The sequence below is a fragment of the Cornus florida genome, unplaced genomic scaffold (assembly GCF_030987335.1).
Source record: "Cornus florida cultivar Cherokee Brave unplaced genomic scaffold, ASM3098733v1 CherokeeBrave_3.0.0_Hap2_Chr06, whole genome shotgun sequence".
Classification (NCBI taxonomy): domain Eukaryota; kingdom Viridiplantae; phylum Streptophyta; class Magnoliopsida; order Cornales; family Cornaceae; genus Cornus; species Cornus florida.
The window spans coordinates 55,209,022-55,281,110 of record NW_026775576.1 but is presented as its reverse complement, the minus strand read 5'-3'; the positions used below and the strand labels follow the sequence as shown (position 1 = coordinate 55,281,110).

The window sequence follows — 72,089 nt, the reverse complement described above, 5'->3', positions numbered from 1 at the left end:
ATAATAGATGAGAAAACATCCATCACAATCACAAAAAGGAAGGGAGATAGAGGATCTCCTTGTCTAAGGCCCTTTGATCCTTTGAAGAAACCCTCAAGTTCTCCATTGATGGATACTGAAAAAGCAGTGGAAGTGATACAGGCATACACCCACTAAATGAAGTGATCCCGGCATTTGTATATGTTAGATATATGTCTCTCACCATTTTTTCTACCACAATAAAGAAACTTCTCCTGTCTTGAGATTGTAAACAAAATAAGTTTTAAATGTCTTGAGATTGTAAACAAGGTAAGTTTTAAATGGATCTATACCACGGAAGATTACCAACTCTCTATTTTTCAATGAGACAATAGAAAACCAAATAATGATCCCGAGACCAATTTCTTTCTTTTTTTGATAAGTAACTATTCAGAGACAATTCATCATTTGGGACATTTGTGTATGGATATATTTATCTATAGGGAAAAAAAAAAAAAAAAAATGGTTCAAGACTTTACAAAGTTGTGGATTTTAGTAGCACCAAATTTTACGTATTTGATGTGGTGATGAATTTATCTAATAGAGTACGTATTTAAATTGGCACAATTTTCACCAATAAACCAAATTGTAGGTTTAAACATTACCAAATAATTTGTCTTATATATTGGAGTATGCATATCAGCATCATATTGCAAGCTCACATTTTTCCTTTTCTTAATCCAACAAAATAACTTTTCTTACTATTTAAAGTTTCTTAACCTAACATCACCAATATCTTCTATAATAAAAAAGTTATTTGCCCAAAAAAAATAATAGTAGTAATTACCAAAAAAACAGAAGATGTTCATAGGGTATTGACTCTAGCAAATTCAATTCAGTTTGTATCTGTTACAGATAACTGGATCTAACATAATAGCTCAACAAACCTAAATTGATACTAACACTTTTATATCCTGAGCTTTGTTTGATGGGGCAAAAAAAAAAAAAAAAAAAAAAAAAAAAATTTGAATTATATACATGTACCCAATGCACAAAAATATTATCATGTAGGATTCATATTAAATCATATTATTTATTTTTACTTCTTTCTTATTTTCTTCCTATGATTAAAAATTTTGGACTTCGAAAGTCACTTAAAATATCATTTTCCTTTCCCAAATAATCCCACAATTCTTATGATGAAACATCCTCGAACATTACTTAGATTTAATAAAATAAGAGAATCATGAATCAAAAGTTATTATCAGCTGATTTGATGGATTTTGTTGATTGTATGGGCCTGGTGGGCCTAGTTGAGTTTCTATTGGATCACGTATGTTGTTTCTTTGGGCCTTCCCTAGTGTACGACTTTAGCCTGTTTGGCTAGGAATAGCCCATATATATATATATATATTGCTTTAATTTTTGGGGAAAAAGAAAAATTCATAGTTAATCAGAACTTGCACATAGGGCTCCATTACCATACAGGCTAAAGTTTCTTTACTCTCTTCTCTCTCAATGGGATCTATTTTTATTGATGGTTTATGTTCTGGTATATTTCGTTATCATATATTATTGGCCTATTATATTATTCTAATACTATATATATATATAATTTATAGGATAAAATGTCAAAAAAAAAAAAAAAAAAAAAAACCCTAAACTATTGGGAGACATATAACTAACTCCTTGAACTATCAAAATTATAAAAAACTCTTTAAACTATAAAAATTTGTTGTAGATGACCCCATCTGACGACATGTCGGTTGATTCTCGCCGTTAAAATGATCAAGTGCGGGCACACGACACGCATTACATATTTAATGACCATAATGCCCTTATGAGTATTAAATGACTCTATTACCCCTTATTATGACCATTATACCGAAACAACTCTTTAACTTACTGGTACACCCAAACATGACCTTATGTTACTGTTATACCCAAACACACCCTTTTGTCTATAACCTTTCTATCTATATATTCACATATATGTATATATAGTTACAAACACTATTCATCTTATTTTTTTGTGTCTTTCTGGTTAATAAATAAAAAAAAAAAAGTCTTGCCGCCCTCCCTTTCTGTAATACTCCTAATTTTTAAAGGATTTATTTTATTTAAATTACTTGCTTTACTTGAATTATTTGGCTAATTGTTTATTAAATTATTTATTGTGTAATTATTGAATTATTATTTTAATGTAATTGGTTATTTGATTTCTTGTTTTGTTATTTGTTTTTAATTGTTAAATTACTTGTGATGTGTTAATTGCCATTATTTTGTCAAATTGTTTATTTAATTAATTGTTTAATTTCTTGTTTAATTATTTTATTAAATGTTTTAATTAGTAAAGGATTTGGGTTGAATGGTTTTGGGCCAAAGTATTTGGGCTTTGGGGTATTGGAGATGGCTTTGATGGACTATTTGGGCTTAAAGCCCATGGTTATTTATATACGTGGATATATACATAGATCATTAGAATTTATATTACATGTTTATATTATTTTGTGCATCGTAGTTATATATACACGTATATTTATTTGGATGTCTGACTACTAGGAGGATTAGGGTTATTTTATATTAGCTTGTGGGTACGTAATAGCATGTATATATGATATAGTTATAGAAGAAAGGGTTTTATGTGAGGAAAAGAGAGGGGTGGCAGAGAGATAGAGCAGAGACGACTAGAGAGAGAGAGAGAGAGAGAAAGGGAAGCCAAGCCAGGGAGAAGGAAGGAGTAAGCCGGCCCAGGAAGAAGTGTGGGGTCGGAGAAGAAGGTAGGAGAGTTGGTGTTTGATTTTCGATCCGAAAATCATAAGGCGAGTTCTTTTCTACTCTTCTCCTTAGCACCTATAAATTCTACATTTTTTGCTTAGCTTTAGGGAATCTAAACTAAGAATTTAAACCTGTTTATATGCTGTAATTCGATTTAAAATTGATCTGTATATGTGTGTATATAGGTATATACAATGTTAAATATTACAAATTAATGGGTTAAATATTTGTTTTAATTGTTATAAATATGTATTCTTGTTAAACATTAATTATGGGGATTGTAGGGAACTTAAATGCATGATTTAGGATCTTGATTTAGGATCTTGAAAACCTACTACCGCGAACCAGTGCATGAGCACTGTGATTTGTGCTCCAACCCTAGGCAGCACTCGAGGTAGTGCTCGAACACTGAGGATTTGTGCTCGAGCACTGGGTAGAGCTCGAGCACTAGAAGGCTACACTCGAGCCCTAGGACTAAAATTTCACTAAAACTTCCCTTAATGACTCCAAACTGATTTGGGAGGTCCCAAGCTTGTACTTAAGCTTCGGGAACATTGCTATAAGCCTTAAATACATGAAATTGGATTATATTGTCATGATGGAAAAAATTAAATCAACTAATAAGATGTAAATGAATTTATTATGATATTTCGAATGGGTAATTAAATGCATTGACCTGAATTATGATTATAACTATGTATGCTAGTGTACTTATGATCTACAAACATGATCTATGACCCTATTTATATGATTTACCATTGTCAGATATGGTTAAGCTGAGAATTAATGTATGTATGTGATGGAATTTTTGAGATGACTACTAAGCTTAGTTCTACGTGATATATTGCCATTATTTGGTATGACTATGATTTAATATGTATGTGATGGAATGTGTGTTCTGGCTAATAAGTTTAGTCTCACATAGATTGTGCTATTATTAGATATGGTTTTAATGATTTGATGAGTAGATGGGCTGGTTAATAAGTCTAGACACGCTACACTGTACGATTGTTGGATATGGCTTTGTGGATGATATTATATTATATATGTATGGCCTGATATGAGTTTGTAGTCTCGGGATCAGTGGTTAAGACTGAGGCATATATTGCCGGAGACGAGTATCGTGTATAGTGATTTGCTTGCCATGGTAGCATAGGGGACTCTTGGCCACCTTGTACGCGATATTTCAGGTGATACCCTCTATTTGGTTGAGGCTACCCTATACATAGTTGGAAGTCTATTAGTGTGTATAAATATGTATGAGTCTTGGTTAGGGATGTATTGTTTATCGGTTCTCTGAATTAGATTGTAGTAGAGATGACTTGCTTGTGGGTTTGACCTATCATTGTTATATTTTTCAAGTCCACGTCACTAGCTTCCAGACTTAGATATTGTTCATACAGATCAGAGACCATTCATCTTCACTCTTTTGGAGTTATTGACGTAGGATACTATCTTCATTTAGTGTATTCAGTAGACTTAGACATTATTATTATTTTCAGTTATGGGATTTTAGGGGTCCGGCCTTGATTTACAGATTTCTGAGTTATATTTTGGAGGTTATTATTGTGATGGACATTATTGGAGGATTTTTATTAGATGGTTTATTTATTTATCATTTTGTTTTCCTTCAGCGTTATTATTTATTTTTATTTTTTCTCTTATATTATGTGTTTGATTATTATTAATTGTTTTATATCCTCCGATTTTTGGGCGATGACTTGATCAACCCACTCTCGGAGATTGAGGGGTATCACTGTTGGTATCAGAGCACTTTAGGTTCAAATGTCTTCAGGGATTCTTTCGATTAGTTGACTTCCGCGTTGCGTGTTTTGTTTAGAGCCTAAGTATTATGGTTCATTGTATTCTACTTTTGGTTTGTTACTTGGTACTAATGTCAATCTTATTCTATGCTAACAAAATGGTTAGCGCTAGAAAGATGGTGAGGTCAGGAGCGAAAGCAAATGAGGACCTTAAGAAGCGACTGGATACTGTATCGGTTTCTATGCCAGGGAGAAACCAAAAATATATATGGATTGAAGGTCAAAAGTTCTTTTTCATTAGGTGATATTCCAAAGTAAGCCAAAGAAAGTTTCTGGTGTGCTAGATTGGGCACCCTATAGCTGACCCAATGCAGCTCCAGTTGTTCTTAAAGAGGTGAAGAGTGAAGAAGATGATCCCCAAGAGGATCTTGAGGAGGAAACTCAGGAATATGCATGAGTGAAGGCACGTGAAGCTCAAGGATGATTTTTATGTTAAAGCGATGTTTAGTATTAGTAGTGTTGGGAATGACATTGGAAGGATTGTTATCATTTAATATATGCACAATTAATTTTACATTGGCTATAAACGAGATGAATGATGTTAATATATATTTAGAATATCCATTTAGAGGAGATTATTATTAACTAAACTATATATTTGGGGTTCTATTTATCGATCTATAGTATTCTACGAGAATCATATGAGTAATTTGTAATATTATTAATTCTAAATTGCTTGGTGGACTTTACACTATTGTTGCAAAGAGGCTTTTTGTTTAAGTGATTAGTATTTTTTGCAGGTAAGCTAATTCTTAACTTTAGCTATGTATATGTTTGTGTCTTAGAAGTTAGATAATTATCTATGTTATAAGTACAACATTCACGATATTCCATTATTTGATGGAATTATGGAAATCAAGTATAGACGTTTTATTTCAGAGGTGACATTTGTTAAAGTGCAAGCTACCATACATATTACTAGACTTGGTTGTGTTTTGTTTGATGCGGGTGCTATACATTCATTCGTATCTAGATCATTTGTTACTTCATTTGGGATGGTTACACAACTATGTGATCAACCTCTTAGTATTTCTATACCACTGGGTGTTGGTTGTTTTTTGCGAAGGAGTTGTGGGCATGTGACCATAGATATTGGTAGGCTCAGATTTCTAGCCAATCTATTAGTTTTGGACATGAATTCTTATGATGTGATACTTGGGATGGATTGGTTATCTTACTACTGCACCCAAGTTAACTGTCACGACAAGTCTGTTGTTTTCGCTATACCCGGCCACAATATGTACCTTATTTCCATGCCATGACCTAATGGTGGTTCTAGCACTCACTTGTTTTACATAGAAGAGGGGTCTAAGGAGGAAACCACTATATCACTTGCTAGCATTCTAGTTGTAGAGGAATTTCTGGATGTTTTCCAAGAAATTCCAAGGTTGCCACCGAGTCGAGAGATGGACTTTCTGATTGACTTAGATCCAAGAACTGCACCTATTGATAAGGCACCATATAGGATGGCACCAATGGAGATGCGAGAGCTGAAAGATCAGATTCTGCAGCTTCTGAGTCAGGGGTTTATTCACAGGAGTACTTCACCGTGGGGAGCACCGGTATTGTTTGTTAAAAAGAAGGACGAGTCTCTTTGCCTGTATATAGATTTCATGGAATTGAACAAGGTCACTATTTGTAACAAATATCCTTTGCTCGGGATCGATGACCTATTTGATCAGTTGAAAAGAGCTAGCTACCTACTTTTCGAAGATTGATTTGTGTTCTAGTTATCGTCAACTTTAAGTCAAATAGCAAGATGTTCCTAAGATAGCATTCGTCACTAGATATGTATCTTACGAGTTCCGTATCATGCCATTTGGGTTGACTAATACCCAACTGTCTTTGTTAGGCATGATATATGAACAGGTAGGATTTTGCATTAACAATTGTGTGTATGTTTTTTTCTTCACTCCTTATATATATTTTTCTCAGTAAGTTAGTTTAATTTTGTGTTATCAAAATTAGTTCAATTTCATCAAGCTCTCTTAAGGGCATTTTAGTGCAAGCTTGACCAGACAATATAGATGTAAGTAGGGTGAGAAACGGCTGAAGTGTATAGGGAGTGGATATATAGCCACATCAGCGGTCCCACATCTCATTATCTACCACAAACTCCACATCTGGATAATTAATTAAGTAAAGAAATGTGTGCAATAGGCTTCCATTTCCTTCCATTTTTGGTAAATGCTGATGATCGATGTCTGCAATACGCTTGTTAAAATCTTATTCCTCTTTCAATAACGATTTTAGACAGGTTAGGATTTAAAATTACAATTTTACCATTTATTTAAACAAAAATTACAAAAAATAATCGAACAAATTAAAAGGGAGGAACAAAATGAAATGTCTACAAAAGTGTTATGTCCTAGAGAGGAGGGTTTGGGTTATATATATTTATTATATACATAACAAAAAAATGAGCCTACCTTTTGTTTTAGAAAAATTATAATGAGGTCCGCCACATAATTATGACAAGTTATTTAAAGCAAAATAAATAAATAACATACAAGTGATATCAATATTTATCAAACTATTAGAGTACTCATGCACAATGTAATGATTCCCTTCCCTGTGTGGATGCTTCGTCTTCCTTTTCTATATAATTAATTTATCAGAGAGAGAATTTAACCTAAGATAACTTGGGTTAAAGTAAAAAATAAAAACCTAAGATAAATTGGAGTATGAAAGAAAATAAAAGAAAAATGAAATTAATTTCCAAATTGTAAACCAAGTGTAACAAATCATATATATCTTTAACACCGCGTAATTGGATAAGTATTATCAGATAATCATTCAAATATATATATATATATATATATAAATATAAATATATCTCATGCAACAAAGTTATAAACTAATATCACTACTACTTTTGACCTGAAGAATTTTTACAGTATTAATTTTTTCTCTCTTTCTCTCGGCCCTCTCCGTGTTTGTGGGAATCATCATCTCTTTCTCCGAGTCCTACGTCAATGGAGAACCAACTGATGAGACAAAGTCACAGTCCAATAAGTCAACTGCAACAACCTCTTACATCTCTGACACCATTTAACGGTCCAAAAAGTCAACAACAACAACATCTGCAGCATGTTGATTTAGATTCTTTTCCACCTGGTTATCGATTTAAGCCCAACGACCAAGAACTCATCGAATGTTACTTGAAAAGAAAAGTGAAGAATCTAATCTTGCCAAAAAACAGGATCCACGAAGTTAATATATATAAATATAATCCCGATCAACTTACAGGTTTATATATCTATTACTTGTTTCAATTACTCTACATATATTTAGCCAGTTATGATCCATTATATGTTTAGCTTTTTTTTTTTGCTTTTGATAAATCTAGAAACATGTATCTATGTTTGCTCATATATATTTTCATTATGATAATAACTTTTGATGGCGGTATGCAATATTTTTCTTTTTAATTTTATTATTTGTTCGCTAGGGTTTTTAACCCTATTTTTTTTTTTTTTTCCTTCAGAAATTTAAGCAATTGTGCGTGTTAACACACGGTAAAAAAGAAAATTATCATTTAATTTGTTTTTTGGTTGTAGAGTTCTAGGGTTTGTAGGGTTTTATAATGGTTTGAGAGTTTTTAAGATTTATTTTTAGAGTTTTATGGTTTTATAGTGGTTTTAGGGATTCTAGGGTCTTATAGTGGTTTTGGGGGTTTACAGTGGTTTTAGGAATTCCCTAAAAAAACCCTAAAACCACTATAAAACCCTAAAACCATTATGACTGCTATAAGCGTCTCCTTCAACTTCTTCCCGAGTGATCCGGTGATATGGGCTTTAATTTGTTATCTTATTTTTCAAATGAATTCTGTTCTCATATATACATAAGAGTTTAACATGCATATATGTATGCATCTTAAAATTAATACTTCAACAATATTGAAAATTAAATTTTTTTTTTTTTTTGGGGGATTAACAGTGAAATACCAAGCTCAAGGAGAAAAAGAATGGTACTTTTTCACACTAAGAGAAAGAAAGTATGCAAATGGAACAAGACCAAATAGGACTGCAGGGAATGGATTTTGGAAGGCCACAGCTGCTGATAAGGGTGTCAAGTTTAATGGCCGCAAAATTGGATGTAAAAGGCCATTGGTATTCTACGAAGGGAAACCTCAAAACCAAAACAAAACATCCTGGCTTATGCAAGAATTTACAGTGGAAAGTCCTTCCAATAGTCAAAGGAATCAAAATGAAGCGAGGGTACATATACATAACTATATATCTCAATATATATTAAGCTTCATATATATTGATTACTTACTAATTAAACATATATATTGCTACTGACACTTACATTTCTTAATTTCTTGCAGCTTGGTGATTATGTTTTATGCAAGATATATAAGAGAGAGAACAAAAATCGACAGCTAGTGATCATTGATGATAATGAAGGAGCTTCCATGCACACAGTCGCTGAGACCGAGCCCATTGGAATGGACAGTCCTGGTGGTTATGATCAGCCTCCCCATACCACAGAAGTTCCTCAATATTCTCTTTGCTTTGATGGAGTAAATGGCAACAATAATATTGAAGAATTTTCGACATCTGAAGGAACTTTCATGTACAATCTCTCCGAGACTCAGCTCATTGGAATGAACACTAGTGGTTATGATCAACCTCCCCAAACCACCAAAGTTCCTCAATATTCTCTTAGTTTTGATGGAGTCAATGACAACAATAATTTTGAACAAGTAATGAGATATGACGGAACTTCCATGCACAATTTCTCCGAGACTGAGCTCACTGGAATGACCACTGGTGGTTATGATCAGCCTCCCCAAATCATAGAAGTTCCTCAATATTCTCTTAGATTTGATGGAGTAAATGACCAATTTTTGACATCTGAAGGAACTTCCATGCACAATCTCTCTGAGACTGAGCCCCCTAGAATGGACAATGGTGATTATGATCAGCCTCCCCAAACCAGTACGGAAGTTCCTCACTATCTTGGCTTTGAAGAGTTGAGACATCACCAAAGTTATCAGCAGGATATGGATAGCACATTCTTCGGCAACACATATCGCGTCAACCCTAATGCCTCTTGGTCAATTGATTATCACCAGCTCTTGCAAGATGCGTTCACATGAGTTCTTCATAATGAGCTCGACAATACAGATGCCGTCAACTTATTGATGCAACCACTAATAACAACAGAGCCTCCATGATTCGAGCCATCTCTTTTTGATGTATTTCCTAAGTGAGTCTGCCAAAGAAATTAGTACTTACATTAATTATCTAACGGCATTCAAGTAGCTAGGGTAATATATATGTTGCTGTCACAATTAGGCTTACTCTCTATGTTTCAAGTTCAATTGCAATTTTTAAAAAATGTAATATTGGCTTTTTACATCAAATATATGCAATTTTTGTTACTATCTTGTATCTTTTATTTTATTTTTTATTTTTTATTTTTTCGTTAAAGGTAAGCTTGTATAAAAAGCTGAAAAAATTTACAGTGAGACCCCAGATGGGAAGATACAACAAAGACCAACAACAAAGAGGAAACAACCAATACAAATTCTGATCTGCTACAAGCAAAATATTCAAAAGCTATACTAGCCAATTAAACTACAACCTTTTCAGCAGCAATAACAGCAGCAACTAATGAATACCATGTCCTCAATTGCAGCAATTAAACTACTACCTTGTATCTTTGTTTCCCAGTTTTAGCAGCGTTATTTTACTTCAATTGCATCTTGTGTCAATTACGAATCTCTTGAAATGCATTTCAAAATGTTTAGGCATTCAAATAGCCCAAGGACTCTCATATATGGTCATCAATTTGAGGAAAAACAGAAGTAAAAAAGTTTGGCATACATTTTGAAACCGAACCATGCAATATATATGCACTGATGAATAAAACCAAAACAACACAGTCTTGCCTTGAAATTCAGAATATATTGTAGCTCTTCTAGCCTTGCTATATCTAGTTTAACCCCCCTATAGTATATTCCAAAAAGGATGTCAAACATATTTATGAAGCTGCTTTCTCTCTCTCTCTCTCTCTCTCTCTCTCTCTCTCTCTCGCTATATATATATATACATATATATTGCTGAATTTGCTCATTTTGAGCTTCAATCTCCCTCTTGGACTTTCTATCCTATCTGATTTATTGCTGAAGTCTCCACCTACATATTAGTTCTGGCATGTCTTCATCAATGCAATGATAGTTCATTCCAGCTCTGGTTAATATGGATTTGCTTAATAGCCTTGTTGGGAAGGGGCTGTGAAGCCTCTCAATTAATTACTTTTTAGTCACATTAATCCAACATATCTATTTTTCAATTCACATATTAGGTGTACGTACTCATCAAAGATTTTTTGTAATGTGTATTGTTGGAGAATTACGTGATTTATGTAATTGTTAGATAAATTTGGAAAGTATTAACTGTCTGATTTTGTACTAATTACAGGCTAATATAGCTGGTGTATTAAAGTTTAGGTTGACTTATTTTATTTTCTGATCTTAGGGATTTGATTGTATATTCCTTAATTTACTGGATTCTGATCTGATTGTATTCAGCCTATAAAGGTTAGGCTACTTTGTATTAGAAAGTTATGAAATATACTCCAGTTTTTCCCAATTTATGTGTTATGGTATCAGAGCACTAGGTACTCTTTCTGGGATAAAATATTTCATCATTTACAGATTTCATAGCAGCTTGGAGTTCAGTTTTTTACAGAAGAAAAAAGAGATGTCAGAGGTTACACAAACCAGCTCTCAATCGGAGGAACCTGCAATCCAACAACAGGTTCCTGGAGATCTACAGAACATTCAAGCTGCGTATAGGTTGAATGGAACAAACTATTTAAAGTGGTCTCAACTTGTTCAAACCTTTCTGAAAGGGAAGGGCAAGCTCAACCATCTTCTTGGAAAAGGGCCTAAGAAAGAAGATCCAAAGTTTGCTGCTTGGGACGAAGAAGACTCAATGGTCATGTCATGGCTATGGAATGCTATGGTACCTGAGATAAGTGATACTGTCATGTTTTTGACAACCGCTCAAGAGATATGGGAGGCGATCAGACAAACTTATTCGAAGAAAAATGATGCAGCCCAGGTGTACGAGATCAAGGTAAAGCTAGCTGCCACAAAACAAGGGAACAAGACTGTAACAGAGTATGCCAACACTCTGAAAAATTTATGGTACGAGTTGGACTATTACCAGGTTCTCGAGATGAAGAACAGTGAGGATGCTGCGTTGTTGAAGGCTTTCATAGAAAAAGACCAAATCTATGATTTCTTAGTAGGCCTTAATCCGGAATTCGATACTGTAAGAGTTCAGACTTTGGGGAAAGGATTATCCTCCCTAAATGAAGCAATTGCAACTATTCGTGCTGAAGAGAGCAGGAGAGGAGTTATGTTGGATTCGCAGCCATTGGAAGGATCGGCACTCCTTACAACCGCTGCTAGTGAGAGAACTTTGGAGAAGAAGTCTTCAGCTATTACTGATTATAAGAAATCTGACCCGAAGAGGACATTCAAAGAGAATCTGGTATGTAAGTATTGCAAGAAAACTGGTCATACGAAGGACACCTGCTATAAGCTACATGGAAGGCCACAAAACATGAATCAATCAAACTGGAATTCCGGAGGAAGAAGCTGGCAGCAAAAGGGAAAAGTCCACGTTGCACAAAATAGCACTAATAATACCAGTGATCAACCGAATTCCAGCAGCAGAGAATTCTGTAAGGAAGACATTGATCGCCTTCGATCCCTTCTTAATTCACTCGAAGAACCTACAGGTGCCTGTTCATTAGCACTTTCTGGTATGTACTCTGGTTCTCATGCTCTTAGTGTCTCAGATAATGTTTTAATCCACCCACACTCTTGGATTGTCGACTCAGGCGCAACCGACCATATGACCAACTCATCCCAATCTTTTTCTTCTTATAAACCATGCCCAAGTAATAAAAAGATCACCATAGCTGATGGGAATTTAGTCACTGTTGCAAGACAGGGGGACATATCCTTAGGACCTTCCTTGTGTCTTAAAAATGTTTTACATGTGCCCAAATTGACAACCAATCTTTTATCTGTCAAACAAATCACCAAGGATATGAACTGTAATCTTATTTTCTCAAAAAATTCATGTGTGTTTCAGGACCGAGCTTCGGGGAAGACGATTGGGCATGCTAAAGAAAAGGATGGTCTCTACTGTCTTGAGCCCATGAGTGGAAAAGTGAGTACTGGAATTGGTTGTTCATCTGTGCTTCTGTCTGATTCCTCCACAAATAAAGACAAAATTCTCCTTCATCATTTTCAGCTTGGTCATCCTTCCTTTAGAACTCTTAGTCTTATGTTTCCTTCTTTGTTTAAAAATGTTGATTTGAAACAATTTCATTGTGATATTTGTGAAATTGCCAAACACAAACGTATTTCCTTTCCTTTGAACAATAATAAATCATCAGTTTCTTTTTATTTGATGCACAGTGATGTTTGGGGTCCTTCACGGGTTGCTAATTATTCTGGGGCACGTTGGTTTGTCATTTTTATAGATGATTGTACGCGGGTAACTTAGACTTTTCTCATGAAGCAAAAATTTGATGTAGCCAATATCTTTCTAATATTTCATAACATGATAAAAACACAGTTTGGGGTGAAAATCAAAAGGGTGAGGACAGACAACGGGAGAGAATATTTTAACCAAATTCTTTCACCATATTTGAATCAAGAGGGAATAGTTCATGAGTCCTCATGCATTAACACACCCCAACAAAATGGGGTGGCCGAAAGAAAGAATGGACATCTTCTTGAAACTACCCGTGCTCTTCTTTTTCAAAGACAAGTTCCAAAATATTTTTGGGGGGAAGCCGTTCTTACAGCCACTCATCTCATCAACCAATTACCTACCAAAGTCTTAGATTTTAGAAGTCCTTGGGAAACACTTTCACATCATTTTCCAGACTTCCTTACTCCAAACAGGTTGTCTCCTCGGGTATTTGGTTGTGTTATCTTTACTCATGTTCATGCTCACAATCGAAGCAAACTTGATCCCCGAGCACTTAAATGTATTTTTATAAGTTACTCTTCAACTCAAAAAGGTTACAAATGTTACCATCCGCCTACTCAGAAAACCGACATTTCAATTGATGTCACATTTGTTGAACATGAGAGTTTCTTTCATCATCCTTCTCCACAGGGGGAGGTAACAAGTGATGAAAAGGATGATGATGCCGATGTCCTCGATTTCGATCTTATGCCCAAATTGTCACCACCATCTTTGAGTCCAAGTTCTGCAACCACTCCTGCCTCGGTTTCCTTTGGTTCCCCTCTTACCGCGGCTTCTCCAAGTCCGGATCACATTCATTCCCAGGTTTCACTACTTACTTCCGATCCCAGTTTTGATATTCCTCCGCTTCAAAATCCAAGTGTGACATCTCTTGAATCTTAACCACAATCTCCTCCTAAAAATCCAACTCCATCAATCAATCCAGTAGTCACTAAACCACTTCAAGTTTTTTCGAGAAGGAAGGGAGGCAAGACTAATCCGAAGCAAGCCCAAAAGTCAGAACCTATGCTTGGGAAAGAAACCACTCAGGAGAAAAACACTACTCAGGTAAACAATTCCACTCTTGTGTTTGATGAGATTGATTTAGAACTACCCATTGCAGTTCGAAAAGGTACCTGAAGGTGTACACAACATCCACTCTCTCATTTTGTTTCCTTTGAAAAATTATCTCCCTCACATAGAGCCTTCCTTACTCAGCTAAACTCAATAGCCGTTCCTAAAACATTGTCTGAGGCATTAAACAGCAGGGAATGGAAGCAGGCCATGAAAGTTGAGATGGACGCACTGGAAAAGAACAAGACTTGGGAGACGGTCGAATTACCGAAGGGAAAAAAAACTGTGGGATGCAAATGGGTGTTTTCAGTAAAATTCAATGCAGATGGATCTCTTGAAAGGTACAAGGCAAGGCTAGTAGCAAAAGGATATACCCAGACCTTTGGTGTTGATTATCAAGAAACTTTTGCCCCAGTGGCAAAAATGAACACAATAAGAATTTTATTGTCTTTGGCTACTAACTTTGATTGGACTTTGCAGTAGTTTGATGTAAAAAATGCATTTCTGCATGGAGATCTTGAAGAAGAAATATATATGGACGCTCCTCCAGGGTTTAGTTTTCCGAAGAAGAATAGGGTATGCAGACTAAGGAAGGCACTGTACGGACTGAAGCAATCCCCCAGGGCTTGGTTTGGCAGGTTTGTAAGAGCAATGTTAGCAATGGGTTACAAACAAAGTCAAGGTGATCATACTTTGTTCATTAAACACTCTTCTTCAGGGGAAGTTACAGTCCTCATTGTATACGTAGATGATATTATTGTCACTGGCAATGATCAAGCTGAAAGGGAAACTCTTAAAGCTAAACTGGCCACGGAATTTGAAATAAAAGGCCTAAGCAAGCTGAAATACTTCCTGAGAATTGAAGTTGCTTGCTCCAAAGAAGGAATTTTCGTCTCACAACAAAAGTATGTTATTGATTTACTGAAAGAAACAAGAAAGATAGGCTGTAAGCCTGTGAAGACTCCCATTGAACCGAATCATAAGCTTGGAGAAGCTGTTGATGATGAGCCAGTTGACAAAGGAATGTATCAAAGACTTGTTGGAAGATTAATCTACTTGTCTCACACCAGGCCTGACATCGCCTATGCAGTTAGTGTAGTGAGCCAATTTATGCACAACCCAAAGGAAGTACATCTCCAAGCAGTATACAGAATCCTGTAATATCTAAAAATCTAGTCCAGGTCGAGGCATATTGTTCAAGAGAAGATTGTGCTTGAACTTAGAAGTTTACATAAACTCAGACTATGCAAGTTCAGTGTCAGATAGAAGATCAACCTCGGGTTATTGTGCCTTCCTAGGTGGGAATCTTGTTACATGGAGGAGCAAAAAGCAGCCAGTAGTTGCAAGGTCAAGTGTAGAAGCTGAATTTCGTGCCATGGCTTTAGGAATATGTGAATTATTATGGTTGAAAATAGTCCTGAAGGATCTTGGAGTTTCAGTTAAGAGGCCGATGAAGTTATATTGTGATAACAAGTCAGCCATCAATATTGCACATAATCCAGTGCAACATGACCGCACCAAGCATGTGGAAGTTGATCGCCACTTCATAAAGGAAAAGCTCGATAATGGACTGATTTGCACTCCGTATGTCTCAACAAGAGGACAACTACCTGATGTACTAACCAAAGGGTTAGCCAGTCCTGCGTTTCAAAGAATTGTCTGCAAGCTGGGGATGGAAGATATTTATTCCCCAGCTTGAGGGGGAGTGTTGGAGAATTACGTGATTTATGTAATTGTTAGATAAATTTGGAAAGTATTAACTGTCTGATTTTGTACTAATTACAGGCTAATATAGCTGGTGTATTAAAGTTTAGGTTGACTTATTTTATTTTCTGATCTTAGGGATTTGATTGTATATTCCTTAATTTACTGGATTCTAATCTGATTGTATTCAGCCTATAAAGGTCAGGCTGCTTTGTATTAGAAAGTTATGAAATATACTCCAGTTTTTCCCAATTTCTGTGTTATGTATATTAAAATTTGATGAAACTAATAATGTATAACGATTGGCATGGCTATATATATATATATAAAGCTGGAATGTATAATACTTAGTTTTCAAATTGCTGACAATAATTATAAGTAATTTTAAAATTCTTGCTGAAAGGACTCACTCAAATAAAGAACATATAGAATTTTGAGTTGTCAATCAAATCATTTGTTATGTAATATAGTCAATTTTGTGTGCTTGTGAATTCATAAATAAGCAATTGTATATTGTCAAGAAATTTTTTCCATGTAATTCATATTTTTTATTTTTTTTATTTTTTATTTTTTAACTCTAATATTTTTATCTATATTTGTTTTATAATTCAAGTTTCATTGAGAGTTTTTTTTTTTTTTTTTTTTTAGCAATTTGTACTTATTTCTAGTTGGTCGCTTCTTTTTGACGGTGGTGTTATTGAAATCGTTATTGTTGTATTTTGTTTATTTTGGACTTTGGGAAGGTGTCTCTCTATTTGTGCTTTTTTCAATTTTTTTTATTTTTTATTTTTTACATTCTTCTCATCAACCTGATTCTCTTGGTTAAAAAAAAAAAAAAAAAAAAGGTTCAAGTTCCTCTATCCGTTGAATATATATATATATATATATATATATATACTCCCAACTATAAAAGGCCAACAAGTACTCTAATCTTTTTTTCATTTTTGGTGTTGGTACTATTGTCTTACTTTTGCTAATGTTGTTTAATGACTCCATTGTGGCAAAGAGAGATTTGAAAAGGATAATCTAAACTCTAAAAAAATTAAAGAATGGCAATTGTGGTATTAAAAATTATGGGAATCAAAGTGGAACCCTTTTGTAATTTCATTTGGAGTGAGAAAGGGAATGAAGCACCTAAAGATAATTGTGGAGCACCAATATCAGCTCTCTTAATTTTTACTTGTTTTGCACAACAATGAGTAATATTTTTACTTGTTTAAAATGCACATAAAACAAATAATCAATTTACCAATTAAAATGCACATAAAAACAAATAGTTAAATTTCAATCTTATCTTTTTGAAAACTAGGGATATTACATAATAAGAAAGTTCATGTATTTTTATTAAATATGAGAAGGCATTAGTGTTACTTTTCTTCTCTCTTGAATTCATATAATGGGTATTACACTTGCGAATATGTAAATGTGAGTAAAACAATGATATATTGAAGTAAAAAATACCAAAAATGAACTTCTATTTTTATTTGTTAAGATTTAGACTTTCAAAAGTAGGTTAAAAATGTCCAAATTAAAATTTATAATGAGTTTTGAGATGATACAAGTTATATTTATTTCTAAATTCATAATTATTACGGAATAAAATAAGTGTTTTAAAAATTTTTGCAGGGACCAATTAAAAATTTTTTTTAATGAATTTTGGGGGCCACAAGTAGAGGTATTTGTATAAAATAATAATTAATAGGGAATAAGAAAAATTTTGGTGGGGCCATGTCTTGTGTCCCGCCTAGGAATGGCAATGGGGCGGGGATCTCATTCCCCATCCCCACGCTCGGTGAATTTTTTCATCTTAATACGTGTTTAAAATTTCACCCCCATCCCCCTACCCGCCCCACCCTGCTCCCATAATCGATTAACACACTAAATTTTTTAGCACATAATTTTTCTTTTTCTTAAATTCCAAGACTCAGCACAACCAAGTTATAATTTTTCTCAAGTGTGTTTATCTATACTTAATCTAATTTAGTAACATATCATAATAGCTAATGAATAAATGTATATGTACCGTAAACGGGACGGGTTTACCCAATCCCCTGCTCCTGCCCCTGTCGGGTTTTAAAAACTACCCCCATCACCATTCACACAAAAGGGTCCCCAAACCCGCCCTAAACTGGGCGAGGCGGGGATCCGGCGGGTTTGGAAATTTTGCCATCCTTAGTCCCACCCCTAGCTCCAAGAGCCTTTGTGAAATTTTAAGAGTTTAATTGAGGCATTTCTATAATTATCAAAAAATTTGTATTTTTGTCAATTTTAAATCTTAAAATTAATCATACAACTAATACTTGGTAATTAAATCCTTATCTCCTATCCCACAATTAAGGATACAAATACATTGAGATATCTCATGCAACAAACTTAATTCCCTACTTTTTGACTTGCAGTACTAGTCTCCGTCCGTCCCTCCACATTCAAGCTTATATATGAAGCTAGCGTCCTAGGGTTTATGATCAAACAACTTCGAATATTATCCTATAATTAGCTTATATATGAAGCTAGCGTGTGTGTGTGTGTGTGTGTGTGTGTGTGTGTGTGTGTGTATATATATATATACACATGATCATATTCACGGCTTACTTGTCTTTGGACGTCTCATCATCTATCTCAGAGTTCTCTTTTCAAGATTCTAGCTACGTGGGATCGATGGAGAATGATTCTGGTTATGGTTTCTTTACTTTTTTCTTGTAGTAGTGTTTGATGATCATTGAATTTTAATCTTCAAACACTACTTCAAGAAAAACGTAAAGAACCTATCCTTGCAGCCAAACAGGATCTATATATGCAATCAGGTTGAGGAAGCCTACAGGTTTTTATATGTTCTATAATTAACTTATTTCAGTTATATATTTAGTCAGTTATATGATCTGTTATATATGTATCTGTGTATATATATTTTTTTCTTAGCTTTCTTATAATAAATGAAGAAATCTTGAAACAAGTATATATGGTTAATTTGGTTCCTGATTTCTATAGAGTATCTAATTTTGGTGTTTTATGCAGCACCAGTACTCTTAAGTTTTCGTTTGATACGAAGGGTGGTATCATTCCTTTTATATATTTATGAAATTAATTGGATTTTTGAAGTAAAATCCAAATCAAAGCATAAGGTTTGAATTGATTCGGATCGAATTGCAAGGATTGTTTGAAACCCTAAATTTTATATATGTTTTATTTAGATCCTATAAATTTTATTAGGAAAATGATATTTAAACGCATTGATTTGGCCGATTATTTAGGTAGAATCCTAGGTGGCAGTCCAGTTGGCAAAAAAATTTGCTTACGATCAATTCATCTCCCCGTCTCTCCACTCTCTATCTAACAGGCCAGACAACGGCGCATGGGTCTTATTTTCCCCCTTTCTCTCCTCTCTTTCTCTCTCCAGCTTCATCGGCGTATGGAGGTGCAAGCAACGGTGGCCGCCTTTGGGTGATGTGTGCACTAGCTAGGGTGAATATGATAATATATATTTTTTTATTGTGATAATATATATTTTTTCCCGGTAAATTCATTAATAATAACTTTGTTGGTGTGCAATTTTTATTTTTTATTTTTCAATTATGTGTAAACTAGCTGGGGTTTAGCCCTATATTTATTTTTAGCATTGGTCTTTTAGTTGAATGTTTATGTTGATCTGTTTTAGATCTTTGGCTCTTGCTGTGTAGCTTGTGTCCTTGGGGCTTCTTTATTCTTTGGTTTCTTCTCAATAAATTTTTATCCACTGATATATATATATATTAAATATTAACACCGTTGATTTTTTACATTATCAATTTAATTAGTTTTTGATTGTATATAGTCATCTAGTGTTATAATATTCCAATCCTTTCTCAAATATGGAAAATGTTTTTTCCCCATATCTGGGAAAGGTATATTGGTACATGGACTTTTGTTATCTTAGTCTTCAAAATAATTTTTCTCGCATAAACTCAAAATTTATTACTGAACTAAAATATAGTATGGTAGTCTTTTTGTTTTTTTTGGACCCTATTAATATGAGTCACCAAGATTGTAGTTTATAAGTGCTACTTCTTAACAATTTCTTAAATCGAGTGTTCAAATTAATTTCAATAAGCATCACTAATGAGTAGGCAAGTCTTGTCCTAATGGATACATGAGTTTCTTTTCGCCAATTAAAAAAAAAAAACCCTTGAATTTCAATTCATGGTTTAAAGCAATATGTTGTGTGTGAGTAAAATGTGCGGGAAATCTTAGATCAAAACATTAAATATGAATGGTTCATACCTAAACAAGAATTCTTGAACAGTGAACAACTAGTCCAAATATTCACGACCGATTTTCTTTCGGATAGACCGTGAAAGGAGAAACAAGGCTGGAATGCCAACAGGCGTCTATTATTAATTCCATCTTCCAACATGATAATACCCATTTTGGGAACATTCAGTGCCAAATCATAGAATGGGTAAGTCCCTAATCCCTAAAACAAATTATGTAATGTACATTACCTGCTGGGTTTAGGGGGCATTTTACTGGAGGTTTTACTAAAAAAAAATGCTTAGGTACAGAACTAAAGGCTAAAGGTAGATTAGGTGACCAAATCATCTAGAAGTGACGCGCGCACGCACACAAATGAACCGTATTAAAGCCGCATTCTCTAAAGAAGCACAACCATGATCCAACCTAAAATACCAACAAAAATAAAAATGAAACCAGCACATAAACAGCACTATGCTGCCTAAGATCATATGATCACATGACTACGACCAATCACAAATTGCATGTAACTAAAATGTTATGTTTGTTTACTTGTTTTTATTTATTATTATATGAAAGCTTGTGATTGGTCGCAATTACATGGTTTCGCCGAACCACATAATAAATTCTTCTCCACAATACCCTGGTTGTCCTTCCCCCCACCCAAAGAGTCTGAAAGCACAAAAACAAAAAGAGCACAACAAAGAAGTCTCTATGGAACTAAACAAAATACACGATGCAGCAATTAATATTTCCTTGAAGGAACCTGATCGATCAGAACAATTTACTTTGCACTGTATCTTGAATTGTTTTAATAACTGCAGAGGGTGGACTAACTTTGCTTCTATACACCTTGTTGTTGCATTCTCTGATGCTGTAAACAGTGTGTGAGATACATAAATGTAATTGACATATTTCAGTGGTAAAAAGCGAAGTTGAAATTGAGTTCTAAGTTTTCATTTATATTTGTGTCTCAGTTTTGGAAGCAGAACAGTCAAGTGAAAAATACTTATGCCAATTCCAGTTCGATATTGAACAATATTTAGTCAAGTAAAGTGTGTGAGTGTCTCGATTTAGGAAGCAGAAAAGTCAAGTGAAGAATACTCATGCTGATTCTGGATCGACATTGAACAACATTTAGTCAAGTAAAGTGTGTGAGTGTCTTGGTTTCGGAAGCGAAAAATTCAAGTGAAGAATACTCGATCATGCCAACTCCGGCTCGACATTATTGAACAACATTTAGTCAAGTAAGTGTGTGAGGATCACTTAAAGTGAATTTGAAGTTGGATAGAGTACTTAGGGTTTTTCAGCAATCGTACCGGTTGAACATCACAATGGAACAGCTTGCATTACCTGAGCAAAACCAGTACTCAGTAAAAGTCCAATCGGTTGCACTTTCAATTAGAATTGGTTGCACTTATCCTGGACAGAAAAGAAAAGTTTTGTTTTAGTAAATTTCTAATACCTTTATAATTCTAAATTAGAGATATGTTTTAGTACAAGATTGTACATGTTTTCTAACCCTATTAGGTCTTTCTGATATTCTATATAAACTCTCATTCGCACACAATTCATTATGGCTTTTTCATTGAAGATTTAAAAAATCCTAAAGAGCCTTTTGTGTGAGTTTTTAAGAGTTTCTTATTTTTCATATTGAGAGGACACAAACTATACATACGAGTAATTTAGGATGGTGTTCTCTATCTGATCGAAATTCAAATAATTGAAGATCCATTGATACCATTTAGAAAAAGTAGAGCTTATATTTATTTTCATCAATTTAGATTGGAAAAAAAATAAGGAAGCGATTACACTTTGAAGGGGTCAAAGAATTTGTGTAGTGTTGTTGCTCTAACAGCAATCCTTCGATTTACAAGGATTGAGGGAGTAAACCTGAAGTCGGGGAGCGTTTGGACAAGGAAGTCAAAGGCATAGGCGTTTACCAATTGATTCTTGATAAAGTGAAGGGGTGTAAGCCTGAGTCCAACTTCATTCTATTATGCTTAATCTACAGTGGATTGCTCAACACCACGTAACAATCTTTGAGGTTTTTCCGACGTTTGGATGATTTTCTCCAACTATGTATCCTCACTAAAAATTCGGTGTCACTCTAACTCTACTTTACTTGCAATTATTTTATGCATTGATTGATATACGTTTAATTCGATAAATAAATTTAATTTAAGCAAACATTTGGATAAAGGAATAAGTTACACTTATTTTCAAACCAATTTCGCATTGTGTAACTCACACTGTGCACACAAATGTCAATCTATGTCTTCTTTTGCCTTCCACACACTACATGAGAGATGGTATCGAAAAAAATATGTGAAATGGATTACAGTGGTTTAGGGTGTAGAGAAAATTCATGAAAGGACTATTCAACTATATGTATACAAATGATCATATCAACATGATGTCATGATCTAACGGGCTATCCAGTTAATCATTTCATTTCATTTCTCTATGCTTCTACAAGGCTCCGCCACTAGTGGTACATGAGAGGATCTATGGTCTTAATAACTTATATGATATGGTTTACACCCTTAACATATAGCAAAAATGAGAGATTAAGACATAACAGCGCAAAATGAAAATAATTTTCAGATGATAAAATAGTGTATTCCAAAATTCATCCTCTTGTAACTTTCGTTTTAGAAAATATTTTCAAAAAACATTTCGCAATGGTTGTAACTAATTACTAACCATACAAGTACATATTTATATAAGCGCGCAATTATATGCAAATATTTATGCATTCAACAAGTAATGCTTGTAATTAATTACTAAACATAACGCATCCGCATCCCCATGTATCTACAAAACATGGCCCATGAGCTGTGTATCCCAGCACATCTGCAACATAATTCACAAACAATGCTTATTATTAATCAGATAATAAGCTACTATTATTTGAGATGCATTGAAGATCTGTTTGATTGTGTACAAATCTAGAGAGAGTGGCTTACACTTGAAGACCTGATTGATTGTGTGGTATATCGATGAAAATACTTCCTCAGTGTGTACACCCCAGCAATTCTTGCCTCTGCAACGCAACATATTTTGGGTGAATGGCAAAAAATTCTCCTCGACTTTCACCTGTTTGCAAAAAATACCCCTTATGAATATTTTTAGCAAAAAATCCCCCTCAACTATCTTGAGGGGTGACTTTAACTAGTACCCTTCTAAATAATTTGCTTAGCGATTTTTTGGGACAAAATTACCCCTTAACAGTAAAGGACTTTTATTATTATTTACTCTCTCGCCACGTCAGCAAATTCTACATACTGTTTTATTCATACAGTAGTGTTTCAATATTATAATTGAATCATATATTTTTATGCAGGTGGGCCTGTTGAATGTAAAGAGTGTTTCAATATTATAATTGAATCATATATACTATAATACTATATACTTGTGTGAAAATTAAATCAAATTTATTTTATTTATTTTTATCCTATCAGTATGAAACCATATTATAAGTAAAGTTTATTTTATTTTATTTTTTATCCTATCATATCCATATGATAATTTTTCCCTAATGTCATCTTAATTAAAATAGTATAAAACCATATTATATGTTTATGTATAGAAGGATATTTTATACGAGCTTGCATAAAAGTTAAATAATTATAGTAATCCCACTAAAAGTAATGATTGTGTTGTCTTCTTCTCAAAAGGGATAACTACCACCACCAAAAAAAAAAAAAAAAAAAAAAAAAAAAAAAAAAAAAAAACCCTTAAAATTTAGGATTTAAAACCCCAAACTGTAAATCTTCGAATTTTAGACCAAACCTGCATGATCTTCGTATAACTATTAATACAAGTGAGTGAATTGCATGAGAAAGATAAATGATACTAAGAGTCAGTGGATGATTCACTTAGTGTAAACGAACATATTCAATGCCAATTTTGGTTGATTCGCTTAGTGTAAATTAGTGAGTCAATTCTATAACTTTTGTAAAGATTGAGTCCAAACGTGAACAAATGGAAATAAAATTCATTTTAGGCAGTCACTAAAAAAAATTAAGAAAACATGGGTAATTTGGTAATAGTGTATGTTTACTAAACGGACATCAGTTAAAGTCAACCCCTCGTGATAGTTGAATGGGATTTTGTGCTAAAAATATTCATAAGAGGAATTTTTTGCAAACGAGTGAAAGTCAAGGGGGTTTTTTCGCAATTTGCCCACATATTTTAATTACATGAAACAAAATGTATACATACATATATTATGTTATAAATAATATATTCAAAATACTAACGCATATAACCCTGTTTAACAGGAGACGATTTTGGTCCTGCAATGTTGAGGATCACAATAATTGGAACCACACCGCCTTATCTCTTGCTTAACCACACTGCAAAGAAACTCTCTCTTTCTCTCTCATCAAACCCATATTCTTTACCTCACTTAAAACCCATTTTCTTCATTAGTTGTTAGTGGTTACTTCAATTCTTATGGCTTTAGATGATCAGACACAAAAGTTGTTATGAAAAAAAGGATCGAATAGGAGTTTATGAGAACAAAAAAAAAAAATAAATGACAAGAAAAAAAAATGGCACACACACAAACGAGACAAGGATTTACATGGTTCGGCTATGCCTACGTCCACAGGGAGAAAACAGAACAATATTTCACTATGGAAATAAAGAGATACAAGGCAAAATGGCTCACACCCAAAACTCAATTACACCCAAACTCTCTCACTCACTAACTGATATTATAAACTCACTCAATTGATTTGGGATGATCACACACCATGGGAGCATATGCTATTTATAGTGAAAAAATCATCACACAACATTATTGAACTTGGTGACCATGCATGGGTTGGCAAAGCTTGCTGATCACAATTCTTGGAGGGCAAGCTAATGATGTCATGGGTAATGAAATCACACTTGCTGAGCTAGCAAATTTTAGCCACAAATTTCAACAAATATCCACCTTAGCAAAAATTCAATGAGCCACATATTGTATCTCTGCCAAACAACCTGTCTTCTTCACAAAACAAATTAATTAGAATTTTAGTTAAGTTTGAGTCATCCTCAAACTTAACTCTCGGGCTCTCATTCTTCAACCCATGCATGCCTTGCACAACTACAAGCATACCTCTAGTATTTTTGTCAAACTCTAAACACTTACCCAAAGTAACCTCAGAAACTCTAAGTTTGACATCTCCTTTGGCAACCTTTTCTAACCACCCACAAACCACCGGCTGGTAATGAAAGTCATATTACCACCCTTGTAGAGAATAGGACGTCCTTGACTTTTCCTCGTATCTCTATTATGACCAAATACTTGCCTCCCACACATCTTAATTGCATTCGAATGGACAATCTCATGGTCACCAAGATTATTGCAAGTCAATATCACACCTGTCCTCATAGGTCTGCCTCCCTGTAAGGACTGCTGCAATTTCGATTGCCATCTGAAAATGGATTTCATGCTCCCACCATGTTGTGTAGTCCTCTCACAACCCTTTTGAGAACTAGGATCGTAACTCCTCTTTCTAACTCTTCTTTTGCCTAGACTCGAATATAGATTTTTGCTAACTGTAGAAGACCATGTAGAAGCTCTACCTATTACTGTATTCCCTTGGAAAAGATATAAAATTTTCACCTTAGTGCCCTATAGCACCACAAAAGAATCCATCATGACCATCACTGATCCACCCTCTGTTGCTACCTTGTAACCTTTAGAGTCTAGCACACCTACTGAAATAAGATTCATCTTCAGATCCGGTACATGTTGCACATCTGACAATGTTCTCACCAACCCATTGTGCGTCTTGATCTTGACTGTACCAATTCCCAAAATTTTGAAAGCTTTCCTGTCCGCTATTAAAATCGAACTACCTTTTACCTCTTTATAGGAAGTGAAAGAATCCCTACTGGAACACACATGAATGGAACAACCAGAATCAAGAATCCAACTGTCATTAAATGACATACTTGAACATAAGGTTGTCATGAGAACATATTCGTCACTTTTCGTATCACTCGTTGTAACAGTTGCCATAGAAGCTGCTTCCTGAACTTTCTCTTTGCCATTCCCATTCTTTGCCTTTAGTTTAGGACAGTACTTGATGATGTGCCTTATCTCATGACAGAAGTAACATTCCACATTTTTATAAGATTTAGATTTGCCCTTACTTCTAAAACTCTTTGTCTCACTTTTACCTCTTACAAATAGACCCTCGGCCTGTTCATCTCCAATATTCCTAGACACCTATTTCCTCAACTCCTGAGAGTTCAATGAGGATTTAATATCTTCCATACTAATAGTGTCTTTTACATAGAGCAAAGTAGTAACAAAATGCTCATAGGAAGGAGGCAAAAAACACAATAAAATAAGGGCTTGATCCTCGTCATCAATTTTAATATCAGTATTTTTCAAATCCATAATAATAGAATTAAAATTATCAATATGCTCTTTAAGAGGTATACCTTCCTTCATACGAAGGATGTAGAGTCTCTATTTCAGGTAAAGTCTGTTGGTGAGAGATTTCGTCATATACAGACTGTCCAATTTTAGCCACAATAACTTCATACAGCACCTCATTGGCTAGATTTAGGAGAAACACACTGCGCGCCTTTTCATCGACCTCATCCTTATCTTCATCAGACATAGTTGTTGGCAACTTGTCCTTCTCGAACAACACCTTCTTTAGACCTTGTTGAGTCAGCAAGGCCTACATCATAATGCGCTAAATATTGAAGCTAATATTGCCATCGAATTTCTCAATTTTATATCTGGTCGACATCTCAAAAAACTCCCCAAAAAATATCTCGGTGAATAGTACCATATTTGTGAATAGTACCGAATAGTATATGTGAACAATATATGTACATAATACATGAACCTGAGCTTTGATACCAGTTTGTTATGAAAAAATGGTCGAATAGGAGTTTATGAGAACAAGAGAAAAATAAATGACAAGAAAAAAAAAATGGCACACACACAAATGAGACAAGGATTTACATGGTTCGGCTATACCTACGTCCATGGGGAGAAGACAAAACAATATTTCACTATGAAAATAAAGAGATACAAGGCAAAGTGTCTCACACCCAAAACCCAATTATACCCAAACTCTCTCACTCACTAACTGATATTACAAACTCACTCAATTGATTTGGGATGATCACACACTATGGGAGCATATGCTATTTATAGCCAAAAAATCATCACACAACATTGCTAAACTTGGTGACCACACATTGGTTGGCAAAGCTTGTTGATCACAGGGCAAGCTGATGATGTCATGGGTGATGAAATCACACTTGATGAGTTGGCAATTTTTTGCCACAAATTTCAACAAAAGGCTTTAATGGGTCTGAATAAACAAGGTCTTAAAATGGGAAACATGGTATAATGAGAAAATCAAAGTCAATTGAGTCGACTCAGAAGAAGATGCAGCGTTAGAGAGGTATGGGAGTGTCTCAGCATGAACGATTAAGATTGTAAGAGGTCGAAGAAGATAACTGGTACAAACTAACTTCATCTTCTCCCCTATCATTCCTTGATCTAACCCGGTCTGGTGTCCCAATTACAGTGCTTATTCCGCTACGAACAGCGTCAGAGAATCAGGTCTGAACCAGGTTTTGTTGCTTCAATTATTCAAAAACGGTGGTTTTCATGGATTTTTCGGTAATTCTGGCATTAGTGTGTGTACCGATTCATTTATTATAGATCCCAATGCAAAGTTTTCACTTCTATATATATATAGAGACAAAGACACACACAGTTTTCACTTCATTATATATGTGTGTAGATAAATATATATAGATATATACAAAGACACACACCCCTTGGCAATTAATGTGTGAACGATTCAATGATATATATATATATATATATATATATATATATATACACATACATACAGATAGAGATAGAGAAAGAGAGAACTTGGAATTACTTGTTGGGTTTCAAATGATCCAAGTGCATCATTTTGGTAAAATGAACTTCAATATTGAAATACTTTGCGATCACACTTGTTGGGTTTCAAATGATTAAAAAGGAAATTTTTGAACTTTGTTTGCAAAATGAGAAATAGAGTTGCATGATTCCTTCTTTTTTTGTTCATTCATTGCATGATTCTTGTCATGAAGTTTTTCTACAATGCAACTGAATCTCCTAATTTTGCCCCAAAAGTGTAGAGTAATCCCAAAGTTAACCAAAATGCCCTTGTTTGAGTTGAAGTTTGTTCTATTCGATTCCTTTACATTCATTTACATATGCTAAGTGCCTTTGAACGTGTTCATGATGTACTTCTTGATTCTTGCTATGTTAGGGCACAAGTTGATGTCCTTTGACCTTCCTTATCATGATTTTTGCTCTTCTCTTGCAAATTGAGTTGAATTGCCATTCCACCCTACCTGTTTGAAGTCAATTAATTCAATTGTTGCTTAATGGTTTTGAAACTTGTTAAATGTGATCTCTTTTGAATAATTGTGTGCCCTTTGGAATAATTGCAACCTGTTGCTTGTATATACACCATTTCGCACGCACTTATATCACATTGACACATTTTGAGATTTTCTGTGCATCCTTTGAGCCTGTTTTCTTGGAATTGATGTCTAACTAAGTTTGGGGGTGTGTTATGGATTCTTAGAGTTTCAACTGCATGATTTGAATGATGTGTCTGTTCTTTGGCCTTAGTATCAATTCTTAAGCTTAACTTGAATTCTAAAATATAATTTGAACCAAGTTTAGGACTGTGCTTGCTTGATCTTGATATTTATCTATTGCATGCCATTTGGTGATCTTATATACTTGTGATTTATTTTTTGATGCTCGAAGTTCTTTTCGGTCCAGATTTTGATTCCACTATGGGAAGCTTCTTATATTATCAGTATTTGACCATTCTATGCTACATTTAAGCTATAGAGGGGGTTATGAGCCATGAGTGATATAGGATATTGATTTTGTTGCATTGCAGTACAGGATATTTCTTTACCTGGAGTTTTTGTTAATATATATATGTGCCTCTTTCTGATATATGCCATCTAGTTGCATACTATGTCCAAGATTCTTTCTAGAACTTGATTATCATAAAATGCCTTGGATTGTAGTGTTTTGCAACTATGCATTTCACTTAGTCTTTATTACATGACTCTTAGGTTGACATTTGCCATGACTATATGCTCCATGTGATCTTGCTTACTCTATTTGATCTTCACAGCTGTTACACTTGTAGACATTCTTGCTTAGGAATTAATATGATGTTATCCTAAAGTCTATTTGTCATGTCGTGGCAGCATCTACTTGAGTTTAGGTTTGTGAATGCAAATTGCATCATTTATGCATATCATAGCCTGTGCTTGCCCTATTGATCATATTTTTGCTCAAACTGTTCCATGTGTGAATTTTTTGCCCTCTATGCCATCATTGTATATCTAATTTGCTCTGTTTAGGTGAGGCATATAGAATGATGATCTTGAAGCTTTCCTAATTGGTGCGACCGAGCGTGTGCACAAAATAATGCACAACACTTTAGGTTTAGAAATAATGTCAAGTGGGCACCATATTTTAAAATTTATAAAACCACTAAACACTTATACTATGGAGTATGAGGTGAGCAGGGATCGTCCCAAGAGATCTAAACAATTATAGGTTTTCCAGAATTGAATTCTACTTTAGTGCTTATGTGATTGCCAAAAGGGTTTTGTTTGTGATTAAAACTAATTTTAAACTAAATGATTGCAATAAAGAAATAGAGTTTAAGAGATTGGAAAGAGACTTAGGGTGTAGGATTCACCACTAAGCACATTCCCTAACCCACTCACTTTCAACTAATTGGGGAAATAATACTATGTATTATATATGTGGCTAACAAGTGCAATGAAAAGTGTAAACCATCAATTTCAAGCATGAATCAACTACCTAATGACAATTAAACTAAGTGTAGTGCAATTCACCCATTCAAAGCATGATTTATCAATCTAAGTTACAAATTTAACACACATTAATCTAGAAGATAATGCAATTGTGACAAAAAGTATGGAATTCAAACATAAGTATGGATGGTCTACTTACCAAATAATTGAATTGCAATTAAATTAATTAAACTTAAATTAAACTAATTAAACATGAATTTAAAACTAATTAGACAACAATTTAACCTAAACATGTAGTACCATCCATCAAATGGAAGCATTTTTCATCAATTTGAAACACAATTACAACTAAGCAATACCATGCATAGCCATCACAAGAATCAATTAACAAAGAATTCATGTGTAAAATTTATTTATCAATCAACCACACATAAGACAATATGAGATTAATACAGATAATCAATTGGAAGAATTTAATTCATAATATTCAAGACTATACACTAATTACATAAATTAATCCCCAAAAAGTATGAAAAGAGAGAGAGAATAGGTTACATGCTTAGGGTTTATCCCAACCCTAAGTAGAAGAATCAGCCACTCATGGTTGATGGAGTCGAAGACAGGATAATCCCCATCATTTGCTTCATCTTCTCTGAACTTTTCTTCCAAACCCTAGCCTGTTCTTCCTTTTTCCCTTTCTTCGCGTGTTTTTCCAGAGAGAAAAAACGATACTACGATACAGAAAAATAAATAAATTAAAACTCTTTTTTTTTTTTTCTCTAATAATCTTTACCTAAATAAAAACTAAAACTAACCCTAATCTAATGGCTCACTGGGCCTTAAGTAACAATCTCATTAAAGCCCAACAGTTCCCAAAATGAGCCAAAAAATTAAATAAAAACTGTAATGTTGCTAAGTCCTGGGGGATCGATCCCCCCAGAGTTGACAAATTCCTTTAAGCCTTATTCAGCTCCATTTTTGCCCCAGGCTATTTGGTTTGCTTCTCCATCTTTGGGAACATCATCAAAGGCCTGAAATTGACCGCTTTGTGCCATTGTCTGAAAATCTTTGCTTAACTCCAAAAAGGCTTAATTGGACCGTTCTTAGCTCATTTTAACTTTATTACCCTGAAATACACATAAACATAAATTAGGACTAAAATATAAAATTAAGATAGATGCAAAGACTGAAATACCTTAGCTTAGGTGCTGAAATGTGCAACATTTAAGCACTTATCACGCCCCCAAACTTAGATATTACTAGTCCCTAGCAATAAACTACAGCATGGAAATGAAACAAACATATATACGATTATGAACTAATAAAGCAAATAAAGATAACACCACTTTCGTAGGGATCACGGTTGCATTTAGCATATGCAACAAGCCTTTTAAACCCCTAGGTTACCCCTAGTGGACGAGTGAAGTCTCGTGAGGGTTTACAGAAATGGTACCCACAAACATCAACAGCTCTTTCTTACTTGAGAAGTAACGACACATATTAAACAAGTGTTGAAAGTAGACTACCTCAAGTATGCAAATTTCTGCCATTTCTAAGCTATTATCAACGTTTCAACATCATGTAAGCAAAAACGGTCCTCCACACATCAATCAATTAATCATGCAAATTGAATCAATTATATCATCCTTTTAAGTGAACCGACATCAAAATGTGTTGCTATCCTAGCAAATTAAAGTAATGGCATAGCCTTACCCTCAAACTAGCATGTAGATATAGTACTAGACATCAAGACATTGAATGAACCTTGTTATTTAATCAAACATTCTTTTTTTTTTTTTTTTTTTTATTGATTTCATTTTTTATTTTTATGTATGACCATGTGCAATGTCCAAGTTCCTTAAGCTCTCTAATCACCCCATGTAACAAGCGTTGAGCCAACGACTCCCAAACCAGATGGTTTTAGGGCGTTAAGTGTAAAGACACTCCTAAGGGCGTAATGACTCGGAATGGCTAGGCTACGAACTCAAACTAATCATACATCTTACATTCTTCCCTTGTCTTCCTTTTTAATCAGTTGACATGTTGAAAGAATGCAGTTTTTTTTTTTTTTTTTTTAATTTATTTCTTTTCTTTCCTTTGCAAGGTCATTTTATCAAGAATGAAAGCTTTTAAAGCATACTAGCTCAATTGGAACAAACCAAAACAATAATCAACTAAGCATGTACCCCACAAATTGAATGCTAGTGTGCGCAAGTGCAAATGTAGAATTCTAGAATCAACTCTCAAAGCATTTTCAACCAACAAGATGATGTGTACCACAAAAGCAAACGATCGATCTGCTTTGATGGGGGATCGATAATTTTAGGCAAAAAATGTCCGCTTCACTGTTTAATGAGAAGGGAGAAACATAAGTAAAATGGGATCGATCCCTTTGGACGGGGGATCGATCCACTTGGCCTATTTTTTTGTTGCTCTCTGCCAAGAAAATGGGATCGATCTCCTACCCATTTTGGGGATCGATCTTTCTTTTTTCCTTTTTTTTTTTTTTAATTTTTAATTTTTTTTTATTTGATTTGTCAATTAGGTACTTGAAGCAAAGTGGAGCAAACGCTGGACTTAGAAGCAATTAAAAAAAAATTTGAAGTTGCTTAAGGACCATCTGTAAGTTCTCTTTAATTTTAGTACTTTAATTGTATACCAATTTGCATGCTTTGGACAGCCCAAGTGGAGGCTTAAATTAAATTGTTTTATTTTTAAGTCCAAGCATACCTTCTTGTAGAAGGCATCGGCCCGTGTGGAGGCATTTATTTGTTTTAAGTGCATTGATATTATTGAGGAGTTTGGGAACATCGTATGTAGAGGTTGAAATTTTGAAATGTTGGTGTGTTGACTTGTTCTAGTGCATGCATGGTCGTAGATCACTTAATCGTCCTCTTGCTCCTGTAAATCAAAATCTCGAAATTTTTCTTCGGCGTTTAAGAAGTAGTACTAGGGATAATCATTTTAATCTTTCAAATTTTGATCTTCCATCACCTTTAATGGAAGATCCAATTGAAGATCCCATTGTAGATCTTGGTCATGTGGATCATAATGGTGTGCACCACCCAGCACAAGTTCATATTGTGGATCCTCAAGGTGTGCATCCACCCTTGGGAATGCCACAACCAGTTAATCATGCGGTGCAACAACCTAATCTAGGGATGCCAAGGCCAAATGTTGTTCCCCCAATTGGTGAGCAACAACAACAATATGTTCAAATGGCATACCCTCAACAAGGTCAAATGGCATATCATCAACAAGGTCAAATGCCATATCCTCCTCTCAATCCTCTCAATCCTCCAATGGTCCTTAGGGATCGTTACACTCCAAATCAATATAATGCACCCACTTGCATTCAATTGCCAAATTTCCGTGCTCATCATTATGAGATTAAGGCTTCCACCATTAACATGTGCCCCCTTTTCTATGGGTTGAGCAATGAAGAACCTTATAAACATTTAGATGAGTTTTTGGAAATCTGCTCCACCGTGAAAATCACGGATGTTCCGGAAGAAGTCCTAAAAATGAAGCTTTTCCCTTTCACTCTTCGGGATAAAGCTAAATATTGGTTCAATAACTTGCGGCCGAATACAATCACCTCTTGGGCACAATTGCAACAAGAGTTCTTAAAAAAGTATTACCCCGCAAGTCGAACTGATGCCATGAGAACTTCCATTCGTGAATTTAAACAACAAGAAGGAGAACCCCTTCATGAAGCATGGGAACGTTTGAATGACTTGCTACGGAAGTGTCCACAGCATGACATTCCTAAATGGCAATTAGTTCAATATTTCTTTTCAAGTTTATCCGATGCCAATAAGGGCATTGTTGATGCTTCATGTGGCGGAAGCTACATTGAAAGAAATGAAGATGAAATTTGGCAACTTTTCGAAAAAATGAGTGAAAACTCAATGCATAGATCTTCATCTTCTAGGGGTAGTCACCTAGCACATATGGGAGGAAAGAAAGCTATAAATCAAATAGACTCTTCCATGGAAATTGCCGCTGAGGTCAAAAATCTTACTCAAAGGTTTGATACATTCCTTTTGAATCAAGGTCCGGCAACTCAATCATATCATCACCATTCCAATGAAATGTGCATGACTTGTTCTAGTTACACTCACCATACTTCAAATTGCCCTCTTGGACAAATTATACCAAGTGAGTCTCAAGAACAAGCAAATGCTGCTTCCATTCATCAAGGGAACAACCCTTATTCCAATACTTACAATCCGGGGTGGAAAAATCATCCAAACTTTGCATGGAGAAATCAAGGAGACGGTGCAAACCCTCCTCAAACTCAAGGTTACCAAGCAAAGTATGTTCCCCCACATCTCTAAAATCAAAATCAAAATTCTCAAGGTTACCGTCCTTCATTTTATCCTCAAAATGTGAATCAATATTCTCATCCATAAGCATCAAATCATCAGTCCTACTCTCATCCTCAAGCATCAAATTCTCAATCTTACTCTAATCCAAATCAAGCGCCTCCTAAGAGTTCCGCATTTGAGGACAAAGTCTTGCAAGCTTTAGGTAATCTTCAAAAAGATAATCAACTGTTTCATTCTCACTCTCAATCAATTGCAAAGCTTGAAGCTCAAATTGGGCAATTAGCTAATTCTTTAAATGTGAGAGAGAAAGGTAAGTTGCCTAGTCAAACTGAGACCAATCCTAAAGGGCAATTTATGGCGCAAGCAAGTCTTTCATCAGAATTTTCTAGAAATGAGCAAGTTCAAGCAATTACTACCTTAAGGAGTGGTAGGAAAGTGGATAATAAGGTAGAGGTACCTAAGGAGGATAATGAATTGGCACAACCAAGTGGTTGCATCCATCCCATTCCAAATTCTATTCCAATTTCCTTAGATGCTAGTGGTTCCAAAAAGGACATTCCATCATCTTCATCATCATCTCCCAAATTAGAGAAGCCTTATGTGCCAAAAGCTCCATTTCCTCAAGCTTTGAGAGAGACTTCATCATTTGGGAGACAAGAAGGAAAAATTCATGATATGATGGAAGTGTTTAAACAAGTGAAAATCAATCTTCCTCTTCTAGATGCAATTAGGCAAATTCCACCATATGCAAAGTTCTTGAAGGGCTTGTGCACACAAAAGAGGAAGAGCAAGGGAAGGGACCTTAAGAAAGTGCTTTTAACAGAACAAGTGAGTTCCATCATTCTTTCTAACACTCCTCCTAAGTTCAAGGATCCGGGTGCTCCGACTATTTCTTGTGCTATTGGAAACCAAGAGGTTCGTAGAGCTCTCCTTGATTTAGGTGCAAGTATCAATCTCATTCCATACTCTGTTTACTTGCAATTAGGATTAGGGGACTTGAAGCCAACATCGGTAGTAATCCAACTAGCCGATAGATCAATTAAGAAACCAAGGGGGATTGTTGAGGATATTCTAATTAAGGTTGATAAATTTTATTTCCCGGTTGATTTTGTGGTACTAGATACTGAGCCAATCCCTAATCTCACCAATCACATTCCAGTCATCCTAGGAAGGCCATTCCTTGCCACTGCCAATGCCACCATTAATTGTAGATCTGGCATTATGGATATCTCATTTGGCAACATGATGGTTAAGCTTAATGTATTCAATGCGAGTCAACATCCCACAGATGAAGACGAGTGTTTCCTAGTGGATGTCTTGGATGAAACCATAGAGGAGACTCTTCCCTCTATTCTATCTAAGGACCCTCTTGAGGCGTGCCTTTGTGAAATGTTTGAAAGTTGTGGTTTTGACACAGAAGGATCCATAAGTGAGGTGAATGCTTTGATGGACTCTGTGGCCACTTTGGATTACCCACCTTGGAAAAGCAAGAAAGAACCTCTTTCTTCACTCTCTAGTACTCCACCAGTTCCATCTCTCATCTCTCCTCCTATTCTTGAGCTTAAGCTTCTTCCATCAAATTTGAAATACGCCTTCTTAGGCCCAAAAGGGACTCTTCCGGTCATCATTGCTTCCAATCTTGAAAATGACCAAGAGAATGATCTTTTGGAAGTGCTTAAAGCTAACAAAGAAGCCATTGGATGGAGTGTGGCTGACTTAAAAGGCATTGACCCTTCTATTTGTATGCATCGCATACACATGGAAGAGGATGAAAAGCCATTTAGGGATGCTAAAAGGAGATTGAACCCAAATATGAAGGAAGTTGTCATGAAGGAGGTTGTGAAACTTCTAGATGCGGGAATCATTTATCCTATCTCTGATTCCAAGTGGGTTAGTCCAACTCAAGTGGTTCCTAAAAAGTCGGGAATCACAGTTGTTGAAAATGCTAAGGGTGATCTTATTTCGAAACGCACCGCCACTTCATGGCGTGTTTGTATAGATTACCGAAAACTAAATTCTGCCACTAGGAAGGACCATTTTCCATTGCCTTTCATTGACCAAATCTTGGAAAGATTGGCTGGGCAACGATACTATTGCTTCCTAGATGGTTACTCGGGGTACAATCAAGTGGCCTTAGATCCATTGGATCAAGAAAAGACCACATTCACATGTCCTTTCGGTACATTTGCTTATCGACGGATGCCTTTCGGATTGTGTAATGCTCCTGCCACTTTCCAAAGGTGTATGATGTCAATTTTTTCGGACATGGTGGAGAAGTATTTAGAAGTCTTCATGGATGACTTCTCGGTTTTTGGGTCCTCATTTGATTCGTGTCTCCAAAATCTCAAAAAAGTGCTTCAAAGATGTCGTGAGACTAATCTTGTGTTAAGTTGGGAAAAGAGCCATTTCATGGTTCAAGAAGGAATCGTGCTTGGACATGTCATCTCTAAAAGAGGGATAGAAGTAGATAGAGCGAAAGTTGAGCTAATTTCTGAATTGTCTCCACCTACTACGGTGAGAGAAATCCGCTCCTTTCTAGGACATGCCGGTTTTTATCGCCGATTCATCAAAGACTTTAGCAAAATTGCTAGACCCTTGTGTAACCTTCTTGCCAAGGAGACTCCATTTGTCTTTGATGAAGCATGCCTAAATGCTTTTCATCAACTTCGCACTCTTCTATCATCCGCTCCTATCATGCAACCTCCAAATTGGTCCTTACCGTTTGAGATTATGTATGATGCTTCCGACTTCGCAATGGGTGTTGTTTTGGGGCAAAGGATAGGTAAACTACCATATGCTATATACTATGCGAGTAAGACTTTCTCAGGTGCCCAATTGAACTATTCTACCACCGAGAAAGAGTTACTTGCCGTAGTATATGCCCTTGATAAATTTCGGTCATATCTCTTAGGATCCAAGGTAATTGTGTTTTCCGATCATGCCGCTCTTAGGCATCTTTTAATGAAAAAGGAAACCAAACCTCGCTTGATAAGATGGATTCTACTTCTTCAAGAATTTGACTTTGAAATCAAGGATAAAAAGGGCTCCGACAATGTCGTTGCCGATCATCTGTCTAGATTAATGGTTGAATCTTCTCCAAATCTTGAAATTCATGAATCATTTCCGGATGAACAACTCTTTCAAATCTCAAATGGGACGTTGCCTTGGTTCGCCGACATTGTTAACTATCTTGCAACCAGCAAACTTCCCATTAATTGGTCAAAACAAGAAAAGGACCGATTCTTTGCTAACATCCGGAAATAATATTGGGAAGATCCCATTCTGTTTCGTTATTGCCCGGATCAAATCATCAGGAGATGTGTGCCGGAAAGTGAAGTTCCGAGCGTCCTTGCGTTTTGTCACACACTTGCTTGTGGTGGGCATTTTAGTGGAAAAAAGACCGCTTTGAAGGTTCTTCAAAGTGGGCTCTTCTGGCCCACTATCCACCGAGATGCCTATAACTTTTGTAAGGTGTGTGTTCGGTGTCAAAAGTTGGGATCAATGTCAAAGAGAGACATGATGCCCTTAACTTCAATCTTTGTAGTTAAAATCTTCGATGTATGGGGCATAGACTTTATGGGACCATTCCCAATGTCTCATGGCTTTCAATATATCCTCGTTGCCGTTGATTATGTTTCAAAGTGGGTTGAGGCTTGTGCTACCAAAACGAATGACCACTCCGTGGTAATTGCGTTTGTTAAATCAAATATCTTTGCTCGTTTTGGTATGCCAAGGGCTATGATAAGTGATGGAGGAAAACATTTCTGTAATCAATTCTTGAAGCAACTTTTCTTGAAATACTCCGTCACACATAAAGTGGCCACTCCCTACCATCCCCAAACAAGTGGGCAAGTCGAGGTGTCAAATAGGGAAATCAAGTATATTCTTGAGAAAACTGTCAATCCAACCCGAAAAGATTGGTCAAGAAAATTGAACGATGCTTTGTGGGCTTACCGGATAGCTTACAAGACTCCAATAGGCATGTCTCCATATAGACTTGTTTATGGGAAGCCTTGTCATCTTCCGGTTGAGCTAGAACACAAAGCACTTTGGGCAATAAAAAGGCTCAACTTTGATCTTGATAAGGCTGGAAAGGACCGTTTACTCCAACTCAATGAGCTAGAGGAATTGAGAAATGATGCCTATGATAGTTCAAAATTTTACAAGGCAAAGACAAAAGCATTTCATGATAAACATATTGTGAAAAAGTCCTTTGAAGCCGGTCAAAAGGCTTGGTTATTCAACTCTAGGCTCAAATTTTTCCCTGGAAAGCTTCGAACCAAATGGGAAGGCCCTTATCAAATTATCTCCGTTTCACCTCATGGGGCTGTTGAACTTAAAAATCTATAAGATGAAGGGACCTTCAAAGTTAATGGTCAAAGGCTTAAACCATACATTGATGGACAAAATTTTCAAAGAAATGTGGAATCTGCCCTTTTGGTAGATCCCATTTATTTTGAAGATTGAGAACATCTCACGTCTTTCTAGCGACGTTAAACACTAGTTGTATCGAGTTTCTCCTTCGTTGCATTTTAATTTTCATTTTATTATTATTTTATTTCTATTTTTCCTTTTGTACATTTATGCATTTTTAAATTTAAAAAAAATTAAAAAAAAAATTGTAAATGAGTAATGTAGGTTGGTGTTTGATTTTATTTCTATTTTATTATTATTATTTTTATTATTTTTGTATATATTTCATGTTAATTTCGATTTATTCAAAAATATAAAATAAAAAAAAAAAATTTAAAAAGTATTAATTAGTATAGGTTGATAAGTGATTTTATTTCAATTTTATTTATTATTATTTTTGTTTTATTTTTTATCTACTTTTTATTTTAGTGTATATATTCTTTTTAGTTTTGTTTTGTTTTATTTTTTTTGTTTATTTTATTTATTTATTTATTTATTATTATTATTATTATTATTTTAAAAAAAAAATTTGAAAAATTGAAAAAAAAAAAAGGAAAAAAGAAAGATTGATCCCCAAAATGGGTAGGAGATCGATCCCATTTTCTTGGCAGAGAGCAACAAAAAAATAGGCCAAGTGGATCGATCCCCCGTCCAAAGGGATCGATTCCATTTTACTTATGTTTCTCCCTTCTCATTAAACAGTGAAGCGGACATTTTTTGCCTAAAATTATCGATCCCCCATCAAAGCAGATCGATCGCACCTTATTCCTTGAAACCACCAATACATTCCTCTCTTCTGTTGCTTGAAATCTTGCTTCTTCCCCCAAAAATCTCTAAACCCAATTTCATTGTCCAACCCTCATGGTTCGCTCTTCTCTTCTCTTGGCTGTTCATAGTTCTTCTCTGGCATCGAGGCTGAGTTTTTCCAGCGATTTAGGCTGGTGTTCTCCAGCGATCAAGGCTGTTTCGGCCTTTATTTTTCCGCCGTCAGATCTGGGTCACGGCTATTTCATATGCCGGCGAGACCCAGCAGCGGATTCGCAGCTGGGTTCATCTTTCCGGCGATCTGTTTCGTCATCCGATGACGCGGTTGTTCGTTGCTTTCCTGCGTCGCATCTGGGTTCGTCTTTCCGACGCCGTTTGCCGTTTTCTGGGTTCGTTAGCCGGTAATTCCGGCTGGTGGGTTCGCGGCTCGTTATTCTCCAGCGAGGTCGCGGCTGCATCGGCATCATATTCCAGCGATCTCGGCTTCATCGGCGTCCCTTTTCTTCCAGCGATCGCGGCTGGTTTACGGCTGCATCGGCGTCGTCTCTCTGGCGATTGCTGCTGGTTCGTCCAACGGCGTAGCGGCTGGGTTCTTCTCCGATCGCTGCTGGGTCGCTGTTCTCCGGCGAATGTCGGTTGCGTCTCGCCGGCGGCTTTTGATTAGGCTTTCTCCGGCGACCTCGTGTTAAAAAAAAAAAAAAAAAAAAAAATTTGGTGTTTGAGCCATTTTTCCGGCGTCGCAACTGGGTTCATTTTTCCGGCGTCGCGGGTTCGTTTCTCTCTGGCGATCTCGGCTTGGTTTTGCCGGCGAACAAGGCTGGTTCTTCTCCGGCCACGATTTCCGGCGGTTGGTTCTTCCAACAGCGGTTGCGGCTGTTCATCTTCTCCGGCGAGCTTTTGGCTTCGCCGTTCCAATTGATACATAAATAAAAAAAAAATTAAAAAAATAAAAAAAAAAAAGAAAAAAAAAAAAGAAAAGAGAAAATAAAATAATAAAAAAAAACAAAAAAAAAAAAAAATAAAAACATAACATAAAAATTTTAATAATTAAAAAGTATATATATATATATATATATATATATATATATTTTTGAATTGATTTATTAAAAAAAAAAAAATAGATAAAAAAAAAGAGTAGCATTGATGTTAAAAAAAAAAAAAAAAAGGCTAAGTAGAATTTGTAGTAGTGTTTTTAGTTATTTATTTCTTTATTTATTTTTGATAAAAATAAAATAAAATTTCAGTAACATTCCGTCTTGCTAGAGACGTTAAACTTAGCCCATTTTTCTTATTTTATTTTGTTGGTTGTATATACATGTTCTTTTCCTTTGTAAAAATAAAAAAAATAAAAAAATAAAAAAAAAACTGAGAAATCAATCCCATTCTTGAAATTAAAAAAAAAAAAAAAAAAAAACATATCACCAAAATTTCAAAAATATGTGTCCCCGTTATGCCCTTCTGCTTAGTTATGCATGTTTTCATCTTTTACAAAGGACTTGATATCATATCTCTTTACATCTTATTCTATATTGTTTTGGAATGTATGCTTTACTTATTCCATTTGATATTTGATGTGAGTTGCTAGTGTGGCTTTTCTAGTAGGTTTTTGCATCCAAGTTTGAGGAAGACCTCTTTCGTCATGGATCATTACCGGACGTCATTAACTTTTGCCATCACGGTATACTCTTTCCATTTCTTTCATTGTTCTCATTGCACATTGAGGACAATGTGCAGTTTAAGTTTGGGGGTAAAGTAGCCTTGTTACATTCTACTTTAAGTTGAGTTTTAAATGCATGATTGAGATTTGAGATATATTTGGCAATGATTTTGAACTTTTGAAGCATAGTGCCTTTAAAAAACAAGTTGTTAGAGTCTAATACTTCTTGTATGCTCTAGGATGCCATTTAGGGGTAAATGGCATCCTAGAGCATACAAGAAGTATTAGACTCTAACAACTTGTTTTTTAAAGGCACTATGCTTCAAAAGTTCAAAATCATTGCCAAATATATCTCAAATCTCAATCATGCATTTAAAACTCAACTTAAAGTAGAATGTAACAAGGCTACTTTACCCCCAAACTTAAACTGCACATTGTCCTCAATGTGCAATGAGAACAATGAAAGAAATGGAAAGAGTATACCGTGATGGCAAAAGTTAATGACGTCCGGTAATGATCCATGACGAAAGAGGTCTTCCCCAAACTTGGATGCAAAAACCTACTAGAAAAGCCACACTAGCAACTCACATCAAATATCAAATGGAATAAGTAAAGCATACATTCCAAAACAATATAGAATAAGATGTAAAGAGATATGATATCAAGCCCGTTGTAAAAGATGAAAACATGCATAACTAAGTAGAAGGTCATAACGTGGGCACCATATTTTAAAATTTATAAAACCACTAAACACTTATACTATGGAGTATGAAGTGAGCAGGGATCGTCCCAAGAGATCTAAACAATTATAGGTTTTCGAGAATTGAATTCTACTTTAGTGCTTATGTGATTGCCAAAAGGGTTTTGTTTGTGATTAAAACTAATTTTAAACTAAATGATTGCAATAAAGAAATAGAGTTTAAGAGATTGGAAAGAGACTTAGGGTGTAGGATTCACCACTAAGCACATTCCCTAACCCACTCACTTTCAACTAATTGGGGAAATAATACTATGTATTCTATATGTGGCTAACAAGTGCAATGAAAAGTGTAAACCATCAATTTCAAGCATGAATCAACTACCTAATGACAATTAAACTAAGTGTAGTGCAATTCACCCATTCAAAGCATGATTTATCAATCCAAGTTACAAATTTAACACACATTAATCTAGAAGATAATGCAATTGTGACAAAAAGTATGGAATTCAAACATAAGTATGGATGGTCTACTTACCTAATAATTGAATTGCAATTAAATTAATTAAACTTAAATTAAACTCTTTTTTTTTTTTCTCTAATAATCTTTACCTAAATAAAAACTAAAACTAACCCTAATCTAATGGCTCACTGGGCCTTAAGTAACAATCTCATTAAAGCCCAACAGTTCCCAAAATGAGCCCAAAAATTAAATAAAAACTGTAATGTTGCTAAGTCCTGGGGGATCGATCCCCCACCCTGGAGATCGATCCCCCCAGAGTTGACAAATTCCTTTAAGCCTTATTCAGCTCCATTTTTGCCCCGGGCTATTTGGTTTGCTTCTCCATCTTTGGGAACATCATCAAAGGCCCGAAATTGACCGCTTTGTGCCATTGTCTGAAAATCTTTGCTTAACTCCAAAAAGGCTTAATTGGACCGTTCTTAGCTCATTTTAACTTTATTGCCCTGAAATACACATAAACATAAATTAGGACTAAAATATAAAATTAAGATAGATGCAAAGACTGAAATACCTTAGCTTAGGTGCTGAAATGTGCAACATTTAAGCACTTATCACTAATCATTTCTTGCACTAGCATGATCCTTCTTGTCTATTCTTTGTTCTTATCTGACTCAGGCATGCTTTGTGTTTTCTACCAGTTGCTTACCTTATCCTATACTTGTGCATTAATTCATTCTTCTTAATTTTGCAAATACAGCGCAGACGAAAGACTCTTGCTAGGAAAAGAGTACACATAGTGCCACAGCAATCTTCTTCATCGTCTTTATCTTTTGCATCAGTCCATTTTAAGACATCTTCTATGGATGCTATTATTCGAGAGGTTCTTAATGCGTCTTTCTCCTGTAAGCTAGGCGCGAGAGACTGAGTGGCAATTTAACCGTGACCTTTTCTCTGTGTTGGACCAGACTAAGTGGCCCTATGATGAGCTTGTGCAGAGGGGAATTGATGCTATTATGACACTGGCAGACACAGTAATTTATCCCTGGTTGGTTGCCCTGTCCTACCAACACCTCCGGATGGATCCGGATGACAGACTTCTTTTATATACCACCATTGACGGTCAAGAGATCGATATTTCTCTCCCGGCCATAGCTGCTGCTAGCCAATGCCCCCACTCATCCCCATTGGCTGATGATTTTCAAGATCCTCTATATCCTACTGCTCCACCTTTTCCCCCTGAGACGACTATGGTAGCTACATTAGCTCCACATGCTGCATTTAAGGGCCACAGCTTTGCAGACCAGGTTGAGATTGACCCCCAGTATTGGTTATTTGATTCGCTATTGCATCTCAATACTTTTCCATCAGGGCATGGTACTCAGAGGCGGGAGGGGATTTTTTAGGCTCTTTACTATTTAAGCCAGGGTTATTGGATTTCTATTCCTGCACTGATTTGAGAGCTTATCCACAAGTTCTGGAAAAATCTGCATCATACGTAGAATTCCAGAGCTGTGACTTGGCCTTTACCTTTTGGCCATTTGATTACACAGCTGCTTTTAGATCAGGGTTACCAGTTTGACCAGAATGAGATCCCTGAGATTGATGCAGAGAGAGATGTGAGCTTATAATTTACAACAAGACTTACAACTCCTGCCAGAAGAACAGAAAGAACAGAGATGTCAAGAGACAGCTTGAGAGAAACAGAGCAGTAGCAGTTGACACTACAGATGATGTAGCAGATAGATCTCCCCCCAGATAGAGGCGTCGCATTACCACTACTTCAGGGTCCACTTCACAGTCGGATGTACCTACTGTATCTCAGCAGGTAGACCCTTCATATGCCCCTCATACTGAGCAGATAGCACCAACTAACACTCGCTCCCACCATACCAGCACTAATTCTAGTTACAGATCTGAGGTAGCTCAGCTGCACATAGACTTCATTTCCTTTAGGGCTGATATGACCGGACGACACGAGGATGTCATGAGGCGGTATGATGACCTGGTGAGACGACATAACGATTTGGTAGGGAGATATGATGATTTAGTCAGCCGATTTGATTAGTTGCGATCTGAGGTAGCTGAGGTGAGACGTGAGCATGGAGCTTTGAAGACAGACCTTACCACTTCTCTCACTCGCCACAGTACCCAGATGTCCGACATGCTGCAGCACATTGCTGACATGATGACTCCATATCCACCACCTTATTTTACCATTCTTTCTCTCCTACTCATTTATTATCATTGATATATGCCCTGCTATGCCTGCGATATTTTTGCACCATATTGACATTTGCACTGGTTTTGGATATTTTTTTGGATATTTTGGATGTTTTGGATATTATTTCTTGCACTGCATTTGATTATACATTGATCTTTGATATATGGTTTTGGATTTTATTTGTTATATATGGATTTTTGTAATTTTGTTATTACTCTTGGATATTCTGCACTTTATATTGCTATATGCCATGATTTTTGCTCAGTTCTCCATTTCACCTCCTATTTATATCATTGATGCATGTGCTTTGATAGTTGTTAGTATGACCATTTTCAGAAAGGTTTTCAGAATTTACGTTTGGGGGTGCGCCTTCCAATACTAGGCTTCCATTGCCGGGGTCCCTTTTGCTTCACCAATTTGGTATATTATTTTCATTATCTGTTGCTTATTTGCACATTGAAGACAATGCACAGATTAAGTTTGGGGGTGTGTTAGCATATTTTACATGTTGCACTTACTTTCTATGCATGTGATATGATTTGATTTAAGAGTTTTGGGCTATGATTTTGATCTTTTGAGGACCATGATACTTAGAATTTAAAAATTGCTTGACTTGAGAGTTCAATACTCCTTGTATGCCTTGTAGATGCCGTTTAGAAGTACATTTCGAAAGATTGATATCTCACTTGCATTTGTGGTTCGCATCATCTTGATCTTGTAATTATTTTGAGATTCATTCTAGGATTTTACACTAGCATAAGCACACACTAGCATTCATTTGTGGGGTACATGCTTTATTGACTATTGATTTGGTTATATTCCAATTAAACTAGTAGTGCATTGAAAGTTTTCATTCTGATAAAAGTGGATAACAAACCTTTTTCATTAATTAACCGGGATTCTAGCCTCATCAAGCACTGAATTTCTCGCGCCAAAAGGTAGATGGTCCAAACTCTAGGTTTATAACTTAAAAAAATAAAAAATAAAAAATAAAAAAAAAATAAAAAAATAAAAAAGTGAAGACTTCTCCCAAAAAGGTGAGAAGTGGGAAATGATTAGATGGAGGTTGTTTTGATTTGTAACATAGTTGATTTGAGCTTGTAAGTCGTTAGGGGTGTTTAAACACCTAATGCCCTAAAGTCGTCCGGTTTGGGAGTCATTGACCTAAAGCTCGACCTCATGGATCGCTAGAAAGCTTAATAGATCAACACATTGCACTATGCTTCCATCTTTGATACTTAGGGATAGTGAGAGAAAAAAAAAAAAAAAAATTCGAGTGAAAAGAATAAGTGCACATAAATCAATAAAGGTTTAATAAAAGATTTACTCTTTGTCTTGATGATTGGTACTAGATTTGTATGCTAGTTTGAGGGTAAGGATGTGATTATTTCTCTAGTTGGCTTAGATAGCAACATATTTGATGTCGGTTCACTTAAAAAGAATTCTAGAGTTGTTTTGATTTGCATGATCATTGTCTTGATGTGTGGAGGACCATACTTGGTTGCTTGATGTTGAAATTTTGGGAGATTGCTTGGAAATGGTTGAAAAATTGCATATTTGAGTTAGTTTTCTCCCAATACATGTTTTGTATATTGGATTTTCTCTTGTGAGAAAGAGCTCAATGTTTGTGGGTATCATTTCTGGAAATCCTCACGAGACTTTATTCGTCTACTAGGGGTAACCTAGGGATTTAAAAGGCTTGTTGCATAAGCTAAATGTAATCGTGTTCCATACGAAAGTGGCGTTATCTTTTTATTACTTTCTAGTTCATAATTATATAGTTGTTTATTTCTTTATTTTCCTTGTAGTTCATTGCTAGGGACTAATAATATCTAAGTTTGGGGGTGTGATAAGTGCTCAAATGTGACGCATTTTAACACCTAGGCTAAGGTATTTTAGTTAATTCATCTATCTTACTTTCATGTCTTAGATACTTATTTATGTTTTTACCTATTTCAAGTCAATAAAGTTTAAATAGGCTAACAAGAGCCATTTAGATCAATTTTGTAGCTAAGGAGCAAAGTTCAAAATATGCCAAGAAAATTGCTCTAGAGGAGCTTCAATCGATCTAAGGGAATCCCAATCAATCGAAGAGGTCCACAATCGATCGAGATGAAGGCGGTGCCAACTCAGCCAATTGGATAAGGCCTGAAGATATTTTTGATGCCACGTCAGCTTCGATCAATCGAAGCTAAGTGTTGGATCAATCGAGAATCTTTGATCTATCGAAAACATTGCTGGCAGTGAGCTGTCTAATTCCCGAGCGCGCCGATTTCTACCTAACATGTGTAGCTGCGAATTTCCTCTAATTATAGGCTATATTTCTGACTTGGTTCTTTTTCAAAGGAGTATGTAATTGATTCATTGAACCATATTGTATCATATCATCGTAGAGATATTACCAAATATAGAAAAAAAAAAATATTCCTCTCTCTAGAACTAGGGTTTTGGGAAGAAAGTAAGGATGAAGATGATGATACCAACCTCCAAGCTAGCCCTTGAGGGTTCCATGACCACTATAATGAGTGGCTAAATCCTTCTCTTGGGGCTAGAGATAGCCCCTAGGCTTGCTCCCTAAACCTAGCTTTTGTGTATTTTTAGGGATTTTAGTTATAATGGATGTTTTGACCATGAATAAATATAGATCTTGTAATTTTTATTTAATTTGTATGGATTAATGCTTTCAATGGATCATTTAGTTCTATTCATCTGTCTATGTATGCTAGAATTAATGTTCATGTTTTTATATCTAGATTTAATGAAATTGATGCATGTCTATGTGTGTTGATGATGTTAATCTAGTGATGGTCAAGGCATGGTGCTTAATTGAACACTTTTGTGGTTTATTTGATGGTTCATACATATTTCTTGATGAATTGTGCCACATCTCTAGTTTATTTAGTTTAATTCTCATGTCTCTAACTTAGTTGTAGTGTAATTGCTTTAATTTCTTAAGTAGGTAGCCAATCCATTCTTATTGTTTGATGTTACATACTTATAAATGCAAGAAGTACATTTCTCTAGATAAATATGTGTGCACTAATTATGGTTTAATTGAATGGTTATTGGTCTCATTTGATAGGTTATGCTATTCATTAAATTGGATAGACAATCTATGCTTATTTGCCATCCATCATGCTTTGTTTTCAATTAATGACGTACACATATATTTTACAACTTAAATTTCTCCATTAATTTATAATTGCAAGAGTCTGGTAAAGTGAAGCTTAGTGGTGAACTCTAAACCCCAAGACCTCTTTCCTATATCTTTCCCAACATTTCTAGATTATTATTTTCTTACATTATTTAATTGAAGCTTAGTTTAATTAATCAATCAAACCACCTTTTGATCATTCGACTTACTAATCCAAATTGATTTCTAAGCTTAAATACACTCCATTTTCCCTTGGGACGATCCCAACTCACTCTAGCTACTTTAATAGTTAATAATGGTAGTGGGAATCTACAAATTTAAAGTTGGCCACACTACACACATCATCATTTTGTAACTAGTGCTTGAAACACCAAGTTTTAGCGCCGTTGCCGGGGATTTTGGCAACGTCGTATTTTGGAAATTAATTAGGAATTAGTAGTCTTTTGATCTTGTCTTTATTTTTATTTTATTTTGGTTACTTATTGTGTTTGTTCTTGATTGGCTAGGTGAATTGAGGCAAGAAAGTGAAGCAAAGGGAAATTCAAAATAAGCAAACCAAGCAAAGCTAAGCAAAAGCATAAAAAGTTAAAAATAAAAAAATTGCGAAGTAAAGTAGGGCAAAGAAAGAAATTGAAAAATAAATTGAAGTTGCTTAAGGACCCTTTGTGAGCTTTTCTAAACTCTTTCTCTAATTAAATCGTCGGCCCGCGTGGAGGCAAGTTTTTATTTTCTTGGATAAATCGTGAGCCCGAATGGAGGCAATTTTATTTTTGTTGCATATTGTTGTAAGCATGGGAGTATGGGATCAATGTATGTGGAGGTTTGTTGATTGATTTGTTGTGGAGGAGAATTGCTTGCTATATACTTGTTGTTGACTTGTTGTATGTTGTGATAGTGCATACATGGTCATTGGTCGTTAAATCCAACTCTTGCCCCACTTAATTTGAATCTAAAGTCCATTGTTCGTAATCCTAGGGGAAGGGGTAGCTCTCATCACTCCATTTCATCAATGAAGAACATTAATGAGGACCACGTGGAGGACCTTAGTCACATTACCATCATGACCACATTCAAGTACCATTAGGCATGTCAAGGCCCTTCATTCCACAATAACAAGGCCATATTCCATTGGGAATGCCTCGGCCAATTTTTGCTCCAACTCGACCTCCCATTATTCAAGGCAATCAAGGTGCTCGTGTAGTGCTACCGGTTGTGAATCCTCCTCTTGCTTTGCGAGATCATTATGTGCCAAATGAATATAATGCACCTATATGCATTCAGTTACCCCCATTTAGAGCACATCATTATGAGATTAAACCGCAAACTATTCAAATACTTCCCAATTACCATGGACTTCCAAGTGAAGAACCTTACAAGTATTTGGATGATTTTCTTGAAGTGTGTTCCACTGTGAAATAGATGGACATGCTGGAAGAGGTTTTGCAATTAAAACTCTTTCCTTTTACCCTGGAAGATAAAGTAAAATATTGGTTCAACAATCTTAGGCCTTTTTCAATAACTTCTTGGGCAGAAATGCAACAAGAGTTCTTGAAAAAGTACTACCCAGTTTCAAAGACCAATGCAATGAGAACCTCAATTCGAGAGTTTTCTCAAAAGGATGGGGAATTATTTTATGAGGCATGGGAGCGCCTCAATGACTTGCTTAGGAAGTGTCCACATCACGATATTCCTAAATGACAATTGGTACAATTTTTCTTTGAAAGTTTGTCGGATAATCATGAGGACGATGTATGGCGTCTTTATGAGAGCATGAGTGAGAATTCAATGCATCGATCCTTGTCTTCCAAAAATGGTAGAAATCTAGTTGGAAGGAAGAATGTCAGCTTGTATCAAGTTGACAATTGTAACGACCCGGTCATTTGCCTTCCTTTCCTTTTTCCTAAAATTTTACGAATGAATTTTTTTCGCTTAATTTTCTTTTCTGAGCTCTGTTTTGTGTCACTTAGTGTCATCTCGAGTGCTCGGAATTGGTTCCTGAGACTCTTTTCCGTGGATTGACAACTTCTTTTGAGGACCGAGTCATTTTCACATTTTTCGTTTTTCGACACTATGCTCTATTTCGTCCTTTTCGTTATTCTGTCTTATCTCCATTTGTCAGTTTTTGGCACGACCTCACTTCTCATGCTCAAAGTTGGTTTTTGACTTCACGTGTCTTCATCTTGAGTGGTTTCCTCGAAATACGTATCTTTACTTTTGCAAGAAAGTACTCTAGTTGCTCCCGGTGCCCACAGAGGCATGGGTGCACAATTCTTTAAAATCTTTTTCATTTCTTGGGGTGTTTTTCATAAATATCTTTTGGAAGATATTTTCATTATAGGGCAATTTAGCAGTTAACCCTTTTTGTAGGGGTCATTGTGCAATTAACGAAAGTTATTACAAAATGACTCGTCTGGAGCCTAGATCCTCGTACCGGATTCATTTTCACATTTCGTCGAGTCATGGACTCTTACAATTTCCTTCTGGTCGTTTTCCCCAGTTTTAGGGATTTTTGGCTCCGGTTGCCGCCAAACTTGTTCGGGGCATAACTTTTTGCTCGGAACTCAGTTTTCGACACCGTTTCTTCCGTTGTTCATATTTTCTCATTTTGAATCTTTTTTATTTATAAAGTTTTGCCATTTGAGTGCGTCTGCTCAAAATCCACTTTTCCAGACCCGGCGGGGCCCTTTCGGGGCAGTTTTTGAGACTTATTATATATAGGATGCCCTAAAGTGAAAAATTAGATTTTCACTCTTCTTCTCCACCTCTTGGCCGGCAGCCATGGAAGCTTCTTGGCTGCCACCCTTTGACCTTCTCCTCCACTTGATTTCCTAAGTGAAATCTCTTCGGCCTTAACGTTTAATGCTTGTCTTGATGCCGCGCATCTTATGCCCTTATTAGAATCTATTTTCGATGATTTTTCGAGTTCGGGTTTGGAGTCAAGTTGAGATTTTCATGGGGCTTCTTGCAGATTCTTGTTCACGGTGTTGTCCCCGACAAAACCTCTCAGTATCGTCAAATTCGGAGCACATTTTTTTTGGTGGGCCTTTGAGGTTTTCATCTCAAATCGAGGTAGGGGATGTTCTAGGTTTAATTCTTGTTATATAGCATGATATTGATTCTTATACAACATGATTACATGCTTAAATATAAAATCTAGAGATTCTATAATTTATTTTTCTTGTACGGGATTTGTTTTTCCCGGTTGCTCATGACTTGGGTTAAACATATAGTATGATATTATATTACTCCATGATATGCTCATTGTCGTGTATAAAAATGGGAACATTTGAACAAGTATTAAAGCTTTTATTTAATATTTATCTTAAGTGAAAGATTAATTCACATGGCCTTAACTAGCTTGAAATCAATAAGTGTTAGCATATTATATTAGGCCCTAGCATGCTCATCAATATATATTAAATTGGGAGTAATCGGAGTTGTTTAAGAATCTAGAGAATATTTAATTAATTGATTAATTAATTTGCCCCGAGTGTACTATTCACTCCATTCGATTTTTGACTTGATATTCATGATGTATGTGACGACTCTGGTTTTTAGGCCAGCGTTTCCTGTGATGAACCGTAAGGATGATCCGATAACGGATCCGAATGCGGAAGCGAAATTAGAAAACAAGACTCTAAGAAGTCAAAGTGACCTTCCATGAGGTCGTGGAACTCAACAAGAACTGATGCGGAAGCAAAAGATCGAAAATATGACAAATAAGCTCCCATGGGCAAAAATAGTCATTTCTGAAAACTGTAGATTCGGGTGCCACCGAGCACACTGCTAGAAGGACAATGAAAAACTAATCAAGATGGACTCAAGAATCGCATGATTCGGAGTCCGGACGAAGGAGAAACGGCATGACAAAGAAAAACGAGCACTTAAGGCAAAAAGGGTAAAGTGGTAATTATCCAGGAAGAACCGGGTGCAACCGAGCACACCGTTGGAAAGACAGCAAAAAATTAGTCAAGTTCAAAAAAGAATTCGCTTAAATCGGAATCCGAACGAAGGAGAAAAGTCCAAAAGAAGAATTGACGTTGCAGTGGCCCGACGAGGGGCCATGACAGCCCCATGCGCACGCCCATGCGCGCGCCCATGCATGGCTGGCAGCAGCAGCCCATAAAGCTGCTGTGTTCTTATTTTCCAGAAAAATCCAAAACAGAGGCTGAATTTGGAGGCCTAGATGAATTGTTTTGCAAAAACACAAAGAAGAAACCCCCCTCAGAATTGAGTTATCTACGTGATTAGTGAGAGAATTAAAAAAAAAATGCAATGTAGAATGCCCGAAATGCCCCTCCATGAAATCTGGTCATGGAGGTCCAAAAAGCTGCTACGTTGAAAAACTGAGAGCTGAACTTCGCAAGCAATTTCTGATATCAAGACGACATTTTCTTGAAAAACACGGAAAAGAACCCCCCCCCCCCAAAAAAATCATGTTTTCTATTCAACCATGTTGAAAGAAGAAAATAAAACAACCGTGAAAAGTCTATATGCCCCTAGATCAGAATATGCAAAAAAAGTGCGAAATGAATTCACAAGAGGCTCAAAACACAAACGATAAGGTTTTGCCCGGAAACGACCATGCACGCAAACGTAACTTACCTATTTGGACGTGCTACAATGGTCCATGTCTTAAAAATACCACCGATACAAAATCCAACCCCCCAACGGGCAAAAAGGCAAAAATGGAACTTGGAATGAAAACTCAGAATCCAAAAATACAAAACAGGATCAAATGACCGTTTAGCCCTTGGCCACACTTCAAACAAGATTTATAAGACCCTATAAAAGAATAAAAATGGAATTCCCACACCCGATGCAACCATGGTGAAGCAATGACTTGCGATTTTTCAAGGTTTTCATAACATTTCATGAAGTTAAAAAGTTGTATAGAATACAATATACATGTCATTGGCCTCCGGCCTCATCTCATACATATCAAATACATTGAAAGGAGTGTACTTAAGTACACATTACATACATGGAATCAAATACACATATTTTGACATATAAGTCTACAAAATGACATTTCATACTAACATTCGCATGAAATGGAAACTTGAAAGCTACACGACATCCAAGGAATGCTAGGCGTCATGAACCAAGTTTTCGTACTTGAAATATGCCCCAGTATTGTAGGAGTGAGTAACATAAAGCTACTCGTAGGAGATGAGCATGCATCGACCTAGCGTTTTACAAATTTATCACCTTAAGGTAAAACATGTTAAAGGGGTTCATGCCACCTAACGCCTATATCGAAATGAGACTCAAGGAGCATCCTAAGCTACCTTAGAGTGTTTCTAGCATAAATCACATCATCCTTGCATTTCAACAACATAGAAACATGTTATACAAAGCAACAAGAATCATGATATAAATACATGAATGAAACAAATCAAAGTTGGAGTAATCCGATTAATACAATGAGTTTATAGTTACCACGGATCACATTATCAATGTAATTGAACAAAGTCTAGAGGAATCCGTACAACATGACAAAAGCATATTTGAATACAAGTTAACAAGAATCACATTATCCATGCAATTCAACAACAAAAGAGCATGTTATACAATGCAACAAGGTTTAAGTTCTCAAAGTCATCAACGTAGAATCTAAAGAACAAAATAACAGTAGTGGTTCATGCCACCTAACGTCTATGTTATAAATGAATCAATAGGATCAATCCTAAGCTTTCTTAAAATGTCAAAACACGATTTTCAATATCGATGCAATTTAACCAACATTGGAACTTCCAATACAACACATAAGGCACAATTTCGCAAAGTTAACATCCTGTAACTTAAAATGGAACGACAAAAAAGAAACAACAAGTTACAACATCATCTAGTTATCAACTTGAAAATGAAATGCGAAATAAAACAAAGTGGATACTCGGACGTCACGCCGGATCAAACCGACAATGTGGTTACTTTAGGGTTACTAGCCCATGGATAACCTCCCTATGTGCGCACTAGACTATATAGAGGGACTATCCCCCGTACTAGAACCATGTCCTAGCCGTAGCCAAACAATGACATCCCCAAGTTTCCAAAATCAACAAGTTGTGCAACAACGTATATATCAGCATGTATATACAAGATAATCAACTATCTATCATGCACAACCAAATTTGGAAACCTATACAATACATGCTCTAAGGCCACAATTAATATGATATGATGAATATCGAATCTTCAGTGTGCGATTCGTTACACGCTATGCATGAAAGATATTAAACACGAAGTGTGCAAATCATTACACAAGGCAACAATATATTCAATAAGGAAAACATATTCTCATAAATACAAACATAGCAACTATGTTATCCAATGTTCAAAACATGACCAAATGAATATACAACAAGTCCAAGTCTATGATTTGAATATAGAAACCACTTCTAAAACACAACTAGATCATGAAGCAAATTAATAGAATTTAAATAGATAAACACAATTAAATTCTCTAGATTCCGATTCAATTCCAAATAACCTCAATTTAATATATATTAAAGGACATGGCATGGTCATCACCTATATCCATTCTAAAACTCAATTAGGTTGTTGGAACAATAAAGTAGAACTTTAATTAAATCATGCTAATTTAATTAACAAGGTTCTAAAGCAACTTCAAATGGTCCACAATTAATATATACTAGTAAACAAGTCATGGCCAATACAAATATCAAGTTAAAATCTTAATTAAGCTAATGGGACCACAAAATAAATTTTAATTAATTCTTTTAATTAAAATCTCTAGATTTTCAAACTTAGCCAAATGTTCTCAATTTAACATATCTTAGAGAACATGCTAAGGACTAATGTAATATCACATTACAAGCTTATTTCATTCAATTTAAGACCATGTGAATTAAACTTTCACTAAAGTTAAATATAAAGCAAAAGTTGCAATTCTCATGTAAAAAATTCCAATTTAATACATGTGAACAACCATACCAAAACTTAATTTTCTAGCATGGCACAATATAATTCCAAGTTCTATATCACCATGAGGATTAAATCTTAAACATGGAATTTAATTAAATAAAAGGTTTCAAAACCTAACCGAATATTCTAAATCAAATATATGTGAAGCTATATGGCATGTAAATCAAGAATATCAAGTCGGAATTTAAATAGAGTGAATAGTGTACTCGGGGCAAATTAATTAATCAAATTAATTTATAATTACTAATTTTCAAAACACCTCCAATCACTTTCAAATTCAACTATGTTGGAGAGGATGCTAAGGCCTAATTTCATATGCTAACACATATTGATTTTAAGCTAGTTAAGGCCATGTGAATTAATCTTTCACCTAAGATAAATATTAAATAAAATCTTTAATACTTATTCAAATGTTCCAATTTTAATGCACGACAATGAGCATATCAAGGGGCAATATAAAATCATGCTACATGTTTAAACCAAGTCATGAGCAACCGGAAAAATTAGATCCCGTACAAGAAAAATAAATAATAAAATCTCTAGATTTTATATTTAATCATGAAAACAAGTATTATAAACATCACAAGCATGCTATATAACAAGAATTTAAACCTAGAACATCTCCTACATCAATTTGAGATGAAAATCTCAAAAGCCATCAAAATGGAACGGCTCCGAATCCGACGAAACTACTTGGTTTTGTCGGGGACAACGCCGTGAACATAACCCCCATCAAAGCCCCATCAAAATCATAACTTGACCTCAAAACCAAACTCAAGAAATGGTCAAAACTGAATTCTAATAGGGGGGAAAGGTAGAGCACGGCGAGGGGAACAACAAACGTTAAGGCCGAAAACTTTCCATCAAGGAAAAGTGAACCAAAAGAGGAGAGAGAAGATGGCAGCACCCCTTGGGCTGCCATGGGAGCTCCAGGTCATGCATGAAGAGGGGAGAAGATGAAAAAGGAAATATCTCACCCCCTTTTTATAGAAATCTCAAAAAGTGCCCCGAACGGACCCCGTCGGGTCCGAAAAAGTAAAATTTGAGCAGATGTGCTCAAATGGCAAAACTTTGTGAATGAAAAAGATTCAAAATGATAAAATATGAATAATAGAAGAAACGGCGTTGAAAACTGAGTCTCGAACAGAAAGTTATGCCCAAAACAAGTTTGGCGCAAACGGGGGCCAAAAACCCTGAAACTGGAAAACATCGACCAGGATGAAATTCCAAGAGTACACAACTCAATGAAATGTGAAAATAAATCCTGTATGAGGATCCAGACTCAAAACAAGACATTTTGCAATAACTTTCATGAATTGCACAATGGGCCCTCCAAAAAGTGAAAACTGCACTTATGGCCCAGAATGAAAATATCTTCCAAAAATATTTTCTTAAAAACCCCTAAAATCAAATATATTCAAAATATATTTACGAAAAACACCCCAAGAAAAGAAAATAATTTCAAAGAACTTTACATCCATGCCCCTATGGGCACCGGGAGCTACCAGAGTACTTTCTTGCAAACGTAAAGATACGTATTTCGAGGAAACTACTCAAGATGAAGGCACGTGAAGTCAAAAACCAACTCCGAGCATGAGAAGTGAGGTTGTGCCAAAAACTGACAAACGGAAATAAGACAGAATAGGGAAAATGATGAAATAGCGCATAGTGTCCGAAAGTGAAAATGCAGAAATGACTCGGTCCTCAAAGGAAGTTGTCAATTCACATAAAAGAGTCTCAGAAACCAATTCCAAGCACTCGAGATGACACTAAGCGACACGAAACAGAGCTTATAATAGAAAATTAAACGAAAAAAATTCATTCGTAAAATTTCAAGAAAAAGGAAAGGAAGACCAATGACCGGGTCATTACAATGTACATGTCATCAAGTTTCATATATATTAAATCTAAATTATTTGATTAGGTTTTGAAATCTATCATTTATTATTTTTCTAGTATTAAAGTTTAATAGTCATGGTCGTATCTTGCATGTAATTCACTTGTATCGTGTTTTCAAAACAAGTCTTGACATGTTGTATAACATACATTAAATTGAGGTCACTTGGATGACTTTTGAAATCTAGAGATTTTAATTAAATGAATTAATTAAAATCCATTCAATGGTTCCATGAGCTAGATTAAGTTTCTAACCTTGTATTCATGATTTCCTTGACAAGTTCTTTCACGTGTATCAAATCAAGAATAATCGGATAAGTTTTGAAACTTATATTTAATTAATTCCTTTGTATGGAACTTAATTCACATGGTTGCATCTTGTATGAAATGAACTTGTAACTTAACATTGAACTTGGCCTTGACATGATCCTTGACATTCCTTGTTGTAGAACACTTGAACTTACCTTGAAATCTTGATAACTTGATCCCTTAAGTAGATTAAGTTCCCTTTTTATGCTTCCATCGATATAATCATGACCCCTTGTATCTAGGTTTCATTAACGTATTTAATGAATATATACTTGTCTTGAAATGGTTTAATTACACATGTGTTGCTTAGAAGGTAATTGAATCATGTATCTTATACTTGTGGTATATTTTCTTCAATGAATTCCAAGCACTATATATCATGGTTGTTGTCTATATAGTTGCACACTATGATTTCTTGACATTTCACATGCCATCATAGTTGAGTACTTAGGGCATGACTTGTATGTTCCAAAATCTTGGTTGTACATGAAACGTGATTAATGCATTTCTTGTGTTTGATATAATCTTGACTTGCACAACTTGTTGATTTTGGGACTTGGGATATCAATCAAGAATTGACATGGCTAGGACTTGGTTCTAGTACGGGGGAATGTCCTCCTATAACTATAGTGCGCACTAGGGGAAAGGTACCCATGGGTTAGTAGCCCTAAAGTGATCTCAAGAGTACGGTTTTAATCCGGGCGATATCCGAGTTTCCACATTGGTTGATTTCACACCTTGTCTTTGTCGTGATATGTGAAATGCACCAATCTTGTTTCATTGCATAGATTTTATGCTTCATTCGTGATTTCAAGTATACTTCTTATTATATTAATTGGTGTAGTCCAATCATGTAAATTGCATTGATAATGTAATTCTTGTTAACTTATATCTAAGTATACTTATTGTCGTGTTATATGGAATATTCCATCCTTGTTTACGTGCATAGATAGTATGCCTTATCCTTGATTCCATATGTTACTCCTTGACGTGTTTTATGAAATGCACAAACCTTGTTACGCATAGATATTATGCCCTGTTCTTGATATCTTATATGACTCCTATCGTGTAAATTAAAATGCTCTAACCTTGTCATTAGCATAGATATTATGCATTACCCTTTATTTCATGTATATTCCTTGTCTTGTTAAATGGGGTGTTCCAATCTTGCTTAATTGTATTGATAATGCAATCTATGTTGATCTATATTCATGCATCCTTCTTATCGTGTTCTTGGATTATCCCAACTTTGACTTGTTTCATGTATGTACATATATCATGATTCTTGCTGCTTTATATAACATGTTTCTATGTTGTTGAAATGCATGAATGATGTGATTTATGCTAGAAACACTCTAAGGTAGCTTAGGATGCTCCCTGAGTCTCACTATGACATAGACGCTAGGAGGCATGAACCCCTTTAACATGTTTCACCTTAAGGTGATAAATTTGTAAAATACTAGGTCGATGCATGCTCATCTCCTACGAGTAGCTTTATGTTACTCACCCCTACGATACTGGGGCATATTTCAGGTACGAAGACTTGGTTCGTGAAGCCTAGCATTCCTTGGATGTCGTGTAGCTTTCAAGTTTCCATTTCATGCAAATGTTGGCATGAAATGTCATTTTGTAGACTTATATGTCAAAATATGTATATTTGATTCCATGTATGTAATATGTACTTAAGTACACTCCTTTCAATGTATTTGATTTGTATGAGATGAAGCCGGATGCCAATGACATGTATATTGTATTCTATGCAACTTTTTAACTTCATGAAATGTTATGAAAACCTTGAAAAATCGCAAGTCATTACTTCAGCATGGTTGCATCGGGTGTGGGAATTATATTCTCATTCTTTCATAGGGTCTTATTAATCTTGTATGAAGTATGGCCAAGGGCTAAATGGTCATTTGATCCCGTTTTGTATTTTTGGATTCCGAGTTTTCATTCCAAGTTCCATTTTTGCCTTTTTGCCCGTTGGGGGTGGTCGGATTTTGTATCAGTGGTATTTTTAAGTCGTGGACCATTATAGCACATCCAAATAGGTAAGTTACGTTTGCGTACATGGTCTTTTCCGGGAAAAACCCTTTCGTTTGCGTTTTGAGCCTCTTACGGATTTATTTCCCCTTTTTGTTGAAAATCCTAACTTAAGGGCATTTTGGGTATTTTCTTTGGGAAATAAATTCCATTCTTGACTTCATCATATAGAAAATGTGATTTTAGGGGGAGTTTCTTTTTTGTGTTTTTCTGAAAAATGTCATCTTGGCCTCGAAAACCGCGTCGTAAACTCAAATTTCTGCTAAAACATGGTTCCTGCTGTCTTGGGTAGCTTCTGCCCATTTGGGCTGGCACCTGCGGGTCTTGGGTGGGCCCCCGCCAAGTTTCCAGGCTGCCGCGCACCTCTTCCCGTGGTTCTACCCTTTTGGGCAGGCGCTGATAAGCGCCGAATATTATATATTCAAGCGCCCTAAATTGCATTAGTAAAGTCCGTTGTATGTTAATTTATGTAGATTATCTTCATTTCTATGTTTTTTTGCATTTTCAGGTTCATTGGCCAAAATGGAACAAGAATAAGGCCTTGTGGAATCTTGAGCAACAAAAGGTGCCAATGCTGAATTCTGGCAGCAGTAGAACCTGGACTTTGCTTGCCATTTTGACCTTCCAAACTCGAGAACTGGACTTCCCTCATAACATGAAAGATTTAGAGCTCTGAATTATCTTTCTAAATCTTCAAACGGTTTGTCATTTGGAGCTCGGAGCAGAGAGTTATGGCCTTGTTACCAGAGGTGCACAGAACTGCCTGGCAGCAATGAAATTCTGCCTTGATCTTCATTTTCGACCAACCATCCTTGAGAATTGGATCTCCACTAAAACATGAAATATTTAGAGCTCTGAATTAGCTTTCTAAATCTTTAAACGGTTCATCATTCGGAGTTCGGAGCGCAAAGTTATGGCTGTTTAACCAAAGTAGGTCTGGGCGGAGCAAGTGAAGCATGGGCATTTTTACACTAAATTCGAGTGCTCGAGGCCTTGCTTAGAGTGCTCGAATTTTGGGCAGAATGCCCTTCGGAAATGGCTCATTTCAGCCCACTTGCACCTTGGTTTCTTCATTTTGCTTTCCTCTTTAATGAAGTGGTTGGAGATGTTGGTTGGTGGCCTTTTGGTGGTAGATAAGAGGGATATGAGCCACACAATAGGGAGGAGCTTCATTCTACAAGATTAGAGGAGAGAGAAGAGAGCAAAGAAAGGAGAGTTCTTGGAGCAAGAAAGGGGAGCTCGAAAATGGAAGGAGGATCCATGGTTCTTCTTCATTCTAAGGCTCCCATGTGTAACTAACTCCTCCTCTAGGGAGGTAATGGAACCCCTCATTGTAAGCATGCTTTACTTTTGATTCTAGTTTGGGAAAAATAATGTATTTTTGTGGTGATTCCATAATCTAGAACTCTTACTTGATGTAATGAATTGATTTTGACTTAATGATCATGTTGGACCTACTTTCTTGTCTTAGAATGTATGTTTTCATGGTTGTATGGTTTACATTTTCATGGTGACAATGAAGATGAGATTTTTGGAATGGTTTTAATGGCATGTTGTTGAGAGATTTGATAGGCCATAGCTTAGGTTCTTCCCTTGATGGCTTATTCTTAATTCTTAGCTTCATGTGCTCTTATCATGTGATTGATGGTTTGACAATTTCTAGCTTAGTGAACATGTCTTAAATTACACTTTAGTTTAGGTAATTGAGCATGTAAAATCTTTGATAAATTGTTCTTGCCTATTGATTCCATGAATCCTTTGAAGGTAATGTAGTAACCATGAGTAACTACTTATCATAGCCACATATTTATGTTGTGTTTCCCCGAATGAATCATATTCTAGCATGTTTATATTGTAGGTGGTGAAGTTACTTCCCTAGTCTATTTTACCGACATTTTATCTCTTTTAAATTCTTGCAAGTTCTATTTTATGCATCTTAATTTCATAGCTTTAGTGACAAACCAAGCAAACACCCTATTCCCCCTTATCATTCTAAAACGATTCTAGACGCTTAGGTTGCCTTAAACTAGCGCAGTCCCAGTGGTTCGACTTAGCCGACCAATAGCCCTATTTTACAATGATTCGTGCTATTGCGAAGGTTGATGTATAGTTGATCAACCGATCAATTTTTGGCGCCGTTGCCGGGGACTGCAAACGGTTTAGCGACCAAGGTTCTAGGGTTAATTTTAGTTTGATTGTTAATATTGTGTCTTGTGAATATTCCTTGTGTGTTTTGATAGGTCTTCATGTCCAAGTTTGGGGGACGCATTTGCACATTCACATGGCTGACCATCTACGTCGTCGTCACTCCACTTGGTATTATTGTTCTTTTCCCCCCTTTACTCTTATTTTGTTTCACTTGTCTTCACACATTGAGGACAATGTGACATTCAAGTTTGGGGGTGCAATAGGACATTTTTGGTTTCACATTTTGACATTTTTGGTTTTATAATTTTTGCTAAGCAATGATAGTGTAACTTGAAACTTGTCGGAGACGAAGCATATGTTTAATACCTTATTTATAGAAGCAATTGACATTTTTGAAAATAAAGAAAAATTTGAGTTGAAATGATCATGTAGATTCAAATTAGTCTGTATAAATGTCTCAATTAAATTCTCGCTGGATTTGACACTCTTTTAAGCTTCACAATGCACAGATGCACATTTGAAACTTAACTGTGAGGCATGCAACTTGATTGACCTTGACCTTGCCCTAGTTAATCTAATTTGATGAACCTAATGGATGAATACTTTTGGCATGAATCTAAAAAAAAAAAAAAAAAAAAAAAAAAAAAAAAACTGAGAAAGAAAGAAAATAATGATCAGTTGACGTTCGTAGCCTTTCCAACTCGAGTTATTAAGCCCTAGGAGTGTCTCTACACTTAGCACCCTAAAACCGTCTGGTTTGGGAGTTGTTGGCCTAACACTTGCTATAGGGGTTGGTTAGAAAGCTTAAGGGACTTAAACATTGCACGGTCATTCAAAAAATAAACTGGAAATAAACATGGTTCGTTGGAGTTCGTAGCCTTTCCAACTTGAGCTATTAAGCCCTATGGAGTGTCTCTACACTTAACACCCTAAAGCCATCTGGTTTGGGAGTTGTTGGCCTAACGCTTGCTACATAGGTTGGTTAGAAAGCTTAAAGGACTTTAGCATTGCACAACCATTCTATGTTTCGCTTATGAGTTGAAATAAATTGTTAACAAGCAACAAAAGTTGTCTTGAAAATAAAATCATGCCTTAGGGACTTCATGTAAAAGGGAATTCATTGATTTGAAAACTTGTGCTTTGGAATTGGAAAAGAAAGTAAAAGCCGCATGTTGAGAATCCAATTCACTTTCACTGAAGTTAGAGTTGATTTTCATTCAAGAGATGATAATTGAGTTATTTATATAGACTTTGATGTTGATGCATGTATGTGGAAATGTATTTAGCCAATTTTTGTATCAATGCTTCATATATGCAAGGTAGTTTTCCCAATGACCCCATATCCAGTTTTTGTCTGTTTCAAGTTGTATTTGAGTTATGTATCTATCTCATTTTACCATGGATGATATTTTTGTAGTAGCATGCCCATGGTTGTCTTTTCATTGAAGTATTCATTGTAGTTTTGCTAAGGGACTAGCAAAATGTAAGTTTGGGGGTGTGATAAGCGCCGAATATTATATATTCAAGCGCCCTAAATTGCATTAGTAAAGTCCGTTGTATGTTAATTTATGTAGATTATCTTCATTTCTATGTTTTTATGCATTTTCAGGTTCATTGGCCAAAATGGAACAAGAATAAGGCCTTGTGGAATCTTGAGCAACAAAAGGTGCCAATGCTGAATTCTGGCAGCAGTAGAACCTGGACTTTACTTGCCATTTTGACCTTCCAAACTCGAGAACTGGACTTTCCTCATAACATGAAAGATTTAGAGCTCTGAATTAGCTTTCTAAATCTTCAAACGGTTTGTCATTCAGAGCTTGGAGCAGAGAGTTATGGCCTTGTTACCAGAGGTGCGCAGAACTGCCTGGCAGCAATGAAATTCTGCCTTGATCTTCATTTTCGACCAACCATCCTTGAGAATTGGATCTCCACTAAAACATGAAATATTTAGAGCTCTGAATTAGCTTTCTAAATGTTTAAACGGTTCATCATTCGGAGTTTGGAGTGCAAAGTTATGGCTGTTTAACCAAAGTAGGTCTGGGCGGAGCAAGTGAAGCATGGGAATTTTTACACTAAATTCGAGTGCTCGAGGCCTTGCTTAGAGTGCTCGAATTTTGGGCAGAATGCCCTTCGGAAATGGCTCATTTCAGCCCACTTGCACCTTGGTTTCTTCATTTTGCTTTCCTCTTTAATGAAGTGGTTGGAGATGTTGGTTGGTGGCCTTTTGGTGGTAGATAAGAGGGATATGAGCCACACAATAGGGAGGAGCTTCATTCTACAAGATTAGAGGAGAGAGAAGAGAGCAAAGGAAGGAGAGTTCTTGGAGCAAGAAAGGGGAGCTCAAAAATGGAAGGAGGATCCATGGTTCTTCTTCATTCTAAGGCTCCCATGTGTAACTAACTCCTCCTTTAGGGAGGTAATGGAACCCCTCATTGTAAGCATGCTTTACTTTTGATTCTAGTTTGGGAAAAATAATGTATTTTTGTGGTGATTCCATAATCTAGAACTCTTACTTGATGTAATGAATTGATTTTGACTTAATGATCATGTTGGACCTACTTTCTTGTCTTAGAATATATGTTTTCATGGTTGTATGGTTTACATTTTCATGGTGACAATGAAGATGAGATTTTTGGAATGGTTTTAATGGCATGTTGTTGAGAGATTTGATAGGCCATAGCTTAGGTTCTTCCCTTGATGGCTTATTCTTAATTCTTAGCTTCATGTGCTCTTATCATATGATTGATGGTTTGACAATTTCTAGCTTAGTGAACATGTCTTAAATTACACTTTAGTTTAGGTAATTGAGCATGTAAAATCTTTGATAAATTGTTCTTGCCTATTGATTCCATGAATCCTTTGAAGGTAATGTAGTAACCATGAGTAACTACTTATCATAGCCACATATTTATGTTGTGTTTCCCCGAATGAATCATATTCTAGCATGTTTATATTGTAGGTGGTGAAGTTACTTCCCTAGTCTCTTTTACCGACATTTTATCTCTTTTAAATTCTTGCAAGTTCTATTTTATGCATCTTAATTTCATAGCTTTAGTGACAAACCAAGCAAACACCCTATTCCCCCTTATCATTCTAAAACGATTCTAGACGCTTAGGTTGCCTTAAACTAGCGCAGTCCCAGTGGTTCGACTTACCCGACCAATAGCCCTATTTTACAATGATTCGTGCTATTGCGAAGGTTGATGTATAGTTGATCAACCAATCAGGCGCCCACGGATACTATTCCTGCACTAGACACTCTTCTTCAACGGGCCATATCTCACTCGTTTTAACTCAGAATTGGTCCATTCTTATGTCTAAATTGACCGCGTCAAAATAAGCTTTCCAATGGTACCAATTAGAGATTTATATTCCATTTGTATATCAAGTTATTCAGGTTTTAGTGAAGTAGTGTTAGTATTTGGTTCGAACCGGGATAGGGTTTCCCTTCCTTCGACTTCAGAACTTGATATCTTTGCCATCTGGACTCTGAATTAGGTGATTCTTGATTCTAAATTCTTTAATTTTTCATTTTCTTTCCAATGGTATGCTTGGTAGCATCCATTTCTCTGTGAAATGACTATTTTGCCCTTGGGGGCTTAATTGTTATCTTTTCGATTTCTTGCTTCCGAACTTATCCCTTTGGGTTCCACGACCTCATGGAAGGTCATCTTATGGTCTTAAAGGTGTGTTGTGCCTTGGGAGACTATTGTCTTGTCTTTTGCTTCCGCATCTTGGATCCAGTTTGCGTCATCACAGGACATACTAGGTTGCAAAATCCAGGGTCGTCACAACAAATCCAATTACATAGCCGCCGAAGTCAAGTCTTTATCTCAAAGGTTTGATCAATTTTTGATCAACCAAAATTCAGTGAATCAAGTGTCTTCCTCCCCTAGTCATAATCATCATAATTCCAATAAAGCTTGCATGACTTGTTTTAATGTCTTACATTCTACTTCAATTGTCCCCATGGACATGTGCAAAGGGAGCACCATGAACAAGTGAATACCACATTTGTCAACCAAGGAAATAATCCCTATGGCATTCATTACAATGCCGGGTAGAGGAACCATCCAAACTTCTCTTGGAAAAGCCAAGGGGAAGGGTCGAACTCTCCCCAAAGTGGTTTTCAAGGCAAGTATGTTCCGTCCCCATTGCAAAGCCAAGGTTATAGATCTTTTTTTCAGTCATCGCATGGAAACCAATTTTTAAATTCTCATTTTCCTAATCAATCTTCATATTCTCAAGGAAATTCTAGGAGTCCCACTTTTAAGGTAAAAGTATTGACCACTTTGGGTACTTTGGAGGCAAATACCCAATTACTTCATTCTCATTGCCAATCCATTGCGAAGTTAGAAACCCAAGTTAAGCAAATAACTAGTACATTGAATGCTAGGGAAAAAAGTAAAAATGCCTTTAAATCCACCACCAAAGCAACAATTTGTTGTGGAGACTAATTCCTTTTCGAAAGGCCACACAATTGAACATATCAATACGGTGACAACCTTGAGAAGTGGAAAAATTGTTGACAATCAAGTTGATATTCAGAATAAAGAGAATGAACCGATGCAACCAAAAGTTGACACCCGTCCCATTTCGCATCCTATTCCTCCTTCATTGCATGTGCATGACCCCTTTGTTGAGAAAGAATTGAAACATGATTTGAAAAATTCTTGTGTTGAAAATGCTTCCAAAATGGATTTTGAAAAAGTTTTTGAGCCAAAAGCTCCATTTCTGGATGCCTTAAAATGATCCAATTCTCTTGAAAAACAACAAAGCAATGCAAATAAAATAATTAAAGTGTTTAAGCAAGTGAAGATAAACCTTCCTCTCGTGGATGCAATTAGATAAATTCTTGCTTATGCCAAATTCTTTAAAGATCTTTGCACCCTAAAAAGGAAGAACAAGAGCCAAGCTCCACAAAAAGTTATCTTGACTGAGCAAGTAAGCTTCATTTTGCAATATAACACCCTTTAAAATTTAAAGACCCTAGTTCACCTACTACTTCTTGCATCATTGGTGACCATGTCATTAACCAGGCTTTTCTTAATTTAGGAGCAAGTGTTAACCTTCTTCCATATTCGGTGTATGTTCAATTGGGCTTAGGAGATTTAAAATTGATGTCGGTAGTTTTACAACTAGCCGACCGATCCATCAAAAAACACTAAGGTATTATTGAGGATGTCTTGATTAAAATTGATAAATTCTTCTTCCCGATCGATTTCGTTGTCATTGACACAGAACCGGTCCCAAATCCCAAGAGCTAAATTCCCGTTATCCTTGGCCATTCCTTCTTGGCAATCGCTAATGCCAACATAAATTGTAGAACGAGGATAATGAAAATTTTATTTGGGCATATGAAGATAAAGTTGAACATTTTCAATCCAACCCCCAATTCCATGGATAAGCATGAAGAAGTGTGTGTTGTTGGAAAATGTCTTGAAATTGAATTTAAAAATTTTAATTCTTGGCTTGAGGTTGAAAATTCCAATGATTTGTCTTCTAAAAAGATTGGAAAGAAAAATGTTTTTAAACCAAGTGTTGAAAGGGCATGGAAGCCCAAAAATTGCTTTAATAAAGGACCATCAATCTCATTTGAATCAAATCCAACAAGTTCCTTAGGGAATAATTTGTTGGGTGGGATTCAAAGTTCCATTCACCCCGTCAAGGAGGGGATGCACAAAAAGATTTTTTATCCGGGCTAAAAGAGCCCAACGTCTTGCTAGAGAAGTTAAAGACTAGTATGTTCGTAGGTTCATAACCCTATTCCTCCCTCATTTATGCTTTTATATGTTTCTGCGTCATCTAGATATGTGTTGGATTGAAAAATCCAGTTTTCAGAAAATTTTGTGCACTTCTATTGAAGTTTCGATCGATCAAACTCAGGTTTGATTGATCGAAATTCCACTTCGATCGATCAAACCCACTGAATTAAGGACTCTTCCCATTCTAACTCGATCGATCAAAATCTATCTTAATCAATCGAAGTCCATTCCAATCGATCAAAATTCAAATGTGGATCTGTGACGACCCTGGTTTTTAGGCCAGCGTGTCCTGTGATGAACTGAAGATTGACCCGATAACGGATCCGATATGCGGAAGCAAAAATAGAAAATAAGATTCTAAGAAGTCAAAATGACCTTCCATGAGGTCGTAGAACTCAATGAGAACTGATGCGGAAACAAAGATCGAAAATATGATAAATAAGCCCCCAGGGGCAAAATAGTCATTTCTGGAAACTATGGACTCGAGTGCCACCGAGCACACCACTGGAAGGACAACAAAAAACTAATTAAGATGGACTTAAGAATCACTTGATTCGGAGTCCGAATGAAGAAGATATGAAACTCCAAAGTTTCATAAAATCAAACTTTTGGGTTTGAAATCAATGCGGCAAGGGTACTTTACAAGGGGTAAAATGGTCTTTTTAGACAAAACTAGATGCAACTAAACATACCAATAGATAGACTACGAAAAATTAATGAATCTAGACTCAAGAATCACTTGATTCGGAGTCCGGATGAAGAAGATATGAAACGTCAAAGTTTCAAAAAAACCAACTTTTGAGTTTAAAATCAGTGCGGCAAGGGTACTTTACAAGGGGTAAAGTAGTCTTTTCAGATAAAATTAGATACAACCGTGCATACTGTTGGATAGACAAGCAAAAACTAATAAACTTAGACTTAAGAATCACTTGATTTGGAGTTGGGATGAAGAAGATATGAAGCCTCAAAGTTTCAAAAAAATCAACTTATTTTCCGGGTAAGAAATTTGGGCAGGAATAGTGTTTTTACAGCAAGCAACATTTGATTTTTTTCTCAGAACTGAGGCTAAAAATGGACCCTTAAACGAGTTTTTCTGGAAAAACACAAAGAAGAAACCCTCCCTAAAATCACGTTTTTTACCCCGCTTCGCGAAAGGAATGGAGAAAAACACGCTGTAAGATCCCTAAAATGCCCTTAGATCAGCCTAAGTCAAGAGGGACCCAAAAAGCTGCTACAAGAAATTTCTTCAGGATCAGTCCACAACTGAATAAAAAACGGGCTATCAAATGAATTTTTATGGAAAAACACGAAAAAGAAACCCCTCCCAAAATCGAGTTTTCTATGTGACATGTGAATAAATTAAAAAAAAAACTCAATGTAGAATGCCCAAAATGCCCCTCCATGAAATTTGGTCATGAGAGTCATAAAGCTGCTAAATGTAAAACTGGAAGCAGAACTTTGTAATAGATTTCTGGTATCAAGACGACATTTTCTAGAAAAACACAAAGAAGAAACCCCCCCTAAAATCACATTTTCTAAGCGACCATGTCAAAAGAATAAAATAAAACTGTTGTGAAAAGTTTAGAAAGCCCCTAGATCAGATTATGTAACAAAGTTTCAAAATGAGTCCATAGGAGGCTCATTTCACCAAAGAAGAAGCTTTGCCCGGAAACAACCATGCACGCAAATTTAACTTACCTATTAGGATGTGCTACAATGGTCCATGGCTTAAAAATACCACCGATGCAAAATTCGACCCCCCAACGGGCAAAAAGGCAAAAATGAACAAGAAAAGGGAAATTTGAAAACCAAAATTAACAAATGATTTCAAATTACCGTTTGGCCCTTGGCCATACTTTAAACATGATTTATAAGACCCTATAAAAGAATAAATATGGAATTTCCACACCCGATGTAACCATGGTGAGACAATGACTTGGCATTTTTCAATGCTTTCATAATATTTCATGAAGTTAAAACATACATTGAATTCAATATACATGTCAATGGCCTCTGACCTCACCTCATACATATCAAATACATTGTAAAGAGTGTACTTAGGTACACATTACATACATAGAATCAAAAGATACAAGCTTTGTCAAAATAAAGAAAAGCAAACATGATATGCTAACATGTGCATATTCAATGTCATCAAAAATACTTCAAGACTTCTACCATGTCTAAAAGTGTTGTGTATCCCACAACAAATCTTCTTTACCTGCAAAACACCTAGTAACTTCGGGGTGAATAAACAAGACTAACAAGTTTATTCGTAGGGGATGAGCATGCATCAACTCGATTTCTTTAGAGATTTTTAGGACTAACATGATATAGTTCAAAAGGGATCATGCCACCTAACGTCTATGTTAAAGATTAGACTCAGGGATCAACCTAATCTACCATAGAGTAATAGCAATTAGAATCACGATATATATACACACATGAAACAAGTCATAGTTGGGATAATCCAAGATCATGACAAGATGGATACTAGAACATAGGTTAACATGAATTGCATTATCAAATACAATTAAGCAAGATTTAGAATGATTCCATACAACATGACAAAAAGATACTAGAATACAAGGATTTCATTTTTAATGCAATTATCATGGTTGGAGCATTCCAATTAACATGATAGGATTAATACACGAAGTCAAGAACATGGCATAATATCTATGCAATTTAACAAGATTTGGACATTCCAATTAACAAGACAAGAATAGTACATAGAATTATGGATAATACATAGTATCAATGCAATAAAACAAGATTGGGGCATTCCAATTAACAAGGTAAGAAATTATACATGAAACCAAGAACAAGGCATAACATATATGCAATTTAATAAGGATGAAATCTTCCATACAACACGAAAGGAGTCTTAAATCTTCAAGGAATACAACACTTGAAATTTAAGGAATTAAATCACGAATGAAGCATAAAATCTATGCGATGAGACAAGATTGGAGCATTTCACATACACGACAAGTTTAAATCTTCAAGGAATAGCAACTTGAAATTTAAAGAGTGAAATCAACCAATGTGGAAACTTGGATATCGCCCGGATTAAAACTGTACTCTTGAGATCACTTTAGGGCTACTAACCCATGGGTGCCTTTCCCCTAGTACGCACTATAGTGTAGAGGGACATTCCCCCGTACTAGAACCGAGTCCTAGCCATGTCAATTCTTGATTGATATCCCAAGTCCCAAAATCAACAAGTTGTGCAAGTCAAGATTGTATCAAAATACAAAAAATGCATTAACCACATATCATGCACAACCAAGATTTTGGAACACACAAGTAATGCCCCTAGTTCATCAACTATTATGGCATGTGAAATGACAAGAAATCATAGTGTGCAACTATATAGACAACATCCAAGATATATAGCACATGGAGTTTATTGAACTAAATATACCACAAGTATAAGATACATAATTCAATTACTTTCTAAGCAACATATGAGTAATTAAATCATTCCAAGACAAGTACCAATGTTCATTAAGTACATTAATGAAACCTAGATACAAGGGGTCATGATTAAACCGATGGAAGCATAAAAAGGAAAATTTAATCAACCTAAGGGATTAAATTATCATTATTACAAGGCAAGTCCAAATGTTCTATGAGCAAGGTGTGTCAAGGATCATATCAAGGTCAAGTTCAATGTCAAGTTACAAGTCCATTTCATGCAAGACATAACCATGTGAATTAAATTCCATACAAAGGAAGTAAATGAATATAAGTTTCAAACTTATCCGATTATTCTCAATTTGATACATGTGAAGGAATTTGTCACGAAAACATGAATTCCAAGTTAGAAACTTAATCAAGACCAATGAGCTATTGAATGGATTTTAATTATTACACTTAATTAAAATCTCTAAGTTTTGAAATTCATCCAAATGATCTCAAATTTAAATATGTTATACAGCATACCATGACATGATTTAAAAACACGACACAAAGGAATTCCATGCAATGAATGACCGTGAGCATTAAACTTTAATAATAGAAAAATAATAATTGAAAGGTTTCAAAACCTAATCAAATATTCTAGATTTAATATATGTGAAACTACGTTACATGCACATCAAGAATTTTAAGTCGGAAATCCAACGGAATGAATAATACACTTGGAGCAAATTAATTAATCTAATAAATTAAATATTACTAGATTTCAAAACTTCTCCGATTACTCTCAATTTAATCTATGTTGAAGAGCATGCTAGGGCCTAATATAATATGCTATCACATGTTGATTTAAAGCTAGATAAGGCCACATGATTTAATATTTTATTCAAGATAAATATTAAATAAAATCTTCATTTCTTGTCCAAATAATCTAGATTTAATATATGTCAATCTACATATCAAGGGGTAATATTCTATCATGCCACATGATTAAATAAAGTTATGGACAACCGGGAAAATTAAATCCTTCACAAGAAAAATAAATAATAAAATCTCTAGATTTTAGATCCAACCATGTAATCAAGTTGTATAAGCATCATAAGCATGTAATATAGCAAGAATTTAAATTATAACACCCCCTACCTCAATTTGAGATGGAAACCCAAAATCCCCACCGAAAAAAGTGTTCCGAATTTGCCGAAATCAAAGGGTTTTGACGGGGACAACACGATCTACATGAATCCGAAGGAAGCCCCATGAAAATCACAACTTGACTCTTAACCCAAGCTCAAGAAATGGCCGGAAATGAATTCTAATAAGGGGGAATGGTAGAGCACGTCGAGGGGAGTGATAAACGTAAAGGCCGAAGAAATTTCACTTAGGAAATCAAGTGGAGGAGAAGGTCAAAGGGTGGCAGCCAAGGAGCTTCCATGGCTTCGGGCCAAGAGGTGGAGAAGAAGAGTGAAAATCTGATTTTTCACTTTAGGGCATCCTATTTATATTAAGTCTCAAAAACTACCCCGAAAGGGCCCCGCTAGGTTCGAAAAAGTGGATTTTGAGCAAATGCGCTCAAACGGCAAAACTCCATGAATGCAAAAGATTTAAAATGAGAAAATATGAACAGAAAAAGAAATGGGGTCAAAAACTGAGTCCCGAGCAGAAAGTTATGCCCCGAACAAGTTTGGCGGTAACCGGGTCCAGAAACTCTGAAACTGGAGAAAAACAACCAAAACGGAATTCTAAGAGTCCATGACTTGATGAAATGTGAAAATGAATCCCGTACGAGAATCCAGGCTCCATACGAGACATTTTGCAATAACTTTCGTTAATTGCACAATGGCCCCTACAAAAAGGGTTAACTGCGAAACTGCCCCAAAATGAAAATATCTTCCAAAAGATATTTTCTTAGATGCCCCTGAAATAAAATATCTTCAAAAGA

At 35.7% G+C, this 72,089-nt stretch overlaps 1 protein-coding gene and 2 non-coding genes across 3 annotated transcripts; 1 reads left to right on the top strand and 2 right to left on the bottom strand.

Moving 5' to 3' along the window:
• The first annotated feature begins 14,095 nt into the window (after positions 1-14,095).
• Positions 14,096-14,626, top strand: LOC132314123 (uncharacterized mitochondrial protein AtMg00820-like). The gene is made up of 2 exons (XM_059813023.1): positions 14,096-14,137; positions 14,288-14,626. Exons 1-2 carry the CDS (start codon positions 14,096-14,098, stop codon positions 14,624-14,626), a joined length of 381 nt encoding a protein of 126 aa, XP_059669006.1.
• An 18,953-nt stretch (positions 14,627-33,579) lies between these two features.
• On the bottom strand, positions 33,580-33,686 carry LOC132315395 (small nucleolar RNA R71). The gene has a single exon (XR_009483637.1). It is a non-coding gene; the product is annotated as a small nucleolar RNA R71 (small nucleolar RNA).
• Positions 33,687-49,202: 15,516 nt separating this feature from the next.
• Positions 49,203-49,309, bottom strand: LOC132315181 (small nucleolar RNA R71). Its single transcript, XR_009483595.1, has one exon. It is a non-coding gene; the product is annotated as a small nucleolar RNA R71 (small nucleolar RNA).
• Between the last annotated feature and the right edge of the window lie 22,780 nt (positions 49,310-72,089).

Bases quoted from the DNA above. Each gene is read 5' to 3' on its own strand.
- LOC132314123 (XM_059813023.1), top strand. From the start codon at position 14,096: ATGCTTGGGAAAGAAACCACTCAGGAGAAAAACACTACTCAG. The intron at 14,138-14,287 runs GTAAACAATTCC...TTCCTTACTCAG, and splicing joins AGGAGAAAAACACTACTCAG to CTAAACTCAATAGCCGTTCC.